Here is a 72,089-nt window from a genome sequence, read left to right on the forward strand (position 1 = left end):
GATCACTACTGGAGTGTGTGTTGAACAATACTGACTGTGACACTGCTAGGCCAGCTACTGGGATGTTGCAGATATCCATGTTAATTGTAAATACAAATATGATATACATGTTTGTCTCAGAAATGTGATGGACCTATACAGGGTATTTGAATACTGAAATACTGCTGCAGCTGTGTGTGTTGAACTGCATGTAATATACTAAGCTCATACCATTCAACAGTCCAGTGTTATGCAGACTGACCATATGTGTGCCTCATATTTGTAATTTCATCAAAAGTTGTGTTATGTCTGGCAAATAATTGGAAACCTGTGAACACTGACATTACAACATCACCTTCTCTTTCTTTTGACTGTTCCCGTTAGGGGTCACCACAGCAGATCATCTGTCTCCATGTCTTTCAGTCCTCTGCATCTTGCTCTATCACACCAACCATCTGCATGTCTGCTATCACCACATACATACACCTTATCTCAGGACTTCTTCTTTTCCTGTTACCTGGCAGCCTCATCCTTTCCCAAATATACTTAGCATACCTCTTCCTCACATGTCCAAACCAACATAATACTGCCACTCTCTGGCTTTGTCCCCAAACTGTCCAACCTGGGTTGACCCCCTAACATACATATTCCTAATCCTGTCCACCCTCGTCACACCCCGTGCAAATCTTAACATCATTAATTATGCTACGTCAATTTTTTACTCTTGCCTTTTTTTTCAATGCCAATGTCTCCAACCCATATAATATAGCTGGTCTCACTACCCTCTTGTAGACCTTCCCTATCACTCTTAATGGTACGCGTCTGTCACAAATTACTCCTGACACTCTTCTCCACCACCCACATCCTGCCTGTACTCTCTTCTTCACCTCTCCCCCCACTTGCCATTACTCTGAACTGTTGTTCCCAAGTATGTAAACCTATCTACCTTTGCAAACTGTACTCCCTGCATCCTCACCATTCTTCTGTCCTCCCTCTCATTCACACACATATATTATGTCTTAGTCCTGCTGACCATCATTCCTCCCCTCTCTAGACCACACCTGCACCTCTCCAGGGTCTCCTCAACCTGTTCCCTGCTCTCACTACAGACCACAATGTCATCTGCAAACAGCACAGTCTACGGGGACTCTTGTCTGATCATGTCTGTCAACCTGTCCATCACCACTGCAAATAAGAAAGGGTTCATAGCTGATCGCTGATGTACTCCCACCTGCACCTTAAATGCACCTGTCACTCCCAACTCAGACCTCACTGATGTCACACTACCCTTGTACATATCCTGTAGCATTCTTACGGATTCCTCCACGACTCCTGATCTCCTCATACAATACCACAACTCCTCTCTAGGCATCCTGTCACATGCTGTTTCTAAGTCCACAAAGACACAATGCAGCTACTTCCAACCTTCTCTGTATGCCTCAATCAACACTCTCAGAGCAAACATTGCATCTGTACTGCTCTTTCCTGGCATGTAACCATACTGATGATCAGTAATCCTCACCTACCTTCTTAACCTAGCATCCACCACCCTTTACCATTATGTCATGCTGTGACTGATCAATGTTATCCCTCTGTAGTTAATACAGCTCTGCACATCACCCTTATTCTCATAATCAGTACCCAAACACATTTCATCCACTCCTCACACATCCTCTCACTTTCCTAGATTACAGTAAACAATCCGGTTAAAAAGACCACTGCCATTTCTCCTAAACACCTCCATGCTTCCACAGGTATGTCATCTGGACCAATAGCCTTTCCATTCTTAAACCTCTTCATAGCTATCCATACTTCCTCCTTGATAATCTGTTGCACTTTCTGATTCACCATGCGCACATCATCCAACCTTCTCTCTCTCTTATTCTCATCATTCAACAGCCCATCAAAGTGCTGTTTCCATCTGCTCTACACACTCTCCTCGCTTGTATGTACATCTCCACCATTATCCTTTATGAGACTTATTTGCTGCACATCATTCCTAGCTTCATGCCTCTGTCTAGCCAACTGGTACAGGTCATATTCTCCATCCTTGGTGTCCAACCTTACATACAACCCTTCAGAAGCCCCATCCTCAGCCTTTGCCAACACTCTGTTTACCATGCACCCCATCTCCTTATACTGCTGTCTACTTTCTTCATCTGTCTGACGATCCCACTTCTCCTTCACCAAACTCTTTTTCTGTATACTCCCCTGTACTTCCTCATTCCACCACCAGGTCTTCTTGTCCCCCTTCCTCTGTGCAGATGTCACACCAAGCCCTGTTCTACTTATATCCCTTACTAGCTCAGATGTAGTTACCCAGATATTTGCTAACTCTTCACTGCCATACACTGCTTGTCTTAACTCTTTCCTGAACTCAACCTCACAATTACCCTTCTCAGTATCCACCATATGATCTGTGGTGCTGCCCTCACACTCCTCCCCCTCTTCTTGATCACCAACGCCATCCCACAGACCAACATTCCATGCTGCCTAACTACACTTTCCTGTGTCACCACTTTACAGTTTCCAATCCCCTTCAAACAGGCCCACCTGCAAAGGAGATTCACCTGTGTGCATCTTCTTCCACTCTTGTATGTCACCCTATGCCCCTTGGTCTTGTAAATCTACGTATTCACCACAGCCATGTCCATCCTCTTTTGCAAACTCCACCACCATCTCACCTTCTGCATCCCTTTGCCTAACACCATACCTACCCACCACTTCTGCATCCCTTCTGTCCCCTTCACCAACATGCCCATTGAAATCTGCTCCAATCACCACTCTCTCACCCTTGAGTACACTCATTGCCACTTCATCCAACCACTACAAAGTATGTCTATCTCATCCATCACACACGCAATTAGTGGAGCAGATGCACTAACAACTGTTATCATTATACCATCAATTCCCAGCCTCCTAAACATCACTCTACCCGACACTCTTATCACCTCCACAAACACTCTTGGCATAATGTTCCTTCAGGTTAACCCCTACACCAGTTCCCCTCCCATGCACACCATGATAGAACTATTTGTACCTGACTCCAATACACACAGCCATACACCCCTTCCATCTGGTCTCTGGCACAGAAATATATCCACCTTTCCTCTGTCCATCATATCAGCTTGCTCTGTCCATATACCAGTCATACTCACAACATTAACAGTTCCTACCCTCACTACCACACTCCTAGCCTTTCTCCTCTCTTCCTGCCATATGAGCATCAGACATCCTCCAGGGTATGTCTGTGAATGCAAAGGCTACTGTACTATCAAATGAAGTATGTGTGTTACAGCAATATGAATAAAGTGCCACTAATTTTGGCCCATACCCCACCATGTATGTGCGGTCTTCTCCAGATGTCCTGCCCTAACAAGTTGACATGAATGACTGAGTAGCAAGACTATAATTACAGTGTGCCATACTGACATGGAGCAGAAATGTAAAGCAGGTATTACCTGTGCATATGTATGTATGGGTAGGCATACCTGGCTGCCTCATAACAAATGACATGGGATGCAAAATGTCAGGTAAATAAGCTGTACATGTTGTACACGTGTGTAATCTTAGTTTCTGTGCATCCAACAGAGTTACATTTCTACAGCTAATGGTTGTTGCATTGCCCTGACACAGACATGGATACTACAATAAGTATGAGTATTATGTTAAAATTGAAGAGGTGTCCAACTGTGTTATGACCTTGTGTCTATGTCTACTACAAACACATATATGACCACCCACATAGCTGTATGGCCTCAGCAGTACCTTACTTGTAAAACCTGTCTCAACCAAAGTAGAGTAATCCCCTTTGCTGGACAGCAGCAATGCACAAAGCACATAACGGGATCCTATATTGGCTGTACAGGGCAAAGTAGGATCATGCACCAACTGGGCAGCATGTCAACCTTTGTCTGAATGAGCATATTAGGTCACAGGTGGATTACTGTAAGGCTAACTATGAGTACAAATTAGACACATCCACTAAGGGCAATCACAAGGCCATCTTCACATATGTGTGCAGTCTCAGATGCAGCAACCCAACCCACCCTGTAATGGTGGTCAGTCACACCACATACACACACACCATAGCTAAAGCCAACCTGTTGCAGACAGATTTAGGGCAAACATCACCCCCTGCCTCACCATCAGTATAGGTGGATACGCACAGCACATGCACCCCTCCCCTCATCATCATGGATCAGGTGCAAACTGCCTAATCAAAGTTAACAAAATAAAATCCCCTTGGGACCTGATAACATTCCTGTCTGCATTCTACACGAACCCAGGCATATGCTCCCAACTCCATTACACACTGTATGCAAGCAAAGCCTGAGCACCATTGACATCCCGTCTGCAAGGAATGTGGCCACTGTCATTCCTCTACACAAATGTCAGTGAAGAATGGTGGTTAATGCAATGTACTGGCACTCATTGGGGAAAATGACACATCAGGACAAGGAGTATAATGCATGTTCATACAGTGCCGATAGGTACAGGGTATGATGTGTTTGTAAGTGGTGGCTAATGATAGGCAATATTCATGCGCTGGCTCTGTAAAGAACTCTGGGCAAAGTCTGAGGTCCTGCGAAGTGTTTTCCTGTTTATGTCTTCCAGGTGCCATGCAGAGGCAAACCACATACACTGCTGTGGAGACAGCAGCCATCACAGAAGCTATGATAACACACTATGCTGTTCTTTTTGGCCATAGGCGGCAAAATCTGTGGCAGCGGACTGTCCTGTGGATGATTTTGTCAACAGAGTGAACATCTTGGGCTATCATGGGCGAACACATGATCAGATCAGGCATACAGCAACTGACCTGATACATCGTGCCCGTCAAAGGGCTGCTGCTGTAGTGAGGGATTGTACTGCTACTGGTGGGGTTCCAGCCACATAGGCCCTACTTACTGCAACAGGAGCTCCTTGCCAACCTTGGGGTAGTCCCCACACAACATCAAACACGTAAAACACCAGTGGTGGAGCTGGGTGGCACCCAGGCAATAGGCGAGGAGTGCAGGTAAGGCTAAAGTGCAGCAGTGAAACTGTCTTCTATAGAGACTCTAGATGCATATGCCAGTGTAAAATGGATTAGTGGGTGGGGTTTAGGAATGCACACGAGTGCACATCTATAGTCAGGGACAGCAAATTGTGTAATATCATAGTGTGTACTGTACCTGTGCAGAAATGTAGCATTCATCTTGTAACAATGCCATACGTGAATCTGCTGACAGTACCTCTCCCCCACAGCTACATAGGTCCCTCTGGTCTGCAAATGGGACAGCAGCCTGAAAGTAGTAAGTATGGGATTTTCCTGTTGTGGCTCACCAGTACCCCAGGCATGCTAAAGTTAATGCATGTGACCATGCACACAACTGTTACACTCAGCCATTTGGCAATATCTGCATGTTCACTTGTGGTGGTGTTTACTGCATTGCATCACGATGGTCATCACAGGGGCCTATTTGCAGGAGATGTCACATATCTGTAGCGTAGTTCACAACCTGTCATTGCAGGACATCTGGACAATGACTGACAAAATAAGGGGACAAAGACCAAAAAAAAGGGTCATATTATATAAATTAGTATTATACAGTCCATATAAATGGTGTACATACCTGTTAGAATTCCAAGTATTTGTGATATACAAAAATGAGAGCACAATAGACAATTTCAAAATCCTGCCAACCTGTTATTTGACCTATAACCTTTAAAATTCAATTGTAAAGCAAACAAATCTGTTATGGGAACAATTATGACACATAATTGTATAACAACCTAGATGCATATGTGTGTACAGGCTGAAGCTAATACTGTGTTGACACAGCTTTTGATATGACTAAAGCATTGCATCTTATTGGGTACACACCTGCCATCAATTACAGAGACTCTTTGATTAACAGCAAATAACGGTCAGCTGTCCTACCAAGATCATCCTAACATATACCCAGTTACCTGCTACAACAACATCCATGGTTCACATTGAGCTGATGAAGCTGCTAAGGCACCACATTTTTGAGATGTATCAGCCTAGAGAAGGGTACCAAAACATTTCCACGGCATTGCACATGCCATGGAACACAGTGCAGGCAGTCATCAAAAGGTGGTGAAAATATGGGGCTACAGTGACACTGTGAAGGAGTGGACATCCCTTCAAATTCTATGAGAATACAAGACTAAAACTGGCCAGGGAGGCTGCCAGGAGCCCTAAATCAACAGTGAAGGAGTATCAGGACTCTCCAGCAAGTACTGGGTGTGTATTACATGTGACAACAATCTTCTGTGGTCTCCATATGTCTTGCCTATAGGGTAGGGTTGGAAGATGGCAGCAGTTCCTCACACCAAACAATATCCAGGCCTGGAGAAAGTCTGAAAGCAATATATCAGGTCTCCAAAAAGCAAGTGGGACAATGTGTTATGGTCATATGGGGCCAAGGTTGAACTCTTTGCCTTAATTCTGTCAGGATTGTATGGCACAATAACACCACTGCACATCACCACAAAAACACCATCCCCATGGTGAAGCATGGTGATGGCAGTGTCCTGCTTTGGGGTTGCTGTTCACAAGCAGGAACTGGGGCTGTAGGCAAGTTGGAAGGGATTATGAACAGTTCTAAACACTGGTCCCTTGTGGCTCCAATCCTTCTTGTGTCTGCCACATAGCTGTGGATGGAGAGGAATTCCACCTTTCCACACAACAATGGCCCACAACATACAACCAAAGCAATAAAAGGATGGCTTCACCAGTACACATGCAATGTTCTGCACTGGCCCAGCCAGATCCCACACCTACATTCAATAGAAAATGTGCGGGGTAACCTAAAGAGGGGAGTGCACAGGAGATGCCCTTGCAATCTGACATAGTTGGAGGTGTTTTGCAAGGGAGAGTGTTCAAACATTGGCAGGTCAAGATGTGCCATGCTGATAGACACTTTTCCAAGAGGACTGAATGCTGTGATTAAATCAAAAGGTGCTTTAACAGAGTATTACTTCAAGGGTGTGCACAGGCATGCAACCAACCTATTATACCTATTTAATTTACCATATGCTACCAGTAACTGATGTATATGTTCTTCAGTTGGATTGCACAGGTTGTATGTCATATGAAATGAGGGAAATATTATGACCTGATTTCTGAGGTCTCATGTGATATATCACGAAATCCTGGCATGTTAACAGGGGTGTGTACACTTACTATATTCAATGTAAGTTTGGGAAGTTGTTTGAGAAACTGCCTTTGTTTTAACATACATGTACTGCAGGTTACGCAGTCTGCACCTCAAATCATGACATTAATTAGTAGCACCATTCCACAGGTTATCCCAGTAATGTATCAGACAAACACAGGAGTTATGGGGAACAGACCAAATATAATGAGCCAGACATCTAGACATTCATCAAAACTCTGTACAGTTGGAAATGATGTTCTGTAGGAGTTGCCACAGTGCTATACAGATGAACAGCAATAATGTTTACATGGGTGCAGTATGTGCTAGGTGAAGGCCCATCACCTGCTAACACCACTCACATATCGCAAAGGTGTATATTACTAGTAACAATAAGTGGAAAGGGCTGCAATGCATGAGGCTGAGGGTCTGTCCAGAGTGTGTATGTTATTGTCTGACTGTGTGTTGTGAATGTCCATTTGGCTAATGTGAGGTCTGTGTAATGCTTTTGAGGCACCTCACCTGTATGTGTGTGTGTGTGTGTGTGTGTGTGTGTGTGTGTGTGTGTGTGTGTTTGTGTACCAGCAGACCTTATAGTGCAAGTTGTAATTTACATATGTTGCTTTATCCTCACAGGTGGACATGGTGGCCGCAGTCCCTCCCGCTCTGATTCTGATGTCAGTGTCTCTGCAGACTCTGACCATGATGATGCTTCTATTAAGGCACAGGTGGGATTGTCAGGGGCTGAATCTGTGCCATCAGTTGGCATCCCATTGTTGTCAACCCCATCCCCGAACACAGTCACAATGCCCACACATACCCCATCACCAGTGGCCACAGATAATGGACAGTTGGTGGGTAGTGGCATGGAACAGGCTAGTGTGGTGACTATGGCAAGTGAGGGTGCAGGTACTAGCCACAGCCAGAGTGCTGGCGAGCTCCCACACAGGCAGATGGGCAGGGTGATCAGAAGAGGATTGCAGCACATCATGCCCTGGTTGCAAGTGCTACAGCAGCAGTTGCCAGACTCAAGTTTTGGGCCATCATGGAGGCACAGGCATGTAATGAATGTATCACCAGACATATACGCGGGGTCATGGATAAGCACATCCCTAATGGCGATATTCGTGAACTCACTGTGGTCAACCGTTAGCATACTGAGGTCATGGATAGATGGTCGGGGGAGACCTTGGCACTCCTCAACCATGGAATATCTGTGTTTGAGCATTTGCCAGGAGATGGCCAGCAGCCACATGGACATAGAGCAGCACTACAATTAGCTGAGGGTCTATGTAGTCATGCACCATCATATTCCTGTACTGGTAGTACTACTAGCACTACTAAAGGGGGCATGCTGTCCATGCCATGATGCAGCAGGACATGGGTATGTGGTCCTGGTTGGGTCCCAACAGGGACGTGGATCCAGCAGACAGCAGTCACTATTGGGGAGTAGTACTGCATACAGTCCTGGCCCTGGTGGTGCCGGTGAGACCCCCTGACAGGACCAGTTCCCATGTCCATGGCTGAAGATGGTGAACTGTACACACTGCCATATACGGCCCACAGCTGTCCAAACTACCCCTGTATAGGGTGGTCACATGGCGTGACTGTGTGCATACAAACACACACACATCAACATCAGACATGTCACCTCCACACACACACACACACACACACACACACACACACACACACACACACACCACCCCTGCCCAGCCCATTTAAAGAACACCCGACAAACACAAACATGATGTCAACCATATGTCCCAGCCTAGGCCTCTGGCAAACCCACACAACACCATATGCATATGATGATACCTGTGCCACATCTCTGCCATCCATACTATCGATGCAGAGACATGCTAATATGGGTCTGATGCACAGGGCAACTTTAATACAGTGTAGCTATTTAATGCTGTGTAAGGTATTTTCATCTGGCATTTGTAATGGGTACACATATGATGATACCTGTGCCACATCTCTGCCATCCATACTATCAATGCAGAGACATGCTAATATGGGTCTGATGCACAGGGCAACTTTAATACAGTGTAGCTATTTAATGCTGTGTAAGGTATAGTCATCTGGCATTTGTAATGGGTACACATCAGAGTGTGTGCGTACCTTTGCAGCCATGATGTATTAGTGGTGTGAGCAATGCTAAGTGAATGTGTTCTCACATGCTGTATTCTGTTTGTGTTCCTTGTGTCTCTGTGTCAGCAGGATGTGGCCCTGCAGACATCACCAATAAGGGTTATGGCAGTGTGGTAACACATCGACCATGTCACAGCCGAGGTACAGCTGCATCTGCACACATTTCCCAGGTTTCTGTAACAGTTATTGCATGTGCCTCACAGCCTCTAGGGTTGGGGTTGTATATGAGTGTATGGTGGTTGACATCAGCTCTTGTAGAGTGGACAATGTTAAGTGTAGTGGTGGAACACATCTCAGATTGTTAAAACCCACAACCCCAGAGGATATTGTGTCAACCAAACACACACAGAATACTGTTCACACACACACACACACACACACACACACACACACACACACACACACACACACACACACACGCGCATTTGTCATGTGCTGATATTAGCAGCCCTACCTATTTTGTTATTCATACCATACTGTTTGAAACTGTTGCACGGGGCTTATAGAGCTGAAGAGTGTCTACAGATACCACTAAGGTTGACGTGAACAGTGGACCTCATACAGTGGACCTAGGAATGTGTATTGGGAGTACCATGGCATAAAATATGAAACCATAGCCATCCAATGGATCTAATTCTCAAGCAAACAAAAGATACTCTTCTTTCCTACACACACACACACACACATTTGCCCAGACTGAGATTAGAACCTATACCTACCTATGCATCACTACTATAGTAGCATGCATTCATCACACATGTGACAAAGCTTACAGGGTGAAAAGTGTCCTATGGTACATGTAAGGTGAGCAACATCACCAGGCCTTGCAAAGTATGGCAATGGGAGATGTACTGGGTAAGAATGTACTCAATATACCTTACTCTACAGTTATACACACATACACACAGAATTACAGTCATACATTTGGCAGGACTGAGATTAGCCTGCCTATCTTGTTAGTTAGTACATATTGTCACATAGTTCCTGCATGTGGCATGGGCCTTACTGGGAAAAGAGTGTCAACAGATATCTGTACGGTGGATGCAGACAGCAGGCCTTGTAAAGTGGACCTTGGGATGTGTACTTAAAGTACCATGGCCTAAAATTGTAAAACCCACCCACCCGATATAGTTCTCACTCAAACAGAGGAAACAATTCACTCACACACACACACACACACACACACACACACACACACACACACACACACACATTTGCCAGGACTCAGATTAGAACTCCTACCTAGCTATGTTTTGGTACTACATTGTTATGCATTTATTGCACATGCCACAGAGCTTATGGGGTGACACTTGTCCAAAGGTACTTCATAAGGTGAGGAACCTCAACAGGCCTTGCAAAGTATGGCAGTGGGTAATGTACTGGGTGATAGAGGCCACAGAATACTGCAAATTACACATATACACACTTACACGAAATAATACACACACACAATTGCCAGGACTCAGGTTAGAACTCCTACCTATGTAGTTATTGGTATTATTGTGCTATGCAGTTACTGCACGTACCACAGAGCTTATAGGGAGAAGAGTGTCACAAGGTATCTATATAGTGAATTACATCAACAGCACTTGTAAGTTATGGCAATGGTAATGGAACTGGGTGAGATGGGCCTCAAACTACTTTCACCCACATGTTTACACACTCACAAACACTTTTACACACACTAGTTCACACACACACACACACACACACACACACACACACACACACACACACACACACACACACCCTTGCCAGGACTGAGATACATAGGTTCATAGCGTCATAGGTCTGTACTAGGCAAATGTCCATAGAGGCTTTACAAGGCTAGCCCATGGGAATACCCTGGCATCATGCTACCTGACGATACTCCCCAGTGTGTCTACTGAGTATAGTCACTGGAGTGATCCCCAAGGTGGGTATTCTATTTCCCATGTACTCTTCCAGATTCATCTTGAAGAGGGCAAGTGATGTGCTCTGTTTGACATGTATGTGACATCTTTTACATAGCGTGGCCAGTCTCTGGGTTGTGAACCTGTCCTACCAGCATGTCCTGTTGATTGTGAGGATGGGGTTGAGGTCTCTGGGGCATGTGGTGTGGACAGATTGTATTTTTCAGATGTATCATTCATGACAGAGTTGCGTCAGACATGGCTGTGTAAGTCAGGCAGAGATCGCACTTACGTAGCCAATTTGAGACAGAGATTCGTTGGAGTTATTGGAGTCTGTTCATACAGGGCAAGTGTGTAAGACCTAAGAAACGCTTTGTGGGGTACTTCTGCAGCATCATTTGTTGTTGCAGGTGTCCATTGGGGTACATGGCAAATGGGCCATTGTACACACTGATTAGCCTACTGAGGGGAGAGTACAGGGAGACACTGTCCTTTTATTTCCTAGATTCTACACCCTTAGTCAGGAGAAGTGACACATAGATGGACTTTCTGAATACAGTGGCACTTGGTTGGTCAATGGAGAGCTCACTGTTAACCTGTGTTCCCAGTTCTCTTATAACAATGTCAGTGTTCAGTGGACTACCATCAATGTATTATTTTATGGGAACCATGTTGTACCCAAAGGGGATGGCAGAACATCATCTGGCATTGAGCTAATGTCCAGGGTCCTGACAACAGTCATAGGTCTCAGAGAGGCCTTTGTGAATGATGTCAACACCACAGGTGGTAATGATAGCACTCACCTTGCAGTCATCTGCAAACTTTGTCAGCCAGGGCGCCTTTATATTATGCTGGTACTGAGAGGTGTGGATCCTGAACATGAGGGGACCCAGGTCCACACCCTGTGGGACTCAGTCATGATTGGTCAGTAGTCTGACATGGTGTCTACTTCTTTAACACTGTGGGTTCTGTCTGTGAGCCAGTTTGCAGGTCACCTACTGATATAGGGGTTGATGCCTAGCTGAGTGTGTTTGTGTAGGATTCCTGAGTGGGGAGTGTTACCGAGGGATTAAATGGGCTGCATATCTTGCTATCTATTCCATACTATCAGATAGTTATTGCACATGACATAATGCTTATGGGCTGCAGCTCCCTCTACAGTGGATGACAACTGTAGACTTTGTAATGTGGACACTGGGACATGTATGTGGTGGGTAACAGCAAAAATTAGCAAAACTCACCCCCAATGGATATGGTTCTCACACAAACACAACAGCCCTCTCACAGACAGGATACTGTTTTTGCACACACACACACACACACACACACACACACACACACACACACACACACACACACACACACACACATTTGACATGTGCTGACATTAGCAGCCCTACCTATTTTGTTATTCATACCATACTGTTTGAAACTGTTGCACGGGGCTTATAGAGTTGAAGAGTGTCTACAGATACCACTAAGGTTGATATGAACAGTGGACCTCATACAGTGGACCTGGGAATGTGTACTGGGAGTACGATGGCATAAAATATGAAACCATAGCCACCCAATGGATCTAATTCTCAAGCAAACAAAAGATACTCTTCTTTCCTACACACACACATTTGCCCAGACTCAGATTAGAACCTGTACCTACCTATGTATCGCTACTATAGTAGCATGCATTCATCACACACGTGACAAAGCTTACAGGGTGAAAAGTGTCCTAAGGTACATGTAAGGTGAGCAACATCACCAGGCCTTGCAAAGTATGGCAATGGGAGATGTACTGGGTAAGAATGTACTCAATATACATTACTCTACAGTTATACACACTTACAGAATTACAGTCATACATTTGGCAGGACTGAGATTAGCCTGCCTATCTCGTTAGTCAGTACATATTGTCACATAGTTCCTGCATGTGGCATGGGCCTTATTGGGAAAAGAGTGTCAACAGATACCTTTACGGTGGATGAAGACAGCGGGCCTTGTAAAGTGGACCTTGGGACGTGTACTTAAAGGACCATGGCCTAAAATTGTAAAACCCACCCACCTGATATAGTTCTCACTCAAACAGAGGAAACAGTTCACACACGCGCACACACACACACACACACACACACACACACACACACACACACACACACACACACACACACACACACACACTTGCCAGGAATCAGATTAGAACTCCTACCTAGCTATGTTTTGGTACTACATTGCTATGCATTTATTGCACATGCCACAGAGCTTATGGGGTGAGACTTGTCCAAAGGTACTTCATAAGGTGAGGAACCTCAACAGGCCTTGCAAAGTATGGCAGTGGGTAATGTACTGGATGAGAGAGGCCACAAAATACTGCAACCTACACATATACACACTTACACGAAATAATACACACACACAATTACCAGGACTCAGATTAGAGCCCCTACCTATGTAGTTATTGGTATTATTGTGCTATGCAGTTACCGCACATACCACAGAGCTTATAGGGAGAACAGTGTCTCAAGGTATCTATATAGTGAATTACATCAACAGCACTTGTAAGGTATGGCAATGGTAATTGAACTGGGTGAGACGGGCCTCAAACTACTTTCACCAACATGCTTACATACTCACAAACACTTTTATACACACTAGTCCACACACACACACACACACACACACACACACACACACACACACACACACACACACTTGCCAGGACTGAGATACATAGGTTCATAGCTTCATAGGTCTGTACTAGGCAAATGTCCATGGAGGCTTTACAAGACTAGCCCATGGGAATACCCTGGCATCATGCTACCCGACGATACTCCCCAGTGTGTCTACTGAGTATAGTCACTGGAGTGATCCCCAAGGTGGGTATTCTATTCCCTATGTACTCTTCTAGATTCATCTTGAAGAGGGCAAGTGATTGCTCTGCTTGACATGTATGTGACATCTATTACATAGCGTGGCCAGTCTCTGGGTTGTGAACCTGTCCCACCAGCATGTCCTGTTGATTGTGAGGATGGGGTTGAGGTCTCTGGGGCATGTGGTGTGGACAGATTGTTTTTTTCAGATGTATCATTCATGACAGAGTTGCGTCAGACATGGCTGTGTAAGTCAGGCAGAGATCGCACTTACGTAGCCAATATGAGACAGAGATTCGTTGGAGTTATTGGAGTCTGTCCATATAGGGCAAGTGTGTAAGACCTAAGATACTCTTTGTGGGGTACTTCTGCAGCATCTTCTGTTGTTGCAGGTGTCCATTGGGGTACATGGCAAATGGGCCATTGTACACATTGATTAGCCTACTGAGGGGAGAGTACAGGGAGACACTGTCCTTTTATTTCCTAGATTCTACACCCTTAGTCAGGAGAAGTGACACATAGATGGACTTTCTGAATACAGTGGCACTGTGTTGGTCAACAGAGAGCTCACTGTTAACCTGTGTTCCCAGTTCTCTTATAACAACGTCAGTGTTCAGTGGACTACCATCAATGTATTATTTGATGAGAACCATGTTGTACCCAAAGGGGATGGCAGAACATCATCTGGAATTGAGATAATGTCCAGGGTTCTGACAACAGTCATAGGTCTCAGAGAGGCCTTTGTGAAGGATGTCAACACCACAGGTGGTAATGATAGCACTCACCTTGCAGTCATCTGCAAACATTGTCAGCCAGGGTGCCTTCATGTTGGGCTGATACTGAGAGGTATGGATCCTGAACATGAGGGGACCCAGGTCAACACCCTGTGGGACTCCAGTCATAATTGATCAGTAGTCTGACATGGTGTCTACTTATTTAACACTGTGGGTTTTGTCTGTGAGCCAGTTTGCAGGTCACCTACTGATATAGGGGTTGATGCCTAGCTGAGTGTGTTTGTGTATGATTCCTGAGTGGGGAGTGGTACCGAGGGATTAAATGGGGTGCATATCTTTCTATCTATTCCATACTATCACATAGTTATTGCACATGACATAAGACTTATGGGCTGCAAAGTGTCTACAGCTCCCTCTACAGTGGATGACAACTGTAGACCTTGTAATGTGGACACTGGGACATGTACGTGGTGGGCAACAGAAAAATTATCAAAACTCACCCCCCAATGGATATGGTTCTCACACAAACACAACAGCCCTCTGACAGACAGGATACTGTTTTTGCACACACACACACACACACACACACACACACACACACACACACACACACACACACACACACAGACACACTTGCCAGGACTGGGATTAGAACCCACATTTACCTATCTATTGCTACTATAGTGTTATGCATTTATCACATGCACCACTGAGCCTATAGGGTAACGGCTGTCCAAAGGTACTTCTAAGGTGAGGAACTTCACCAGCACTTGTAAAGTATGGCAATGGGTAATATACTGGGTGAGAGAGGCCACAAACTACTTTAACTTACACATATACACATTTACACACATTTGCCAGAACTAAGATTAGAACCCCCCCAACTAGTTATTTGTACTATAGTGTTATGCAGTTATCACACACGCCACAGAGCTTACAGGGCTGAGGGGCTGAGAAAAGATACTTCTAAGGTGAGTGATATTTGTAGGACTGCTAAAGTAGGGCAATAGGAGATGTACTGGGCGTAAATAGACTCAAAATCTTTAACTTATAAACACACACACACACTGTTACATTTGCCAAGACTGAGGTTAGAACTCCTACATAACTAGTTACTTATACTATAGTGTTACACAGTTATCGCATGTGCCACAGAACTTATAGAACTGAAGTTTGATGAAAGATACTTCTAAAGTTACTGATATCTGCAGGACTGATAAAGTAGGGCAAGGGGGTGTACTGTGTGTGAATGGAACCAAACTCTTTGACTTATAAACACACACACTGCTACATTTGCCAAGACTGAGATTAGAACTCTTACCTAACTAGTTACTTATACTACAGTGTTACGCAGTTATAGCATGCACCACAGAACTTATAGAGCTGAGAGTTGATGAAAGATACATCTAAGGTGACTGATATCTGCAGGACTGCTAAAGTAGGGCAATGGGAGGTATACTGGGTGTGAATGAACCCAAAATCTTTGGCTTATCAACACACCATTACATTTGCCAAGACTGAGATTAGAACTGCTACCTAGGGAGTTACTTATACTATAGTGTTACATAGTTATCGCACACACCACAGAGCTTAAAGAGTTGAAGGCTGACGAAAGATACTTCTAAGGTGACTGATATCTGCAGGACTGCTAAAGTAGGGCAATGGGAGGTGTACTGGGTGTGAATGGACCCAAAATCTTTGACTTACAAACACAGACACACTGTTACATTTGCCAAGGCTGAGATTAGAACTCCTACCTAACTAGTTACTTATACTATAGTGTTACACAGTTATCACACATACCACAGAGCTTAAAGAGCTGAAGGCTGATGAAAGATACTTCTAAGGATACTGATATCTGCAGGACTGCTAAAGTAGGGCAATGGGAGGTGTACTGGGTGTGAATGGACCCAAAGTCTTTGACTTACAAGCACACACACACTGTTACATTTGCCAAGACTGATATTAGAACTCCTACCTAACTAGCTATTTATACTATAGTGTTATACAGTTATCACATGTGCCACAGAGCTGATAGAGCTAAGAGTTGATAAAATATACTTCTAAAGTGACTAACATCTGCAGGACTGCTTAAGTAGAGCAATAGGAGGTGCACTTGGTGTGAATGGACCCAAAATCTTTGATGTATAAACACACACTTGCCAAGACTGAGATTAGAACTCCTACCTGACTAGTTACTTATACTATAGTGTTATGCAGCTACTGCATGCACCACAGAGCTTATAGAGCTGAGGACTTGATGAAAGATACTTGTAAGGTGACTGATATCTGCAGGACTGCTAAAGTAGGGCAATGGAAAGTGTACTGGGTGTGAATGGACCCCAAATCTTTGTCTTATAAACACACACACAGATTTCCACACACTTTTACATTTGCCAGGACTGAGATGAGAACTCCTACCTAACTAGTTATTTATACTAGAGTGTTACACAGCTACCACATGTACCACAGAACTTATAGAGCTGAGGGCTGATGAAAGATACTACTAAAGTGATTGATATCTGCAGGACTGCTAAAGTAGGGCAATGGGAAGTGAACTGGGTGTGAATGGACCCAAAACATTTGTCTTATAAACACACAGATACCCACATACTTTTACATTTGCCAGGACTGAGATGAAAACTCCTACCTAACTAGTTACTTATACTATAGAGTTACACAGTTATCACACACCCAACAGAGGTTATAGAGCAGAAGGTTGATGAAAGATACTTCTAAGGTGACTGATATCTGCAAGACTGCTAATGTAGGGCAATGGGAGGTGTACTGAGTGTTAATGGACCCACAATCTTTGGCTTATAAACACATACAGACACCCACACATGTTTAAATTTGCCAGGACCGAGATTAGAACTCCTGCCTAATTAGTTACAAACAATACAGTGTTATGCAGTTATCGCACATGCCACAGAGTTTAGAAGGCTGAGGGCTGCCAAAATGTGCTTCTAGGGTGACAGACATCTTCAAGAATGCTACAGTAGGGTAATGGGAAGTGCACTGGGTGGGAAAGGCCTGTTAATTCCTAGTTCCTACTGACAGTTCTCTAAGTCTATGAGCATGGCCAGTGTAACCTTCTATAGTAAATGTGGGACTCCATTCCAGATATTGTTGTATTCCAGTCTGGTGTTTTTGTGCTACAGCCATACCTCTCAACCTGTTGCTGCAGGATATCTAGAGATAGCCTATCAAAATGGGGAGACAATGGGCAATACACAAGGTGATTGTGACTATTTCTCTCAGTAATGTATGAGTTGTTAGAGTTACAGTGTTTGGTTTAGCAGACATCTGACATATAAGACATGTGACACTGTAATGTATTGTTTCAGTACCTCATGACATACCTCCTTAGAGCATCACAGTGATTTACCAGAGGAATACAGAATGGCTGCTGCACAAACCAATATTATGGGCCAAAATGCTAGGCATTCTTGCACAATCCAGCATGTTGAGAGGTGTGCCTACAACCAATTGACTGCTGAAGCTGTGTAAACAGTCCAGCACCTTGGTGATATATTACAATGGGGGAATCTCTGTGCATTTCTGTTCTGACATGGTTTGATTTCCAGTCCAAGGTTGGGTAATGTAAGTCAGGCAGGATCAGGGTGACAGGCGGACTCCAGATAGATTTGTAGGGGGTGAGATATGTGGGGGTTGGGTGTCCTGAGTCAGATATGTTGGCCTGTAGCTGCAAAAAATTTGCATATAGGTCTTCTCGTGGGTTTATGGCACTTGGAGGGTCTTGTGTGTGTTGGACTGTTTGACCAACCTGGAGGTGTGTGTGTGTTTCACATATATGTACGCCCCACCTCATTTGGCTTGACCACCCACATTTTGGGATCAGGATGTTGTATAGGTTGAGTGATCAGGGAAGGATGTGTTACTCCCCATGCCTGTGGGCCAGGCTTCTGTGGGTGCAGACATGTCACCATCTTCCAGGGTTAGGACTGCCTGCAATGAGTGCATTCCCATGATTAGACTCCTAGCCATACCTGTCGACTGTACAGAGTTTCACAGAATGTCCAGATTTATGAGTCATATATCTGGTAATTTACCCAAACAAGTGTGGTTTTCAAGCAAAAGTGCTTTGCAACTCACTCAGGGCTGAAGTCAGATATTACTGACAGTTGACATTGCTGTTTCAGACATCATACTCTTCAGACATTCCATGCTAATACAATAATTCCATCAACATCCTAACATTATTAGAGCAGTATCTCAAAGGTGTCCTCCTCTTTGGACCTTTATCACCCCATTATTCATGGCTTTGTCCAGATTTCTGGCTCTCTGAGGTTGGCAGGTTTGCTCCTAGCAGTTAGCAGCATGGCCTTTCTTTGCATGTTGTTGACTTTACATCTATTCGAAATAAATCCTTTTGCCTGCAGTTTGTGTTTTGTTGGACAATTTTTTTGTTCATGTTGTTGACTGTGTTATGTTGGTGTTATGGACCCTATGACACTCCCTAAAAGGGCACTGTGGGTGAGGCATGGGCCTTTGACAGAAGTCTGTAGGCCAGGTGTGACAGATGCAGGCCATCTGTAGCAAGGCAGTGCATTATGATGATCATATGTTCCCAGGATGTCAGGCAGTGGACACCCCTGGAGTGGCACAAGTAAGTTAATTGGGTGCTATTTATGAATGCTTTCTGTTCATATTGAGCCATCACTCTGGGTGACAGCTGGATGCTGCTCAAGGCTAGGGACATGTTACTGCATTTTTATGGCACTATGGGTGGGGGTGGGGGGCACACCTGTACACAATACACAGACTATGCTGCTATTTGCTTAACATTTTGGTCCCATTTAGCATAGTGGTGTGCCCTATTTTTGAGATTACAGGCATAGCAGTGCTAACCACAGGCCAGATTGTTCTGGCATAAACATTTTTAGTTATGGACTTTTTACCTTTCAGAGCCATACCACCACTGCCAGACCTGCTATGATATCACTGTGTAAAGTCCCTAGGTGGGAATTTCATGGATGTCACCTTTTGCGGGCCTTTGCCAGACATTTCTGTATGGTTTTCTACAGCTGATCTGCTGGGTGAATCTGGGGGTGAGTATGGGATCCCCACTTTGAAATCCATGCATATGACCTATGAACCCCCAGTTATTTGGCTCACCACATATACTGCAGTGGTATTTGTCAACTAGGGTGGTACTGCATAGTATGGGTAAGCCAGTACTGGCCATACACTTCCTGCTGTCCCCCATAGCTGTCAGTTGTTGGCTGCTATCCCCGTAAGCCACCCCATTCCCTTGCATGCTTGCTTCAATACCATAAATATCCTATCAGAACATTGTACTCCATTCATTTATTGTTAAGAAGACTGAGTTACCTTGTGCCTGAGGCAGTTGTGAGGATGGTGCTTGAGGGCTGACTATGTCGGATGCAATACAGTACACTGCCTATACATGGTAAGGTATAGGTGGTGTGATGTTTGGCATCCATTTTACAGTGCGTGCGAGTCAGAGAGAGATATCAGCCCCTGGGTCCCTACAGTGTCGGTGTATGTTCTATGCATTGCCTCTTTGCCAAGGCCAGAGCATACTGGGCATGCTTCTGTCTGCCTACAGGGCAGGCTCAGGATGTTCCTCCTCCGAGTCCCTCTGGGCCTGTGGGGACCTTGGCAATGGTGGGGGGCTTTGTGGCCTTTCCCCATTTTGTTCCTGCTGCAGTTGTTTTCGCAGGATCTTATTTTGTAGCATGGCACATACTATGAACATTTGTGCACATGTGGCTGGAGAATACTGCAAGGTTCCCACAGATATGTCAAGGCAGCAGAACCGTGATTTGAGCATCCCAGACACATGCTCTGTAATGTTCCTGGTTTGTGCATGTGCCTTATTATAGAGTTCTTGTGTGGGTGTGTGTGCATTTCTGATGGGTGTCATCAGCCACTGCTCCAGTGCGTAGCCAGCATCCCCTACCAGATGGCTATATGGGATGTCCCCACTGGCAAATGCCTGGTACAGCTGTGAAGCATGCCAGATGTGAGAGTCATGATAGCTTCCAGGGTTGCCAGCATGCACATTCATGATAATGCCCTGGGCATCACACATGACCTGGCAGTTCATGGAGTGGGACCCCTTGTGGTTTAGGTAGACCCTACCCCGGTCACCAGGTGGTGCTTTGATGTGGATGTGTGTGCAGTCTATGGCACCCAGTACGTCCGGGTAGTCTGCTACATGGTAGAAGAGATGCATATTGCTGATCCTCACCTCACGGATGCTGGGGAAGTAAATGTGCTCAGCGGCATGTGGTTGCATGGCATCCAGGAACTGGTGGAGTATCCTGGACACAGATGCTTGTGAGACCCCCATGATATCCCCAGTTGGTCTTTGGAAAGTACATGTAGCTAGTATTCGTAGGGATAAACATACCTTGGTATCCATCCACTGGGATGGATTCTCTTCTGTTGGCTCTGGGTCTGAGGCGGGGCTGGTACAGCTCTGTGATTTGCTGAAGTATGTCCCTGTCCACCCTGTAGTGCTCTGCTATCTCCAGATCATGTAGCCCCTGGTAGGTTACCCTGGGTCTGAACACTCTTCTCCTCCTCCTCAGTCTGGGGGAATTGGCAGCATTATCCTCCTCACCGCCCTCAGCTTCTAGCACATACTGGTGTATCAAAGCAACTGCAGCCAACAACATTTTTGTTAGTTTTGTCAGTTAAAATTCCCCGTGTGTGTGCACCTATGGTGTAGAGTTTGTGGGAAAAACAGACTGAAAGGTGTTTGCATAGTTTATAATGGTGTGCTGCAGATGATGCCTGTGTGATTGGCTGAGTATAATACATTCCACCTGCCTGCTATATTATTTACATTTAACTGGCTGTATTCTGCTATTTCCCTTTTTTTTATTGTTCCACTTGCCATTTCCTCCCATTTTAAACCCTGAGGTGTGCCATCAGCTTCTAGCACATACTGGTGTATCAAAGCAACTGCAGCCAACAACATTTTTGTTAGTTTTGTCAGTTAAAATTCCCCGTGTGTGTGCACCTATGGTGTAGAGTTTGTGGGAAAAACAGACTGAAAGGTGTTTGCATAGTTTATAATGGTGTGCTGCAGATGATGCCTGTGTGATTGGCTGAGTATAATACATTCCACCTGCCTGCTATATTATTTACATTTAACTGGCTGTATTCTGCTATTTCCCTTTTTTTTATTGTTCCACTTGCCATTTCCTCCCATTTTAAACCCTGAGGTGTGCCACACAAACAAAGTTCTCAGATGTAAATAGTACTGCCATTTCCTGTTTTTTTTTTGTTTTGTTTAAGTCCTGGTGTGTACTGTGCACACCCCTTTAGGCAGGATAACCACAGCTATGCAGCCTCAGACACACCCCCTTGTTAGCATGTACACAGTACTGCCATTTCCTTTTTTTTTTCATTTCAGACCTGGTGCGGGCCACGCACATCTGTTTAGGCAATGTAAACAAAGCTATACAGCCTGAGACACACACCCTTGCTTAGCTTTGCTTAGCTATGCACAAACACGGGTCACGGTGCTCCAATATGCTTACAACATGCCTGACACACCCCCTTTTCATGTCTGTTGATCCTCCTAGTTACACAATCGTGCTATAGCACCTACATGGTTAAGTGCAGTTTGGCACTTAGATGTTTGTGATTCAGTACATTTCCACTCATTTGCATACCCCGCTACCTTAGTCCATAGTTACTGCACTAACACGGACCCTTACCCCTTGACAACCACTGTTCCCTGGGATTGTTTTGATTATGCATGCCATAGACTATAATGGCAAAATGCAGATTTCCCTTGAAATTCACTTTTCACAATTTTTTTTTAAATTTTTCAGCACCTTCCCATTTGCACGCCGCTGCCCTATGCTTAACAGGCTGAGACTGACCAAAAAAAAAAAACTGATATTTTATATAATTAAAACACTTTTCCATGCCAATGGCCATATATTTCGCCATTGGCATGCCTTCAGATTATAATTTAATTTGAGCTGTCATGCCTCCGTTTTGATTTTTGCAGAAATATACACGGTCAGTAACCAATTACATTTCTGCAACTAACACTGTTCTTGCACGGATACCTGACTGCTTGCTGAATTACTAATTCACCTTATTTGCACCAGCAAATGAGGTAATTAGCATTCTGCACAGGTTTCCATGCAAGAACAGTGTAGGCAGGCTCGTGCACGGCAGTTTAAGGGTTTACTGAATCGCTCGTCAGCCAGACTCTGTGCAAGAGCTGTTACACTATTCTTGCACAGAGTTTTAAGCTTATTGAATCCAGGGGCATATTTAAACAAAATGTGATTCAGGAAACACATTTACTCAAAACTTGACAGTGTAATAATTTACCAAAAGCAGACTGTCCAACTATAACACAGGAAACTGCTTAGTTTCTGTCACAAGACCTTAGCATTTCATCTTTTCTAGGATGGCCTGACTGTGGAGTTAATTAATCAGCTGGGCTTTGGGATCCTGCCATTCTCCTATGTATGAGATTCTTGAAAGCATATAAAATAGATTTGCATACTTCCTATTAGCGCCTTTTTAGCGATGACTTCAACAGCTCGCTTTAAATGGTGGACGGAAGGGAAGTGAGTTTTGCTTTGAACTTTTATAGTGACAGTTTTTACAAAATGGTTTGTCAATCAAGTTGTACATCTTTAAATTATGATTATGCGAACTAGTCGTAATTCATTAATGTGTTTCTGTTCTTTTCTGTTTATCTGCTAAGACTGTAGAAGTATCACATTCAGGTTATGTGAAAAGTGCTTTCATGTTTTCCTGCTAGAGTGTAAACTAACATACAGTGGCGGCATTATGCTGTGTTGTATGTAGAAAGATTTCTGTCTTTCTCTGAACATAATACATAAGCAAGCACAATACACATGTCAACACATTAGAACTGCATGCCTCTACAAGACATATTGCTTCAGTGGCATGCATTTCAGAAGCAGAGAAATCACTAGGTCATTCTCTATTTGGCTGCGTAGGGATCATTTTGCAGGGAGAAAACATATTTTGACAAAAGAAATACAATTAGGATGTAGTTGTTTTTTCAAAGGGAGGTAAACAAGACCTTCTTCTATTTATACAAACTTTTGGTGTACCACTATACTGGGTATAGTACATTAAAATTATATTTTTCAAAGAATGTTTGGTGCATTATGTTTATAGTACTCAGATTTCTCATTGAGCATTTCATTAGGCTGTACTTGAAAATGGACAGAAATATCAAGATCCTAACATTGAATAATAGAAAATAAACACATTTCCAATATACGCAAAATGGCACTGCATTTATATTTCTTTTACATATTTCTTTGTGTCATGAGTTAAATCATGGTATGGCAAACGTGTTCCAGGAGAATATGTTTTAATGCTTCCTAGAAAACAGTTTTTGGAGCAATTTATTTATTTATTTTATTTTTACATTTGTTGACCGGATTTGTCTGAGAGAGGTGATAACACTTTTTCAGCAGAGGACGAGGGAGAAAAGCTCCACAAGTTTACAATAAAATTTACAGCAAATCTACAATAAAATAGAATTGTAGATGGCAATAGTATTAAAACCAAAAGCATTTACAATTTCCATTTGGAAAAATGAAAGCACCAAAATTATCTACAGAGCTTAAGTTACTAATAAACTTAAAGATATGTGCAGAAACAATATGAAAAGTTTTTAAGTACAGCCATGGTAGATACAATAGTGGAGTTAATACAAGTGGTAAATAGTAGAGAATATTTTAAGACTGAGTGACATATAATTGCCTAGATAAAATCGCTAAGGGAGCATACACATAACATTGTTAAAAGTAATAAGGTCAGACAGTAAGCTACGTAGGAGAGGAAGGCAGTTTATGGAGGGTAAGTACAGTGACAGGACTAGCAACGTTTTAGGTATTCTTTGGTGGTTGATTTAAATTCTTTGAGTTGTTTAAGTGACCTAATTTCCAATGGGACTTTGTTCCAAGAAATGGTAGGGTAGTAGCTGTAGAAATTTTACCCAATTTTGCTCTTAGGTTTATAAATTAGTAGTAAGTCTTGGTCTGAGCTTCGAAGAGTCCTAGAAGGTATGTAGAAGGAGATTAGAGGAGAGAGGTTAGGACAGAAAGATGGTTGGTACAAGATAGAGTGGACAGCCTGAAGCTGAGAGAAGAGAAGCTGTTGGAGCAATTCAAGCCAGTTTAAGTATTTTAAAGAGAAACAGTGATGAGATCTATAGTTTTGGTTTGCAGCAAATCTGGCAACTTTGTTATAGGTAGTTTCTAGCTTCATAAGGAGAGAAGTTTGGAGGCTGGTGAGAATTTGCAAGGTATATAATAGGCTAGGTAGCAGATAGGCACGAGAGAGGGGGACTTCAGCTTTGTTAGTTAGAAACTTTTTACTTCTGTATAGGAGGCCAAGTTTCTGATGTTTTTTAATGCAATTATTAACATGCAAATCAAATTTCAGTTAGTCATCTATCATAACCTCTAGAAGATTTGTGTAGGGTTTGATTACGATAGGTGTGTTATTTTTGAGAGTGGATAGCAAAAGTCAATTTAAGGTGGTTTAGGTTTTTGGGAATAAAACGTAAGAGTTTGCTTTTTTGGATTCAGAATTAGCTGGTTGTTAGAGAGCCAAGTTTCAACAGAGTTAAAGGATTTCTGAGTAACAGAATTTAAGTCAGAGAGAGTATCTGCAGTGGTGATGACTGTAGAGTCATTAGCATATTGGACAAGGCTTGACAAAGGGCAGGAGGTATAAAGTAGACTGGTAATGATATTGTAGAGTAGTGGACCAAGAATAGATCCTTGGGGAACACCCATTTTGATAGGGAGAGGTGGGGAGATATTGTAGTCGATCTGTGAGATAACTAGAAAACCAAGCAATGGTAGAGGTGGAGAAGTTAAGGTTGGTCAGTTTGTCCAGAAGAAGTGAGTGAGAGACTGTATCAAATTATTTTGAGAGATCTAGGAATAAGCAAGACACAAGTTTATTGTTATCTCTGGCCAGAGAAATAGTGCTGATGAAGGATAGGAAAACAGTAGTAGTGCTGTGCTTTGGACGAAAGCCATGTTGTCTGGGGGTGAGCAGATTATCTTGGTATTCCATGACTTGCTTATACATGCATTTTTCTAATGTTTTAGAAAGGGGTGATACAATGGCTATGGGTCTGTAATTAGAGATTTCCATGGAGTTATATTCTTTGTGTATGGGTAAAGTATAGAATTCTTTACAAATAGAAGGAACTTCTGATTAAGAGATTGAACACTTTATCACTATAGAGACTAGGAGAGGTAAAGAGTCTACTGCTACCTGAAGAAAGTAGGGAGGTGTGTTATCAGCAGATGCAGAACAACTTCTGACATAAGCATTGTGAAGCCTGCTGTGGTCAAAGAGGAGCAGTACTTACTTGGGCAGTCCACTCCAGTCAGAGCTTTAGGAGGGATCCCATTCCAAATACCTTTGGGCAGGGTCACCTTGACTGGGAGGGTGGAAATAGAAGCAAGCAAGTAGGTGTGTTTGAGGATATCACTACAGATATCCTGATAGGGAATGATTTTGATAATGCAGTACCTTGTGTGCATGCAGTTGCGCACAGTCAGGCCTGGAGACAACAGGTATGTGGGGGTGGTAGCCTAGTGGAGACTCAGATAGACCCCACACCTAAAGCCAGGGCTGGTGAGGTGGCTATTTCAGGGAGTGAGCTACCATGTGAGCTTGAAGGTGATCCACAGCTGCTGGTAGGTACTTATTTTCCCTTGGACAGTGTGACTGCAAGGGCAGAGATGAGTGGTAGTACCTAAGCTGACAGTAAGGCACCGCTGTTAGAGGATACCAGACATCCTGTGGAAGGGGGAGATGGGAAGGGTCACAAAGGTAGAGTTGAGACAGGCTCAGCTCTCAGACCCTACACTAAGAGGCTTGAGGGAGGTAGCTAGGAAGGCACCTGATTCTCAAGGAAAAGGGAAGTCTGTATACTGGAACAAAGGGTTACTCTATAGGGAGTGGACCCCTGAGGGAGGGCTAGAGGGTGAGGTAATACAACAGTTGATAGTGCCTAGAGCCTACTGTCTGGCACTTCTAGCTATAGCCCATGACATTCCTTTTGCAGGTCATATGGGCATAAAGCATCCCAAGAGACATATTATGCAGAACTTTTATTAGCCTGGGATTGCAAGGCATGTAACATAGTACTGCACGACCTGTGAGTAGTGCCAAAAAGTAGGCAAGGCAGGAGACAAGGGCAAAGCTGCTTTGATGCCTTTGCCTATGATTGAGAAGCCATTTAAGAGGGTAGCTTTGGATATTGTGGGGCCTCTGAGCACCTCAAGTTCCACAGGGAAGAAGTATATCCTGGTGGTAGTAGATTATGCTACTATATACCCTGAGACAGTGGCTCTGTCCTCCATCAAGGCAGAGAAGGTGACAAATGCTTTGTTAGAGATTTTCAGAAGGGTAAGTTTCCCAAGAGAAATACTGACTGACAGAGGTGTCAATTTCATGTCAGACCTGCTGGCCTGTCTATGGGTGCACTGTGGGGTGAAGCACCTAAAGACAACCCCTTACCACCCCCAAACTAATGGTCTTGTGGAGAGGTTAAACTCTACATTAAAGACCATACTATGGGCATTTGCAGACCAGTTTAAGAGAGAGTGGGACAAATATTTGACCCATCTGCTGTTTACATACAAAATGATACCCAAGAAATCCACACGTTTCACCCTTTGAATTGCTGTATGGTCGTCGGTTGAGAGGGCCTTTACATTTGATTATTGATGAGTGGTATGGTTCTACAAGGAGTCTGTTGTAGCAGTGGTCAGCCTCAGTAAGAAGCTGAGATCCCTTATAAGATCCTCCAAAGCTAGCTATGAAAACAAAATTGCCACTGATTCTAAGGGCAACCAAAAAGCATTCTATAGCTATGTCAAGAATCTCAGTGGCAACACCCAGATCTGTTCTGAGTTACAGCACATCGGCACAAAAATTACAGAACCAACTGATATTGCCAACATCCTGGCAAATAGGTTCAGTGCTAACTTTACCCCCCTCTCACTCCCTAAAGGGCCCATATCTATACAAGAAGAATGCAGAGTCCCTGTAATTGCATCTATGCAGGTAAAGTCTGCACTCTCTAAAACCAAAAAACGCAGCATTCATGGGACCGGAACAACATCCCAGGCTGCGTTTTACATGAACTTCAGAAAGAACTGGCTCCCCACCTAAGCACCATGTTCAATCATAGTCTGCCGTCAGGCTTTGTGCCCACTGAATGGCACACAGTAACAGTTATACCACTCCACAAAGGGGGAGCCACCACTGATCCTGGGAACTATCGCCCTATTAGCCTGATGAGCCTGGTCTGCAAGGCCATGGAACATATCATCATGGAACTCATAAACAAAGACATTGGTAACCTCCAAACTCTGAACGCCACCCATTTTGGGTTTGTAAAAGGCAGATCATGCCTTCTGAACCTGATCAACTTCTTTGAGGCAGTCATCAAAGCTGTAGACGAGGGTAAGATGGTTCACACAGCCTATCCTGACCTTGCCAAGGCTTTCAACTCCATCCCCCATTCTGGAATTATAGGTAAACTCACTAAACTAGGTATAAATCCCTATGTCACAAGATGTGTTGCAAACTGGCTCAGTGACAGAACCCACACTGTAAAAGTTGCAGACTCCAAATCTGACTTCAAACCAGTGACAAGTGGAGTACCACAGGGTTCAGTCCTGGGTCCTCTCCTGTTTGGTATCTACTTCTCTGAAGTACAGGCTAACACAGAAGGCCTCTGGCTAATGAAGTTCACAGATGACTGCAAACTACGAGCCATAGTTTAATCTCCAAATGATGTGGACATCCTACAGAAGGGCCTCACTGAGACAGATGCCTGGTGTCAGAGGCATGGCCTCAAGCTCAATGCCATAAAGTGCATTGTCATCCCCTTTGGTAAAAACTCTGTACCCATGAACTACCACATAAATGGCAGTCTACTTAATGCTGAATGTATGATAAGAGACCTTGGGACCCAGGTGGACAGTAGTCTCTCCTTTGATAATCACATCACCACAGTAGTCAGGAAATCCTTCTATGTGGCACACCTCATCACAAAAGGGTTCTCATCCAGGATAAAATAGGTCATTGTTCCCCACTACTCAGCACTCATTAGACCCATTATAGAGTATGATGCCCCTTTTGGAATGTACCTCACAAGACATCTGCAGCAGCTGGAAAGGCCACAGAAGTACCTCACAAAGAGGATTACTGGCCTGAAACAGATGCCCTACACTGACTATCTCAAAAAACTCCAGCTTTACTCTGTAGCATATCACCTACTCTAAGGAGATCTCTGCCTAACATATAAAGCTATGTTAAACCCAGAGCTGTTGGACATGCTACATCTAAAGAAATTCCAATCCCTCCAAGCTACATGCTCTAGGGACCTAAACCTTGTCACCACAATAAACAGGACATGCTGGAGGGATAGATTCCTGTCTCAGAGACTTCCTATACTCTGGAACAAGCTACCCATCCATGTTAAGCAAAGTTCCTCATTAGTACTCTTCAAGAGAAATCTTGATGAGTGGATGGGAAATAGGAACTACACCCCATGGAACACTTCTGTGGGTCTGCTCGACAGAGGCACAGGAAATGAATTGTCTTGGGTGACGTAAGCCAGGAAACCTTGTTGGCTAGGCTTACATAAGCCCTTGGGCCAATAGAGTACCTACCTATGAACCTATGAACCATATGTCCTAAATCTCAGGACAAGGCTTAGGGAGCTCATGTGCTTGGCCTAGGAGAACCTGGAAGGAGCCCAACAGCAGATAAATGTCTGATATGACAGGAATGCTCGAGCTCAAGATTATGCTGTGGGACATCAGGTTATGGTTCCCATACCTGTCAGACACAACAAGCTGCAGGCAGCTTGGGAGGGACCCTTCAAAGTGGTAAGGAAGGTCAGTAGTGTTAACTACATGGTAAACCTGTTAGACAAGAGGCAGGGGCACAAATTGTACCATATTAACATGATGAAGTCTTATCATGATAGGGAGGCCCTTCTGCTGAGTATATGCAGTAAAAGGCAGAGGAGTCTGAGGGGGATCCATGACTACATCAAGGCAGCCATCAGAATGCCAAGTTATTAAGGTGGTGCCTAGGGTTAAAGGCATATAATACAACAGTGTAGCACCATAGTGGGGTCAGCAATGCCAATGCAGTTGGGGTCTCAAGATAGAGTATGAGTTAATGTGTTTCCAGACAGGATTATGTCCCTCAAGCCATGTTTCTCACGGGCCACTTGAAAAACTATTTTGAGTCTTCAAAGGGGGAGAGATGTGATGATGTGAGGTATTGCCAGGTATGTCAGGAGAAGTAGGGCAATGGATGTTTAACATATGCCAGCATAGCTAGCTGGAGTTTTGTAAAGAATTATATGTTATTTGTATATCAAACTGATTTGTACAAATACCTGTGTTGAAAATGTATTTGCAAAGCTGCTTGTGTTAAAAATGTACCAACGGTGGATGTTCTTCTTGTTTCACTGTTGCAGTCATTACATTTGGGTAATCTGCTGGCAGGTTGCCCTCAGTCGGCCTGAATTCCAAAGTCTTGAGTCCTGCATCAGTTGCTGTCTCCTCTTCCATAACGTCAGGTCAGCAGGGGTATAAAACAATCAGCCAACGCCATTTTCTTCAGTCTTTCATGCCGCACAGTCCCCGAAGCAGAAGCAGTTCGCAAGTGCTGCTCGGCTGACTCCTGAAATTTTCGAGTTCGAGTTTCAGAACTGAAGTCTTCTCTAAAGCTAAGTATCCCATTGGGGAAACTTTTTTCTTGCTCCATTCAGATGTCAGAAAAAGTTAATAATTGCATTACTTGTGGGAAGCAAATATGTCATAAGGATTTCCATTTATACTGTATTCCTTGCCTAGGCCCTGATCACAACGTGCCTGGCTGTCGGTTTTGTGTTAGATTTAACCAACGCACTATTAAGCGTCAGTATATTTTTGCCTCAAAATATTTTGGAAACAGATTTAACTACCCAGATATATCGTCGGATAGCAATCCGACTACCGGAGTACACAAAAAATGCAATGAAAAGGACAAAGACAGAACGTCGAGGTCCAAAACTGATGACGAAGCTTGTCCTAGGCCAGTCGCCGGTACTCAGTGAGGTGCTTTCGCAGCCCCTGACACCCGCTACTTTTGAGTCACAGGCCCCTACCGAGACCCATGTGGAGTCTGGCACGCCACGAGATGCTCAAAGTATTGGACCCACGGATGTCTCTTCCTTGGATGGGTCTGGAGCCACTGAGCAGGCACCGGCTTCTGAGGGTGTATTCAGACCTCAACATTTTTATATAAAACCGACAACAGCTGCAAAACCAAAGACAAAAGCAACTTCTAAACCTAAAAAAAGACACATGAGCCACGTGCACAGGCCGCTATGCCTAAAAAACAGATGATCAAAATGGCTGAAGACCTAATTACCTTGATCAGGGGTTCCCAACCCCCCCCCCCCCCCGATAAGAGGCCTAGGCAAGACACTGATTATGAATCTTCAGATCAGGTTTCTATTTCTTCTGATTCCTCTTCTTATCAGGAATTATATATTCCTCCCTATGAGGATTCTGATGCAGAGGAATCTATCCCATCTGCATCACCTCCTGAGGATTATTCATTTGGAGAAACCTTGCATAATTTGAGGGAGCATTTTCACTGGGAGAGTCAAGATTTCTCAGAATCAAAAAAGAGGCTCAGGGATTTCCTTCTTCTTCCTCAGCACAGGCCTTTAGCCATACCCCCTGTTTTAGACATTGTGGATGATGTGTTTTTGGAGTCAAGCTTGACTCCTGACTCCTTACCTCTGCCTCCCAGCAAGTCTGACAGATATTATAGGGTCCCTGACTCACACACATTTTTATTTAGAAACCCTGCTGCTGACCCTGAAACTATTTCACATGGTCCAATGGGAGTTAAGGCCTCAACAGTAGAAAATCCTACCCCCTCTGACAGAGATTCAAGGGCACTGGATAGATGGGGAAAGAAAGTTTATACATCTGCATCCTTGGCAATTTGGGCCTTAAACTGCCAGTTTGATATGCTCAAGTATCAACAACATGTTATGGGATTGCTGAAACAGAAAATGATGGCGATTTCTGAATGTGCAGAAAATAAAGAATTGCAGGACTTATTGCATGCAGCTGAACAGGTTGGAAAGCATGCAATGTGGTTTTGATTCCATAGAGGCCTCCTGCAGGGCCACAGTTACTGGAACTGTGATTAGGAGGCATACCTGGCTAAAATAGCAAAATTTGCCTGATCATGTTAAAGCTAAATTACTGGATGCACCTTTACAGCATGATACTCTGTTTGGTACTAAGGCAGAAGAGGTTTTAAAGAAAATGGAAGACAAAGCTAAGTCTATGCAAACTGTAAAAGACTTCTTACAAGTGCAGCCACCTAGATTCAGTAGACACTGGCCTACAAAAAATTGTTCCTTTCCTGTGTCCGACAGAACCCAAAGGGGCAAGTCCAGATGCCCTAAAAGTTCTAGATACCAGGCACAAGATTCTTACAGGTCAAAGCAATGGGGTGCTACTACCTCCAAATCTGGAGGAGATAAAGCGCAACCCTACAGAAAACAATCCCAGTGACTTCCCTCTGCCATTACCAAGCACTTACCTTTTGGCAGCACCCTTAGGGGGAAAATTAGCACTTTTCGCTCAAAATTGTCAGTTAATAACCCAGGACAAGTGGGTGCTAAACATAGTATCACAGGGATACAGATTCCATTTCCATACTCTGCCAATGGCAAACAGTTGGCCAGATCTGCCAAAAAATCACTGGGCAGAGGCACAGAAACAGGTTATGTCCCTCATGGATATGGGGGCTATTCAGCCAGTACCAGAACAGGAAAAAGGACAAGGTTTTTACTCAAGACTGTTCTTGGTACCCAGAAAGGAAAAGGCCTGGAGGCCAATACTGGATTTATCAATTTTGAACACATTCTTGGACATTCCAAAATTCAAAATGCTAACTTTGCAGCAGCTTCTGCTCATGCTGGGCAAGAATGCTTGGCTGGTGACATTAGACCTAAAAGAGGCATACCTGCATGTCCCAATAAGGGAATCGTGCAGAAGATACCACCGTTTTAAGGCTGGCTTGATGCATTACCAATTCTCTGCACTGCCCTTTGGCTTATCTACTGTGCCCAGGGTCTTTACAAAGTGCCTGGCACCAGTAATTGCTTTTTTCAGACAAAGAAGTATACAAATATATTCTTACTTGGACGACTGTCTCATTCAAGCAGAGAGCAAGGACATTCTTCTTCAGCACCTGGCATTTGTGAAAAGGCTTCTAACATGCCTAGGGTACACAATAAATGAAAAGAAATCACAACTAGTACCCTCTCAAAAAATAACATTCCTGGGTGCAAGCTTGAATACAACTGCCCAGATGGCTTTCCTCATCCAGACAGACAAAGACAACTGACTACTTACTTCAAACTGATGGCAGCAAAAACCCAGTTATCTGCAAGACAAACTCTGCAGGCTTTGGGGTTCATGGCATTCTGCATACTACTGATTCCATATGCAAGACTGCATATGAGGAAATGTCAATGGTACCTAAAGAGTTTATGGAGTCAGCATTGTCACAGCCTGGAAACAATGATTCCTCTCATTCCATGCCTACAACAGGAGTTTCTATGGTGGGTAAAAGCATGTCACCAAAACATGGGACAGGCCTTCACTCTACCCCCTGCCAGCCAAACCTTAACAACAGATGCATTGGATTATGCATGGGGGGGCCCACCTGGCGGGAAGATGCATTCAGAGCATATGGACCCCCAAAACAAATGCATCTGCATATCAACCAAAAAGAGATGTTAGCTGTTCAAAATGCCCTAACAGCCTTCAAGGACTTACTTCACCCAGGACAATTACTGATAAAGACGGACAACACCACGGTTATGTGGTACATAAACAAGCAGGTGGGCACGCACTCATACCCCCTTTGCAGACTAGCCATGGCACTGTGGGACACAGCTTTGACTTACCAAGTTCATCTTCAAGCTCAATTCCTGCCAGGAAAGCAAAATACTCTGGCAGACGATTTCAGCAGAAACCTTATGGACCCTCATGAGTGGAAACTAGATCCACAAATCTTCAACATGATAACAAAGAAATGGCGGAGCCCAGACATAGATCTATTTGCCTCTCCTCAAAATTATCAATTGAAAAAATTCTGCACAAGGACTTATCACAGGCAAGCATGGAAAGTGGATGCCCTATCCTTCAGTTGGAAAAACCTATCAGTTTACGCCTTTCCTCCTCTTCCTCTTCTTCCCAAGGTCCTACTAAAAGTCAGACAAGAGAAACCAAAGATGATACTAATTGCCCCGGACTGGCCCCACCAATGCTGGTACCCAATCCTAAGGAACTTGTCTCAATACCCAGCTTGGACCTTACCTTAAAGACCTCAATTACTGTCCCAGCAAAACAATCAGATCTTGCACAATCAGCTCCAAACACTAAACCTGGCAGTGTGGCTGATCATGTAGTTATGCAAACAAAACCTCTCAGTAAAGCTGTGATGAATATAATTTTGGAAGCCAGAAGGCCTAGTACTAGAAAATCTTATGCTGATAAATGGAAGAGATTCTGTGCTTGGAATCAAGCACAAGGAACTGATATAGCAAAACCAAATATTCCTCAGCTATTACACTTGACTGAGATACTTGACAAAGGCCTATCTTTCTCATCAAAAAAAATCCATGCCTCTGCCATTTCGACTCATTACAATACAGAGCCACCAATCTTTTCTCATCTTTTACTAAAACAATATCTTAGAGGAGGCAAAAATGTAAGGCCTCCTAGAAGATCACCAATACCTGTATCGGACCTCAATTATGTGTTGGAAAAGCTCACCTTGCCACCGTTTGAACCAGCTGCTACTGCAGATCTAAAGTTCTTATCATGGAAAACTGCTCTGCTCCTAGCAATTACTTCAGCAAGAAGAGTCTCAGAACTACAGGCCCTCATGGCTGTCGAGCCTTTTATCATATTTTATCCAGACAGGGTGTCTCTGAAGACTAATCCTTCATTCATGCTAAGGTTATTTCCAGTGTGGCTCTTAACCAAACTATTTATCTACCAACCTTTTATCCAAATCCGCAGAACAAGGGGGAGAGAATTCTGCATTCCTTGGACGTACACAGACAGCTAAGATTCCACTTGAGCAGGACTAAAGCTCTAAGAAAAACTGAGCAATTACTAGTGTCATATGCTGCAGGATCAGAAGGAAAGGCTATTTCAAAGCAGACTATTTCAAAGTGGATAAGCCACTGCATTCATTTCTGCTACTTACACCATGGCAAACCTGTGCCCAAGGGCATTAGGTCTCATTCCACCAGAGCTGCAGCTACTTCAACAGCCTTTCTCAGAGGAGTACCAACCAAGGACATTCTAGAGGCTGCTACTTGGAGTTCTGTTCACACCTTTACAAAGCATTATCACTTGCCTCTCTACTCTAAGTCCAGGGCAGGCTTTGCCACTGCAGTTCTGCAGGGCCTTATAGCCGTCCCTAATACTGTTTAGCTCCAGCCTCCCATCCATAGCTTTGGGATTCTACCCAAATGTAATGACTGCAACAGTGAAACATGAAGAACATAGTACAGTTGTGCACACTTACCATAAATGTAGATGTTCTAGTGTATTCACTGTTGCAGTCAGGGTTACCCGCCCACCATCCCCCTTTTATTCTGGAGTTTCTCTTTCCTTCACTATTTTCTACAACCTTTGTGGTGTATTTGCTTGTAGATGAAGGTAAAGTTTGTATTATGGCATGTATACATAATTTATATATATATATATATATATATATATATATATATATATATATATATTTGCTACCTTTTTGGGGGCACCTGACATCTGGGGCAAGAAAAACTAAAGAAAATGGCATCAGCTTGCTTATTTTACACTCCTGACAACCTGACATCATGGAAGAGGAGACAGCAACTGACGCAAGACCCAAGACTTTGGAATTCAGGCCGACTGAGGGCAACCTGCCAGCAGATTACCCAAATGTAATGACTGCAACAGTGAATACACTCGAACATCTACATTTATGGTAAGTGTACACAACTGTCCTTTCCTGCTGGCTAGAAAAGAAATACACCTATATTTCAGACTGTATTATAACTGTTGAAATTTATATATTGTAATGGGGATACTAGAAGAGAAAAGGTTAATCTCAGCCTAGCTAACTTTGAAAAATAGTCTGAAATTAAACTTCCTGGTTTAGGCCATAAAGATTTTATCTTACAGTTCTAATTGTAGCCAGAGATGAAATGTCTGTGAAAACCAGGACTAGGAATTTTACTGCACTGTCCTTAGGGTTGAACTTATTTCTACCCTGGAAGGGTGGAAGTTATGAAATAGTTTTATAGCTTCCAGATCCTATAGCACATTTCAGAAAAGCTCTGTGTGTATGGTAACACATATGTGCTAGATTCTGGATCACTTTCTAGTAAAAGGGGTAGAGTTGGAACCACAGTCAGATGACCAGATGTATGTGGTGTCATTCTTTAATCTAGCACTGAAATGAGGCAGAAGTCTCAGGGCAGTCTGTTTTTGGAACCTAACAAAGAAGGATCACCCTCCCATTTCATCTTGTCTTGCTTTAGTAAGTAACCAGGGGATAGTAATTCTTTAGATCAGACAGGAAAATATAGTGAGATTAGTTAAGTACTGTTTTTCTGTATCTGTGTGCATCTATCCATGTTATTTTCAATATTTTCTGTGATTGAAACTCCGGTATGTGTTGTAAATAGATATTTAGTATTTTAATGTTATTTTATTATTTATTATTAAATATATTTCAACTTTTCATTGTGGCTGGTCTTTTAGAAAATATGTTAACCTTTGAGAGTACTTATGTTTATTTGGTGACACTGTGGCCACTGCTGAAAGCCTTGCTGCATTGGTGAAACACTGCTATTCGCATTAGTATTCATTTTATTCAGTATAACTGGGTACCATTGTAAGAGCTTTAGAGTAGCTGGCTTTAGAGTGTTCTGATGGCATCACTTACATTATAGTCTGGGCAGAGGGGGCATAGCTAGTATATCTGTGCCAGCCTTTCCTGGGTGTGTGTGTTTGTGTGTGTGTGTGTGTGTGTGTGTGTGTGTGTGTGTGTGTGTGTTTGAAAATCAAATCTTAAAGACTGTGTGTGTCAGCTACTTGGAGCATGGACTCAGAGCCCTTGTTTCACAGAGAAGGTGGTGGAGGACGTGGATTGGAACACTCGGCTAAGGACTCAACTCTACAGCTGTGTCAGTGGGGAGTCTTACTGGGGGCTTGGAGAGAGAGAGAGTGAGGGAAACCCAGCCTCTGGACTGAGTGTTCATAGGCATTTATAGGTTCATAGGTGTTTATTAGGCTAACGATCACAAGGGCCTTTTTAAGCCTAGTCATGCATCCCAAATCTCTGACAAGTTCTGATACCCTTGATAAGTGTAACCATGGGCCTGGGAGATGAACCATTTACAGGTTACCTGTGTCCATTAGAGACATAGATGCCAAACCAGGGATGAATTTCTGGTTTGTCATCAAATTGTCCAAGTTGCAATTGAATTGGTTTAGGATGGAACTCTGCATCAGATGGATGGGGAGCCTGTTCCATAGATGGGGTAGTCTCTGGGATATATACCTATCTCTCCAGCATGTCCTATTTATATCAAAGGCAAGGTTTTAAGTCTTTAGAATGAGTAATTCTGGTGCTGTTTGTTTTGTGGATATGCAGGAGGTCCATCAGAGTGGGGTCTGACAATTCCCTGTATGCCAGGCATAGATTTCCCCATAAAAGCCTGTAGGAGACAGAATACAGGGATAGAGCCTTGAGGTGGTCTGCATAGGACATTTTACTTACGTCCTGTATTCTTTTAATGAGGAACCCCTGTGGACAAACCAATTGTTGGATATGCCTGGTTAGGTACATACCAAAGGGGGCACTGCATTCAAGGATAAGTCTGATGAATGCCGAATACAGTAGAACAATGACTTTCTTGGACTTAGATGCCATACCTTTGTTTATAAATTGCCAACATAGAATGATTTCTTCACCACGGTAGACACGTGATGGCCAAAGGCTAGATTACTATCGATGTGTGATCCTAAGTCCCTGACTACTGGGTCAACTCTAAGAAGTGTGTTGTCAATATGATAGTTACCAGGGATGGATGATTTCCCAAAGGATACTATCATGCATTTCTTGGCATTTAGTTGTAGTCAGTGGTTCTGACACCATTTGTTTGTCTGTGTCAGTCCCTCCTGGAGAACATTTGTGTCAGTGTGAGATTTAATGACAGCTCCTAATTTGCAGTCATTGCAAATTTGGCCAGCCAGAGACCACTGACATTGCCCTTGACTTCTGAAAAGTAAATGCCAAAAAGGAGTGGTTCAAGAACTGATCCTTCAGGTACTCCACTTGCATATGGCCTCTTTGTAAAGGTGGATTCCCCAGTTCTAACTTCTTGGGTCCAATCTGTGAGCCAGTTGGCTATCCACTGGGTGACATACAGGTTTTGTCCCTATCCTCTTGAGTTTGTCAACAATGCCCGAGTGGGTATTATGCCAAATGCCTTGGCCAGGTCAAGATAGGCAGTGTGAATGATTTTGCCCTCATCCATTGCTTTGGTGACCTTCTCAAAGAAGTCCATCAGGTTGAGTAGGCATGATCTGCCCTTGACAAAACTAAACTGGGTTGGGGTCAGTGTGTGTTCCCTGTGTGCTCTTAAGGGAAATTGTCCTAGGTGCAGATAGCTGCATCTTAAATACTGTGTGTATCTATTTCTGTTCCAAGTGAACGTCCCTTACTGGTGTCAGTGGTGAGGATTAAGTCTCCTTGATTACTGTCCCAAACGAAGGACATCAGAATGATGATGATAATGACTGTTGCCTAATGCATGGCTAAAGTAAGCATTAAGCCTGGGATTCAGAAAGAAGCATTGTAAAGCTTGAGCAGTACTACTATTTGGGGAGGGCACTGCACAATCTGCTGCAGAGGTAATCAAACATATACTAGGCAGAAAACAGTGCCTATAGGACCAGCATACCTCTCAACCTGGAAACATCAAAATCTGGACAAGGCCCATGAAAAATAGGTACAAATCTATATGTTGATTAACATAAAATTAGTATACATAATTATGTAACCCGCCCACTCCAATTGAATTATGGGATACCAACTTTCAAACGCAAACTGAACAGACAACCAAAATATGGCACTAGAGTCCCCCTGCAGCCATTTCAATGTCCTATTACCTGGCTATTTCACCCCATTTACCATAAACGCTAATATGCATACTGCTTTACTTCTACATTGATTATTTGGATTTTATTTTTACATTTTATAGAACAATGCACAAACACTAATAGATATGTGCTAAACATAACAATGCTGTCTCACAATGAAAATAAACATAGTATTAAAACTTCTCTGCCCTTGAAACTTACATTCATTGAAACAGCATTGAAACCCACACCACGAAAATACATCTGGCCAGTGGTGTATAAAGATTACCTTTGGACTGTTTTCAAATCATAGACCCCTTGCACACAAAACAAGAAACATACATGGGTTCTTTGATACACCTTCTTGACTTTATTAAATAATATTCCTTGTATAATACAGCACACTTTTTAGACTTAGAGCGCATTTTAAATTTACTGTTTGAACATTTTTCCAGTAGGCAATGAAACAAAATGAACCAATGACAAAACTCCAATTCAGAACATTTCCATCATAAAAGTCAACTTCCACACACACATTTTTTTCTTATAATGCAGCACAGAATATACTTATTCTGATTTTCTGTTCCTGAATTTGGGTTAATATTTTTTGCTCTTTCCACTGAGACACAAATGCCCTTGTGCTTCACATTTGTTCACTTCTGTTCTATCTGTAGCTACACTCTTGACTTGTTACACCCACCCCCTTTAAAAGTACAGCACAGTACAGTATCAGCAATGCATCTAAAGACTGTGGGAGTAGAACCCACAGTCTTCTGCATCAAAAGCAAGCATTAAACCTGCTATGCTATTAACATTCCAAACAGACTCAGCATAGGCTACATTAAACTTCTCTTCCTCTGAAGCTCTCAGCTCCTTGTAAACTCCACTCAACACTCAACTGTATCTCTGAACTTTGCAGCACAAGAAATCCAAATTTTATTTTTTTTTTGGAGGGGGGGGGGGCGAAAGCCCCAAAACCAGGGACACATTTTAAACATTGATTATATAATTTTGGAAAGTTGCTAGAATAAAATGTCGTGTTACCACCATGCATTTCATTGCCAAGTCTTGAACCCAGGAGGACCTTGTGCAGTACAGTCAGAGCAACATATCACTATGCCAAATCAGCAGTTTCCTGAACTTAAATGGCTATCATCTAGTGAATTCAGTTCTCACTTCTCACCATAGCTCTCAACCTGTTAGCACAAAAAAACCTGGACAAAGCCAATAATAGAAGAATACATTACAGCCCTAAAAATAGGGACAGATTTCAAACACTGAACTTATAAACTTAGAAAATTGCTGGAATAAAAGGTTTTGTGTTACCATTTATTTTCTGAACAATATGAAGTCTGAAATTCAAATGCCTGTCATTGTTTACTGAATTCAATCCTTTACTGACTTGCCACAAAACCACAGATTTTATGAGGAACAGAACAGATATGAGGCATAAATCCAGAGCTTTCACAAGGCGTGGTGGGCAGGGACTTTAGGCTGTTGTCACTTGTACCAAAGTTTCAAAGTCTGAGCCTGAGTACTTCCTCTAGCCACCAGGTATATTCACCTGGGGCATTTCACACACACACACACAGGTTCTCTCCCTTTACTTTGGGCAGTCAGTTGTATATTAATGCACCCATATTCTTCAGAATGCTTTTAAGTAATATTTATGGCAAATTACATTGAATAATGTTAATTCATCAAGAGAACTTTAAGCATGAAATAATCATTTTTAATTATACTTCCTAGTTAGAATTATCAGGTGTTCCACATTTGCCCAATTGTTTCACATTTTGGGGATAGAAGATTCAGAGTTGATTTTATTATTATAGCAACTATTCATTTCTAAATATTCAGCTTCCATGCAGCAGTTTGGTTGAGGGATCAGTTGCAACTGCTTTTTAGTGACCAAGTGTATGGCTTATATTAAAGGAGATGGTAGGCAATGGCATGGCTTGATAATAGGGCTCACACCTCTGAACCCCTTAGCAGAAAGACCTCAAATAGGGGCAAATTTTAAATATTGGTGTTTTAAACTTCGGGGGGGGGGGTGCAACATTGAAAGTTGTTGCAATAACCTGCATTCTCTGAAGGATATGAAGTCTGAAACTCAAATGTCTGTTATTATTTAGTTACTTCAGTCCTTAGTAATTTGCCCAAAATTACAGGTTTTATGAGGAAGAAACCGAAAAACATGAGGTAAAAATGTAAACATCTGTGGAAATGTGGACAGTTGAGAGGTATGCCCAGATGTTTGCATTGGGTTTAATTTTGACGCTGTACATATTGTACTGTGAAACAAAAAGTACTATGATATATGTGCGCGAGGTGTGAGGAGGGTTATGGGGGAGTACATGTAAAAATCAGTAATCAATTCAAGAACCAAAAGCAGTGTACCATTGACATGCTTGATTTTCTGGGGCAGGCGATTAGTTTGTTGTGCTTGTTATATTCTCTGTATCAACGTAAATGTTCTAACTATGCCAGTTGTAGTGGTTTGGGAGGGGGACTTTGTGGAAACAGACTTAAGCGCCTTTTGTATTGATAACACCCTGTCAGTACTTCTGTATAAAGCAATTCTTTTCTGTTTTCACTTTCATTTTCCTCTAAAAGTTGTGAAAAAGATCTGCCTTAACAGAAGTGCCTTAGAAGTTGTGAAATTTAAACGTTACAGTCCCCAGTTATCAGAGAAATACCACTATGAGCTACGTACCTTCATGGATGAAAAGCTTGTTCTCGAGTTGGAAGAAATCTGCAGTGCTACTGTTCCTGCTCGCATCTGTAAATCCTCCATTCAGTGTTCTGGATTGAGTTGCTTGCTTGCAGGTCTGCCACAATCCATTCAGTGCTGCTGCTGTTATTTCTGCCGTTCCCACTCACATTTGAGCGGAAAGTTCTGCGTGTATGACGTGAGCTCCAAGGAGCTCAATTCTGACAGGCTGGTAGCCCTGATGGAGCTGACATCATCACTCACGTGATGACGTCAGCTCCATCAGTGCGAAAATTAAAAGAAAAAGAAAGAAATCAGAAATGAAGGGGTGCCACTCAGGAATCGTGGCACCCCCACATATGAACCCCAAAACTCGGTAAAAAATGACTAATTCGGTGTGGTTGGGGGGTATGATGACCACATAAGAAAATAAAGGGGTATCAGTAACAAGAATTTGTTCTAGTTTCTTTTTTTCTGAATATCTTCTCCTGGGCTGTGCCTGCAAGTGGTCTATAAAATAAAATAAATAAATAAACAGCACTATGACACTTTACGGCAGGAGTAACACAACATCAGCATGCATGATCGACATAATGGCTGTCTCAGGTAAGGCAGGATTGTGTGGCTAGGTCAATGTGTGTCTCACACACATAACATAGTTATATAGCACTGTTGCTAGTGTCTGGCTAGGACAAGTAGGCAGCACAACTGAGCACAGTGGCTAACAGAAAGACATATATAGATGAGTACAGCATAGTGGCAACCCTATTCCACATATAAATGGGGAGGAAATAGGGTAAATAAGAAAGTAGGAAAGGAGAGAACAAGAAGAAGGGATAAACACAGAAGGTTAAAGATATGGTGTGAAACTGCAGGAGGAAGAAAGCAGTAGTGCAACTATGGTGGAGTGATAGGGCCAACTTCCCCAGGTGCAAAGTGTTTGGAGGCCCAAACATGCAATCCCAATCTCTCTTTAATGCAATACCAGCTTTTAAAAGTCGGTGCTGCATTTGTGGTCAAATCTGTGCACTGTAGCACTTCATGTGTGGTCTGAACTGTAGCAACTGCTTGCTACATTTCAGCAAGCAGCTTGCTACAGTTTAAAAGTAAAAAAACAAAATATTTTTTATCTAAAACTTGATTGCTGTAGTACTCCATGCAGGCAGGGTATAAACTGTAGCAACTGTTTTCTATGAATGTAGCAAGCAGTTTGCTATACTTTAAAAATATTTTTTTAAACTTGAACATGGGCACTGTAGTGATCTGTGCAGGCAGGGTATAAACTATAGCAAGTATTTTCTATATTTGTAGCAAGCATTTTGCTACAGTTTAAAAAGAAAACATTTTTAAACTAAAACTTGAGTACTGTAACACTCCTTGCAGAGTATAAAGTGTAACAATTGCTTGCTACTTTACAGAAAGTACTGCCTATAGTAATTTATTTTGTTTGGGAAGGTTGAAGAACAAACAAGGAAGGGAGAATGGCACAAAAGAAAGGGAATGCACCAAGGAAGTAGAGAGGGTGGTTTCCTGGCATGACTGGATGCCAGGCTAGCTTCATGTGGGTGGCCAATCTTATGGGCTTATTTCTCCCCAAATTCTTTATGAGTGGGCCTTATCATTTACATTACTCTGATAATGATGCTGGAAGCATACCTCTCAATCTCTTACCGCAAGAAATCTGGACAAAGCCAAACATAATGGGGGGACAAACTCCCCAAAATAGGGACGGACTTTAAATAGTGCCCTTATAAACTTAGAAGGTTGCAAGAATACCATGTTTTGCATTCATATGTATTTTTTGAAGGATATGAAGTCTGAAACTCAAATGTCTGCCATGATTTAATGACTTCAACCCTCAATGATTTGAAAGAAAACCACATATTTTATTTGGAACAGACCAAAAATAAGAAGCAAAAATCTGGACATTCTGCGAAAATCTGGACAGTTGAGAGGCATGGCTGGAAGGTACTTCACAGTGCTAAGGCAGGTAATGTGGAGCATTGTGGACCACGGTTGTAAACAGGCATCAAGTTGCTGGTCCATATTAGTAGTGAATGGCCTCTACAGCTGATGCCAGGAGGCCACTGGAGACTTGTCCTTTCCACCCTCAGTGCATGAGCTTTCACCTCCTTGAGAGGCAGACATGGAGGGCACTAGTTACCTCTCCAGACCACTTGTTACAGGGGAAACACTGTTCTTCTGCTGGGAGGCAGACTTCATGGACAGTGGAGTACTTAGGGGAACCACCATCTCCTTGTGGAGAGACTAACCCCATGGACACAGATACTGCAGTGTCAGAGGCATCAGCTGGCAGAGACCAACATGACTGTAATCTCTTTTCCCATTCTTCCACACCTGGATCTGTAGATGGATGACATAATGTGAAGAAATTAGCATGCTTATATTCTAAAAATACAACTGCAGTTGTGCAATTGATTGACAGAGGTGTCAAACACCCTCTACTACTGGATGATCTGATCCCACCTTCTGTAGCAGTCCAATATATTCAACCAATGCTCTACTGTAGTTGTAAAATAAAGCATGCACTGTTAAGTATATATGTACAACACTGTACATAATATAATACCGTGGTATAGTGAACAAAAATAAATACATTTCTGGATCATTTTCTTGTACCTCTGCCTGCCATTGTCTGAGCACATCAGTTTGATGTCATCCTAGGTAATCATATCAGTGATAGCACTGCTCCCCAGTATGGGTGATACCAGTAACATCACTCAGGAGGTTCATAGGTTAATAGGTCTATACTAGGCTAATGTCCCCTGGGGCCATATAAACTAGCCGACCATCATAATTGTATCCTGTAAGTTTATGTGCCTTATAAGTTATTTGAAGGGGTATAGATAAACTAGGGCAAGATTTATAGGCTGCCTCTCTCCATTAGAGACATAGGTGCTAGACCTGAGGTGTATTTCCAGTTTACCATTCACTGGTCCTGGTTTCTCTTGAATTGGGTTAGGGAAGAGCTCTATTTCACATGGATGGGAAGTCTGATCGAGGGAAGGAGAATTCTCTGAGATACATACTTGTTCCTCCAACATGTCCTATTTATGTCACAAGCAAAGTTTAATACCCCAGATTGAGTAATTCTGATGCTTTTTTTTTTTTTTTTTTGTGGAAATGCAAAAGGATCATCAGAGTCGAATCCAAGGATATATTGTATGCCAGGCATAGCCTGTCTCTGTACAGTTTGTAGGAAACAGAGTACAGTAATAGGCTTATGAACAGTTCTGCAAAGGACATGCTGTTTAAACCCTGTATTCTTTTTGTGAGGAAACTCTGTGGGTGTTCCAGTTGTTGTATGTGTCGAGTCAGGTACATACTGAAGGGGGCATACACAATGATGGGCCTGATGAGAGGTGACTACTGTGGAACAATTACTTCTTTTGACCTAGATGCCATGTCCTTGCTTATAAAATGAGCAACAAAGAATGATTTCCTTACTATCTTAGACACGTTGGTCAAAAGCCAGTTTACTATCTACATGGATGCGTGCCCGAATCCCTGACTACTGGTTCTACTCTTAGAGGTTATTTCCTAGGGTGGCTGACTTCCCAAAGGGTACTATTATACATTTCTTGGCAGTGAGTTTTAAGCTGTGGCTTTGGCAAGATTCATTTGTCTGTGTTAATCCTTCCTGTAGAAAATTAGTATATTGGGATGATTCTATGACTGCTTCTAGTTTGCAAACATCTACAAACTTGATGAGCTAGAGGCCCTTGACATTAGCCTTGACTTCTGAAAATTAGATGTCAAAAAGGAGAGGACTCAGCACAGAGCCATGGGGAGCTCTGCTAGTGACCGGCCTTTTTGTGGAGGTGGTCTAACCTATTCTTACTTACTGGGTCCTATCTGAGAGCCAGCTGGCTATCCAGTATGTAACATAGGGGTTTATGCCTATATCTGTAAGTTTGTTTACAACATCTGAGTGGAGTATTATATAAAATGTCTTAGCCAGGTGAAGGTAGACACCATTTTGCCCTCATCCATGGCCTTGCTGACCTTCTCAAAGAAGTCCACCAAGATGAGTAAGAATAATCTGTTCTTGTTAAAATCAGACTGGGTTGGATCCAGTGTTTGAAGGATTTAGATGTGCTTAGTAATAATTTCCATGATAATTGTTCTAATCACTTTGCATATGAGACTAGTCAGATTTATGGGTCTATAGTTTCTTGGGTCCATTGATGGCCCACCTTTGTGAAGAAGGATGACTGCTGCAGTTCTCCATTCACATGGCACAAAACCTCTCTGGAGGCTGTGGTTAAGCAGCGATTCCAGTGGTCTCAACAGGTCATATTTCAAGCTATTTATGAGGCATCCTGAGATGTTACTGGGGCCCTTCAATGTAATGTTTTTGGCCTTAGAGAGCACACCCAGGACTTTCTCCCTAGTGAGTGTTGGCAGCGTTCTTTGACAGTATTTCCAAGAGGGCAGCTGCATGGAGAGGGGGAATAAATTGGCACTGAATTTGTCAGTCACTTTCTGACTCATTATAGGTGACTCCATTGATGATCAGTTCTGCAGCTGTTGTGTATTGCCCTTGAGTTTTTGGACATAAGTAAAGAAAGCCTTGTGGTTGTCCTTTACCTAAGAGGCTATATTTACCCCATATTTTGCTTTAGTAGACTTATTATGCCATTTTAATTGCTTGCATAGCTTAATGAGAATATTTTTTATCATGCTGGGTTTAGCACTTACTAATCTTGGCTATGAGTTTTTTTTATTTTGTTTATGGTTAGTCTGTTTATGCTTGGAGTCCATCACAGTGACTTTGAGTTACTTCTGGGCTTATTTATGGTAGGCACAGCTGACTATATGTATTTTTGGCACGGTTGTACAGGGTTTCTGTAAAGTTTTCATAATCAGCTGTGTTCTTAGGCTTTGGGGGAACTTATAATTTTGACAGGTTATCACTTAGTCATTTGTCTGTGTTAGTCCTTCCTGTATGGGGTTAGCTGGGGTCAAAGAACTGATTTTTATTATGAAGGAGACACTGTGGTGTGACCTTATCAGAGAGGACAATAGACTAGGGGGTACAGTTTTCTCTTATGTTTTTGAGTACCATGTCAGGTATGTTTGCCCTCATAGTGGGTGTATGAACTATCTGGTCAAGATGTTTGAATTTGCAAAGTCCAATAATCACTGGGTGTGTAGGTCTGGGGTCATGTGAGTATACCAATTTAAAGTGAGGTTGTTGAAGTCACTCATAAATATGGTATTGGGATGAATGGTGAGGTCCTTCAGTTAGTTCAAGTATGAGTTTTGCGTTTATAGTTCGCAGGGTGAACAATAGCTTTGTTAAATAAATTCGTTAGAGTCAGACTGTAAAAATCATTGAGTTATTCAAACACAATGTCAATTAATAACAAACAATAATGCAGGAGATCTCAGATATCTTAAAGCTCTAATGTACATTAGGAGGCAAAAAACCATACACAAAGTTTGTATAGAATTTTGACTGCTTTATTGACCAAAACACATTGGTTATATACATTTCATTATCAGTTTTGCCCACCTCACTGGTGTGGTCAGTGACAGGGTCTTTACATCATAGTAATTCATAAAAAGTGCTGAATTTGTGTTTTTCAAAAAGTCCTTTTCCCATGAGAATGTTGCAGCCTTGCAAGCAGCTGGTCAGTCACGATGACCTCCTGAGGATGTAGCCAATTCAAGGTTCTCTGATTAGTTCAAATACAATAGATGTATGTCTTCCTTAATGCCTCCCTTTGTCTTTCTTGTTCCAGCGCACTATCAGAGATAGTGCACAAGGCTACTCTCCTGGTGGAGGCAGGAAAGAGGACACACATGCGAACAGATTTATTATTTTCTAACTTTGCAAAATAATCTTTACTTGAAAGACATGAGCCAGACTGCATCTGCAAGCTGCCAAGGTCAAATTTCTGATTACACTGCAGCTTGTGCTTCAAGCAATAATATGCAGGTTTATTTCTACTATTATTCTAGTAAGACAGAATTAAATGCATTACATAACCTTTATTCTTTATTATGGATTTAAGTACATTTATTCCTAACTAAAGCACACATTTCTCTATATATTTGATCACACAACTTATATATGTTTGAATGATTAAATACACATCTTCCTAAGCAGCACACATTGTAAATATATTTTTCTAGGCAGCATGTATGTAAATATATTTTCTAAGTAGCACACATTGTAAATATATTTTTCTAGGCAGCATATATAGATTTTTCTAACATTCTCCCTCCTTTTAATGCATTTAATGCTATGTGAAACATAAACAGTATTAGTTCATTTCTTAGCCTTTTCCTTTCAAGGACTTTCAGCTAAGTAAGTCATTTGTTTTATATTTCAGATAGACTTTCACTTGGTATCAACAAATTCAATTCTATATCTTGGTACATAGTTTCAGTCACTGATACATCAACTAAGTCTTTAACTAATTTTTTCACACAGGGTATCCTGCAGCAGACACATGCTCCAATTATGAGCAGTACCACACAAATTGCAATCAGAATGTTCATAAGGACCGACCCCCACCCCCCAAATAGATTCTGGAAAAAGTTCGTCAGTGGGTTTGGGCCTGGTTCTGCCATTGCTGACACCTGCTGTATTACCTCCAGGTGATCATTAATTTCATGCTGGTTGTCTGGAATGTACGCACAGCATTCTTCTTTGATAAGCGCAGCATTACCACCTCTCGCCGCTAGGGTGAAGTCGAGAGCCATTCGGTTCTGTAATACAACTGTTCTCATTGCATTCATCTCATCAGTCACAAGTTCAAGAGCGGAAAAAGTCGCATTGCTCATTACTGAGAAGTTTTGACAATTTTCTCAATTCCCAAATCGATTTGACTGCTCCATAGGTTGGGAATATTCCAGCCCAGGATATAACACTGTCACTCAAGTCCATATGGGTCAATTTTTCTTTGTCCTTCACAGACGAATGATCCTTCCAGCTTGCTTCAATCTTACCCACTGGATTAGTAGGTTTTCTGACTGTATTTTCAGCTCGGTGAGCTACATCTCTTACTTATTTTACCCAGGGGCAATTCTGCAGTATGTCTTATGGCTGGAACCAGATAACCCAAAAAACAACTGCCGGACCAGTTCTCAGGTAACCATTTATAGGCCTTTTTCCCACAAACAAAATAACAGTTTTCTACTTTTGTACTGATGCGGTTAACCCTGAATGAAACATTTTCTTATCTATAACAGAGAATTGTCTATATATTTCAGGAGATTTTTGCACATTTCTCAATGTTGTTTTCATCAAGCTTAAATATGAATCATAATTCGTGCTGCAACTAGTACCTTGGTCTATAGGTTTTATATAACATTTGTAAGACACAGTTATGTTACAGTTACTCCAACCAACCTGGAGTGTATCATTTTAACAAAACAAACAATTCCTTTCTGAGTAACAGGCAAATGTAATGCCACTTTGTCTTGTGATCTCACAGTGCCTGTGTCAAATAACAGGTTTTCCCAAGTTGCATTTATTCCCAAGGGGACAGCAGACATCAAAAGTCCTCCATATGCTGTGGGTATTGCAGTACAGACCCAGCAATTTGAAACGTTCATAGTCTCTACATAAACTCGTTTCATAGCCAGGTATGTGTTAAAGTTTGGGTGCCAGTCTATAGCCAGTCCTTCATCACGTTTTATTAATTTCACTTCTGTAGTTATATGCAAGAAAAACCATAACAACAAAAAGGTTACTACAAACATAGTTATTAAGTGTATGATCAGTAGGCCAGTGAACCAGTGTCTCTTGGGTTGTTTCACATTTTTATTCATTCTGCCTCTGGCCATCCTGTTCCTGTGGTATGTCCAAACTAAATTTTTTAACAGGTTTGCAATGGGTTAAATGAACCCAAGATGCTCTCTCAGCAATTTTCACTGCAGTGGGTGTTGCCAACAGTACCTGGTACGGACCTTCCGACCTTGGACTCGCCCAGTTCTTTCTCTTTATGATTTTCAGCCAAATCCAGGACCCCGGGGTCAGCACGGCTTCTGGTTTTGTTTCTTGTTTATCTGGAAAAGAGTTCAACTGCAAAACAGTCTTATTTGTTAATAACTTTTTCATATAACTAGCTAATGAGCCATCGGCCTCCAGCTCTGCAGGCATGAGGGCCTTCCATTGTGGCACACAATATGCCCTTCCAAACACTATTTCAAAAGGGGTCAAGCCCTTTACATTTGGAACAGTTCTCATGCTCAGCAGTGCTAAAGGCAGACAGCAAATCCAAGTCTTTTGAGTCTCACTCATTAATTTTCTCAACTTATTTTTCAAGATTCCATTGTACCTCTCCACCAGTCCTGCTGACTGAGGGTGATAAGCACAATGGTTTTTCAAAGAAATCCCAAAAAATCTCCCAAGCTGCTGTATTGTCTGGTTAACAAAATGTGTCCCATTGTCACTATAAATTCTTTCCGGTATGCCAAATCTAGGAATGATTTCTTTCACTAGGGCCTTTGCCACTGTTGCTGCATCCGGATTTCTAGTTGGAAAAGCTTCTACCCATTTTGAAAACATATCTATGATTACTAAACAGTATTTTTCCCTTCACATTTGTTCAGTTCTATGAAATCCATACAAATAGTATGGAACGGATAGGGTGGTGTTGGAAAACTCCCTCGCTTTGGTTTAAATGCTCCCTGTGCATGATGTTTGCTACAAATATGACATGTTGCACAAAATTTTTGTGTATAATTCGTAAATCCATATGTTTGGAATGTTTTGTTAACTAACTGTACCATCCCCCCTGTTGAGACATGGCTCTGCCCATGACTCAACAAAGCTACATATCTAAATAAATTAGATGGCAATATGGGCTTTTTCTCTTTGGAGATGTACAGTCCCTCTTCAAGGATTGCTCCTCGTTTTATCCACTTTTGCTTTTCTGCTTTTGTAGCTAATGTCTGCATTGTTTTTAACATTTCTAAATCTAGAGTCTCAGAAGGTTGTAGTTCTTCATTCAAAAGCACAGTTTCTGGTTTGAGGCAGCTTGGCCGCAGCTGCATCAGCCCGAGCATTCCCTTTGAAATTCTGTCTTGTTGTTTTGTATGGGCTGCACATTTACAGATAGCTATTCTAGTGGGTAACTGAATAGAATCTAACAGGTTCAGAATTAATTGCGCATGATTAATCGGCTTGCCAGTAGATGTTATCATTCCCCTGTTTTTCCATTGTTGTGCAAAGACATGCACTGTAGAGAAAGCGTACTGACTGTCAGTATATATGTTAACACATTTGCCTTTCGCTAGAGTGCAAGCACGTGTCAAAGCTATCAATTCTGCTGCTTGAGCTGACAGGTTATGTTGCAGGGGTTGTGCTTCTATGATTTCGTCATCAGTCACTACTGCATAGCCCACTAGGTTCTTTCCTGTAGGACCTCGTCTACAGGACCCATCCACAAAAAATGTCACCTCTGCCAGCTAAAGGTACATCAGTAAGATCTTGTCTGGGTGTGGTTATTTGTTCCATTTCCTGTAGGCAGCTGTGTGGTATGCCATCCACAGGAATTGGAAGTAATGTCGACGGATTTAATGTTGTACAACGTTCAATTGTCATATGGGGTTGACTCAATAGTATGGTCATGCAAGAAAGATGTCTGGCAGGGGATAAAATGCTATTTTTCCTGCAGTAAAATTATCGCAACTGCATGAGGTACTCTCAACGTGAGAGGATGAAACAACACCACTGAGGCTGAAGCTTGCACTGCCATAGCTGCTGCGACTACTGCTTATGCGCAGGGTGGTAATGATCGTGCCACGGATCTAACTGTGATGAATAGTAAGCTATGGGGCGTTGCTTGCCGCCATGTTGTTGCGTCAGTACTGACGTCATATATCCCGCCTACAATCTACAGTTTGGAAAAATCTCTTATGGTAATTGGAAGCCCTAAAACTAATGATGAAACTATCAGTTTTTAGTCTGCAAAAGGCTGCCTCTGCTTCCGGAGTCCAGTGTAGTGTTTCTTGTGCTGCCATTGGTGTTTTAAATATTAAATCAGCCAATGGAGCCGTTTCTAAAGCATAATTGGTATCCAACCGACAGAAATTAGTCGTTCCCAAGAAGGACATCATTTCCTTCTTGGTAGTTGGTCTGGGTGCTTGTAAAATAGCTGTTTTTCGTTCTTCATCTAATGTTCTGCCTTCTTTGGATATCACATATCCCAGGTATTTAACCTGTTCTTTCCAAAGTTGCAATTTATGTTTATTCACTTTATGCCCTTGCTCAGCTAAGAATTTCAATAATGCTATTGTGTCTTCCCTACACTGTTGCTGGGTAGGGGCTGCAAGCAAGATGTCATCTACATAAAGTAGTATTTGGCTGCCCCCTGGTGGAGAAAACCCTGCCAGGTTGCTAGCCATCTCTTGTGCGAATATCGTTGGACTTTCACTATATCCCTGTGGTAGTCGGGTACGTATATCTTTTGCCCTGAAATGTAAATGCAAACCAATGCTGGCTGTCAGGGTGGATAGGTATTGAGAAAAATGCATTGCTAATATCTACCATGGTGAAATATTTCTGTTGGCTTCAAATCATTTAATAAGGTATGTGGGTCTGGCACCGAGGTGCTCTTGGTATTACCGCATCATTTACAGCTTGTAAATCTTGCACCATCCGCCATTCCCGTTTGCTTTTTACAGGAAATAGAGGAGTATTACATGGTGAATCTAAAGATTCCACCAGTATCCCTTCCTTGAGTAATGCCATTATAATAGGTTTGATTCCCTGTTCTGCATCCTTGCTCAAAGGATATTGTCTTTTCCTTGGTCTAAAGGCTGATTTTGGTGTAATAACTACTGGCCCTGCTGTACGAATAAGTCCTACATCTGATTTTCCTGTTGACCAAAGAACATTTGGTATTTCACTCAAAGCTTTTTCTTCTTCTTCTATCAAGAACGCTGTTCAGCTGTCTTCACTCTGTTGTAAGTGTACAGCTGGGCGTGCTTGCGTTAACCAATTCAGTTTCTGTTTCTGTACTCCTAAGTCCGATAACTCTGAGTCAGTTAGTCTCTCCCATCCTGTCACTTTGTCACCCAAGTCTACCCACCTAACATTCTTGTTTTTGGTTAGGCTAACGTGTGGTAGTTTATTGGATTTGTACAATTCCAAAAACTCCTGAGGTAACGAACAACTCACCACACTGTTGCCCTCAGTGTCCCAGTATAGGGTCCGTAATATCAGTCTATTTGCAGGATTCCTGAACAACTTTTGTTCGTATTCTTTATCAGGTCCTGGTGTGCTACAATAATATAGGGTACAATGCAATAAATGTTGCTGGTCAGTATTGAGGGGAGGCACCTTGCTGGTGGCTACATTCATCAGTTCCTCGGTCACTGCCCCTGGTCCGGTTGTAACCAGATCCTGGCTGTACCAATAATAAGCCTCCCCCTCCGACCGTACTACAAAGGTGTCAGTTTGTCTCTGTGCCTCCATACCGTTCATGGTAGGGACTACTGCTATGCCAAAAAGTTGCATAAGATCTCTTCCTAATAGGTTCATGGGGCATTTGGCAGAAAGTACTATTTTACTTCTTTGGGTCATGCCCGAGACTGGATCAGTTATTGTTATATCATGGGAAAGTGGTTCCCTGTACAACTGTCCGTTTGCTGCTTTCACTAATATGTAATCAGGTGACTCAGAATGTTCCGGTAACTTTGAAGGATGTATCAAAGTTCGTGATGCTCCTGAATCACACAAAACTTGATTTCTCTCCTTCTACCAGAAGTGTAACTTCGGTTTCGTGTCTGCTAAATAGAGCTCTAAGCTCAGTAGTGCCAGATCTAAAACTTCACTTTCCCCAACTTCTACATCCAGTTGCATGTCATCTGCTTCTTCTAAGGTATTTACATCATCCCCTGCTCATTAGTCTCTTCTGATAACTGCTGAGCAGCATAACTGTCATATAGTCAATCCTCATCTTCCTTATCCTTTTTTCCGCAGGTGCCTTGCTCCTGCAATCCCTTGCCAAATGTCCCTTCTTACCGCAATTGAAGCATTCACCTTTTTTCTTTCTGCTCTCATAAATTTCTGAGTTTTGTCAGAGCGTTTGTTACCCTGAATATTTTGCTTACCCTTTTTGGCTGCTTGTACTACAAAAACTTCCGCACCGTCTTCAGCTGTGAAGACCTGCGTTTTCTTTTCTTTTACTGTTAAAGTGTTTTTCGGCATGTCTAGCATACTCTAACAAGGCTTGAAGCCTACTTGTTCGGTGATCTATCATGTGCTTCGTGATGAAGCTATTGATAGGGGCAATACAACCTTTCAAAAATGCATTCTTCAATTGTTGTTCATATGAACTATCATTCTTTTGATTTTCAGGAACAGGCATGCCACTATGGTTATTAAAACATTCCAACAATCTACCATAGTATGCATCCACAGTTTCATTATCTCGTTGTACACACTGGTTAATGCAAGTCCAGTCTGCCCTAGGTTTCCATTTTTCAGTAATGCGGTCTGTAAGACCCTTCAATCTAGTATCTAGTTCTGCGTCACTATGTGGGAGTGGCCTGTGTTGTGCGTCACGGGCATTCCAGGTGCCACAAATCATGTGCCAGTCTGGACCTAAAATTTGTCTAACTACTCTTTCTACCTCTTCCCATTTAAGTGGTAACTCAATCTCATACCCTGTAAATCCTGTAGAAATTTCTCAAAGTTAATTTTGGATGGGGAATTCCTTCTGTAGCTTTTCGGATGTCTTCCGGTGTCCATGGTCTGTATACTAAGAGAGTTGAGGCCTGGCCCTCCTGTCCTGCCTGCGGGTTTGGTACTTCTATTAATGGACAGATTTCCTCACCCTCATCTAATAAATTCCGCTTGGTTGAAGATCTACAAGTGTTTGACGTGTTCGGGACCTAGTCCCGATAGGTTCTCTTACAAATGGTTGTCTTAATATCCCGTTTGTCTCTGGGTAACGTGGGGGTCAGCCCGCCTCCGCTTCATATTCTGAGTAAGGCATCGGTGGACGTGGTAGGGAGGGACCGATGCTACTATTACATTATTATCCTCTTTGTCTAAAAATAATGCCTTTGCATTTTTATTTTTCTGTTCCTTCGGTTTGCTTCCTCAATCCACCTATGTGCTTGAGGAACACCCAACTGTCGTTGTTTTTGCCTGACCTTCTGCGTCAGATTTTAACTGTCTCAAAAGTTTTACTAATGACATTTTATCCAATTTACCATCAAAGTCATACTTGTTAACCCATGTTGCAAAATATCTCACATTATCTGCTCTCTGTAATTGCATATATTTTGCATCTTCTGTTAGGGGTCACGTGACCCTTTAGTGCATTCATTTCCCATGTCTCTGAAAGAGAAAAAAGAAGAGAGAGAGAGAGAGAGAGAGAGAAAAAACAACAGAACTGTTACGTAACCCTTTCTCTTGTACCACGTGGTATCTCTATTCCCGTATTCACAGTAGTGTCTAGAATGACTGTTTACTTTGTTTTGCTTTATTTCCTGATCTATGACTCAAGATACAATACTTGACTATCTCTCCCTGCTATCACAAACCTTAGCAATAGCACAGTGTAACCTGGTCCCCGATCTAAAACAAAAACAAAGAGAGGAATTCTGCTTACCCGAGCCTCCTGCTTATGTTTGATAGGCTTTTAGGACCCAGTTTTCCGCTCCACAGATCAGACAAGTGGACAGCCTCTTTGGGCACGACAATTCAGTCGGAGGTCTTTCCTTCTTCTGCGCAGACTTCAATACCACCTATATATTCTGACCTGTAGCTTACCAAGGGAATTCCGGCACGATTAGGACCAAGATGTTAAATAAATTCGTTAGAGTCAGACTGTAAAAATCATTGAGTTATTCAAACACAATGTCAATTAATAACAAACAATAATGCAGGAGATCTCAGATATCTTAAAGCTCTAATGTACATTAGGAGGCAAAAAACCATACACAAAGTTTGAATAGAATTTTGACTGCTTTATTGACCAAAACACATTGGTTATATACATTTCATTATCAGTTTTGCCCACCTCACTGGTGTGGTCAGTGACAGGGTCTTTACATCATAGTAATTCATAAAAGTGCTGAATTTGTGTTTTCAAAAGTCCTTTTCCCATGAGAATGTTGCAGCCTTGCAAGCAGCTGGTCAGTCACGATGACCTCCTGAGGATGTAGCCAATTCAAGGTTCTCTGATTAGTTCAAATAAAATAGATGTATGTCTTCCTTAATGCCTCCCTTTGTCTTTCTTGTTCCCAGCTGGGCACTTTCAGGGATAGTGGCCACAAGGCTACTCTCCTGGTGGAGGCAGGAAAGAGGACACACATGCGAACAGATTTATTATTTTCTAACTTTGCAAAATAATCTTTACTTGAAAGACATGAGCCAGACTGCATCTGCAAGCTGCCAAGGTCAAATTTCTGATTACACTGCAGCTTGTGCTTCAAGCAATAATATGCAGGTTTATTTCTACTATTATTCTAGTAAGACAGAATTAAATGCATTACATAACCTTTATTCTTTATTATGGATTTAAGTACATTTATTCCTAACTAAAGCACACATTTCTCTATATATTTGATCACACAACTTATATATGTTTGAATGATTAAATACACATCTTCCTAAGCAGCACACATTGTAAATATATTTTTCTAGGCAGCATGTATGTAAATATATTTTCTAAGTAGCACACATTGTAAATATATTTTTCTAGGCAGCATATATAGATTTTTCTAACAAGCTTACAAGGATATTATATGAGAAGCTCAAGTGCACCATCCTGTCTGACTACTCCTAAGGTGAATTTGTTGCTGATATAGATTGAAACACCTCCATCTTTGATCCCTGTCTGTGCAGTAGTTGCTATTATAGCCCTGCATTGCTGGGGTGCTCTTCATGGCTTTAAACTATGTCTCTATAACTGCACAGATGCCCACGTTCTCTAGGATGAACAGAACCTGAAGGGAGTGGACTTTCTTGTTTAGGCTCCTAACATTGAGCAGTAACACCTTTGTATTCTTTTGGGTTGGTTTTGCTATATTGTAAGGTTTGCCAGTTTGGCATTGCCTAAAAGAGCATTGTGGGGAAAGACAATGTTTTACCCAATATTCAAAAGCCTAGAGCAGAAATGTGCAGATCTTCCTTGGCAAACAATGAGGTCTGTTGACCATATCCTCCCATGCTAACAGATATTTCTTCCCCTTGGAATGACACCAGAAAATAAGCCAATTATTGAAGTCAATCACCTTTTGTTCATTTTGTGGTATTAGTCTTGGTGAAGGTAGAATGCTGCTCAATGCTAGGCCCACACCAGCCTGGGACATGTAGTCATCAAGATTGATAATGTATATCTTCATACAGTCCAGGGAGGTATGTCTCAAGTCATTTACACCCACATTGACTATGACTGAGTTATACTGGTACATGTGGTTTAATGACTTGAGTGCATGGGTGATTTGGCAGATCCTGGCCCTGATAGACAGCTGACCATAATTTTTTTTCCTTATTCAGCCTGGTGAGCTGGACATCTGCATGTCTGCCGAATCATACACCAATGCACTGTACGACCACATACACAAATGCATGGAACTTGCCATACCCAATAGAACCAGGAAGCTCTCCTCCAAAAGAAGGAAGCCAGTCTGCTGGTCTCCTGCCATAAACAAACTCTACAACAGAAGGAGGAAACTGATGAGAAATAAGGTGAAATCACAAGACTGGAAAAACTCCCTTATCAGCCTCAACAAAAAGTTGAGCTCCCTCATCAAATCCTCCAAAGCAATCTCCATGGCAATACCAGATTTGCTCAGAGCTGTTGCACAATGGCACCTCCTATACTGAGCCAACAGATATTGTCAGTATACTGGCTGACAGATTCAGTGCCAACTTTACCCCTCTCTTCCCCACCAAAGGACCAATCACAATACCAGTAGATTGCCAGGCACCCAATATTACTGCTGCACAGGTTAAAACAGCACTGTCCAAGGTCAAGAATACAGCTTCTATGGGACCTGACAATATCCTTGGCTGTGTTCTACATGGACTACAGAGTGGACTGGCACCTCACCTGTGTGCCCTGCTCAATCACAGCCTCACCTCAGGCTTTGTCCCTACTGAATGGCGTACTGCTACAGTCATCCTACTCCACAAAGAAGGAGTGACTCGAGACCCTGGGAACTATCGCCCCATTAGCCTGACAAGTCTGATATGCAAAGCTATGGAACACATCATAATGGACCTAATAGACAAAGATATAGGAAACCTCCAAACTCTGGATCCCACACAGTTTGTTTTTGTGAAGGGTAGATCATGCCTGCTCAACCTGGTTGACTTCTTTGAGCCAGCCACCAGGACTGTGGATGAAGGCAAGGTGGTTCATACAGCCTACCTTGATCTGGCCAAGGCCTTTGATACCATTCCCCACTCAGGAATCATAGAAAAACTCACTAAGCTAGGCATAAACCACTATATCACTAGGTGGGTTGCAAACTGGCTCACAGATAGAACCCACAGTGTGAAAGTAGCTGACTCCAAGTCAGACTGTTGACCAGTCACGAGTGGAGTCCCACAGAGTTTGGTCCTGGGTCCTCTCCTGTTTGGTATCTACTTCTCTGAAGTTCAGGCCAACACAAAGGGACTCTGGCTGACAAAGTTCACAGACAATTGCAAGCTGGGAGCCATAATTAACTCCCTAAGTGATGTTGACTTGGGGAGAAGAAAGGCCTCACTGAAACCAATGACTGGTGTCAGAACCATAGCATTTAGCTCAATGCCAAAAAATGTGTCATCATCCCCTTCGGGAAAAACCCGGTTCCCATGAATTACCACATCGATGGCAGTCCATTGAACACAGAAGGCATCATAAGAGATCTGGGAACACAGGTTGACAGCAACCTCTCTTTTGAACACCACATTGCCACTGTGGTCAGAAAGTCCTTCTATGTGGCACATCTCATTACTAAGGGTTTTGCATCCAGGAAGAAAGAGGTCATTGTCTCCCTCTACTCTTCCCTCATTAGGCCAATCATTGAGTACAATGCCCCATTTGGCATGTATGTCACTAGATACTTACAACAACTGGAGAGGCCGCAAAAATACCTCACAAAGAAGATCTTAGGCCTTAAACACTTGTCCTATATGGACAGACTCAAAAAACTACAACTTTTCTCTGTCTCATATTGCCTACTTATCTCTGCTTGACTTACAAAGCCATGTCTGACCCAGCTCTGTTATTATTGCTACATCTAAAGAAATCCCAATCCCACTGCTCTACATACTCTAGAGACCTTAACCTCATTATCACAATCAACAGAACAAGCTGGAGGGACAGGTTCATAACCCAGAGACTGCCCACGCTATGGAACAGACTTCTCATACATGTCAAGCAGGACGCCTCACTGGCCCTCTTCAACAGAAATCTTGATGAGTGAATGGAAAATAGAAAATTCACCCCTGGGATCACTCCAGTAGCTCTACTTGACAGAGGCACTGGGAACTAAGGACGGGTGGCACGATGCCAGGGTAATCCTCTGGGCTAGGCTTGTAAAGGCTCCAGGGTCATTACCTAGTACACACCTATGAAGCTATGAACATATGAAACTATGAACACAGTGTTATCGCCTGTGATTAAAATATTGGGTAGTATATTAGCTTGCCCTTTGGGCTTTGTAGTTAAGGCTGCAAAGGATATGGCTGCATGTATTGTGTTAGGTGTTGTTTTGCTGGAGTGCTTCTGGGGCTGCTGAGGAGATTTTTTCTGCAGGATGAATGTCTAGGATATCTTTGGAGTTATGAAGATTGTTTTTAAGTGCCTCAGCATATGCTGGACTATATGTTGTGCCAGTACTATGTGTGGTGGGTGTAGTGCTTATGTCATTGACAACCTGATTGCTATTTTGAGTGCTTTTGTGTGAGCATCTTATCTCCAGTGACATTGTGTAATTACATCTCTCACATACTGTATCAATTTCACTAAGGATTAGTTGTTTGTCAGTGAACATGAGATAATTCCTACATTGCCACAGGATACCCATATCTACCAAGAAGCCAGCTGAGAAACAGGGAAAGTGCCCATTTCATACCATGTGCATACCTTCTTCAAACTGCTGTTGTACTGGCCTGGCCTGTGTTCCATGATTAAACTGTGTATGAAAAACCGGAAAAGCCTACTTTCACTGGCACATGACTCAAAACTACAATAGCTGAGGCAGCCATGGTCACTAAGTAGGTCCACACAAGAGAAATACGGTATTCTAATGCACACGGACATAAGCTTTTGAATCACACATTGAGCAACACTGTGCTGCATTGCAGTGCTAAATGCATAAACATGCTGTATGCACAAGCATTTAGGTCACATACTTTATGTTCACAGTGATGTGGACAGCTTACCTGGCATGTATAGGTAGTGCATTGCACACTGGCAATCATTTGCAGAAATTAATATATACCCTACCTGCCCATTATTACTGTGGTATGAACATCAATGCCATTTTGTGCAACATCTCTTAACAACCATGCAACTTCAAAATAGAGAAATTTGACTAAAGCCTCTGTAGATATGGACGAGCATAGAAATAAAGAATGAGTACTACCTGGTAAAGTACCTCAACAACAACAACAACAACAACAACAAACTCTGTGGTGGATATCAGGGAAAATGATGCAGATGACTTGCTGTATGTCAAACTGGGACCCCATGACACTAACATAGCAGCTGGTATATATAAGGGGGCACAAGTGTTTTTTTTTTTTTTTTGCTATTTTGGGAGTTCATTCTTCTCATATGAGCATTTGATTATATAACATGGATCCATACACACACACACAAACACACACACACACACACACACACACACACACACACACACACACACACACACACAGATATATATATATATATATATATATATATATATATATATATATATGGGTCTACTGTATATAATCGAAAACTCACGTCCTCAAAAATAAACAGTAGACCCACACTTACGTGAAAGTGCACTTAAGTGAAAGTGCACTTCCATGAACACCGATAAAAAACAGTAAAACATTGTTTTTGCAGGGGGCACCCCCATGTGGGGGGCTGTGTCCCCCATACCCCCCCTACTTAACAGTGCTTCGGCATCTGTGTTCCTTAATGGTTTGTTAAACTGTTCTTTGCAGAAGTGTACTTTCGCTTAAGTGCACTTTCGCAAAACCGAGAATCCGCTGTTCATTTTAAAACAAGTGGATTTTCTGTCTTTTTCAGTAGACCTATATATATATATATATATATATATATATATATATATATATATATATATATATATATATTTATACATATACATACAGAGAAAGAGAGAAAGAGAGAGACAATGTAACGTAATACCGAGGAAATGTAGTTTTTCAGCCTTAAGGGTAGTACACACTTTCCTTATGGAAGAACAATTCAACAAAAAAGGAAATCTAGTTGTACAGGAATGACTGCTCTAGATATTGGCATACAAACTATTAAAATCTGCTATTGTCACAACTTCTTATGTAAGATCCATGCCAAAAAACACTTTACATTCTTATTACAACTTGAAAAAAAGTATTCAGACTGGATTTACTTGCTTAAATCGTGGTTTATTACGTTAAAACAAGACATGAGCATTTTTGCCCTTGTCAAAGCTTCTTCAGATGAAGTGTTAGTGGTGCAACAAAAAACACACTCACCTTTGGAGCAGAAGGATGTGGGTTGTATTGCCACACCTGGAGATCGATTGCTGATGCCACAGTGTAAGGGTGGTACTGCACTCCTGAGTGTGCCATCCTTTGGATGAGACATTAAACTGAGGTCCTGTCCACTTAAGTTGGTAGTTGCTCAGGTGGAAAAGATCCCACGACACCTATTGAGAAAAGTAGGGGAAGATTCCTGATGCCTTAGCCAAATTTCCCCTAGTAGTATATATACCACTTTGGGTCTCCCCTGAAAAGTGGCTACTAGCTTAGTGAGTCTAACCTGGTCAGCAAAGAATAAATAAATAAAATATATGTATATATATATATATATATATATATATGTATATATTTATATATATATATATATATATATATATATATATATATATATATATATATATATATATATGGGCTTAATACATTTCCTGCTAATGTCGTAAACTAGAACTTCAGATGTTGAACTTAAATGATTGAGCGTCAAAGTAGCTGAAAAAAGTCTTTTTTGAAATGGGGAAAGCTCCCCTGCATCACTCACCCTCCCTAAAAAAAAAAAAAAAAAAAAAAAAAAAAACAGATCACACTACAATCAGAAAAGGAGAAATTTTCCAATCCTGTTCTTTAGAGATCTTACTCAGGAAAAGGCATTAACGTTTGATCAACTGTACTTTCCCCTTTTGAAGACATGCCTTCTAAAAAAACAAATGTGTCCAATAAATGTGTGTGTCTGTCTGTATATATATATATATATATATATATATATATATATATATATATATATATATATATATGTGGTATGGTCGAAACCATAAGTTTGAAATTGACATACTTTGGGAAAAAATAAAAATAAAAACAAAAACAACATACCTGAGGGTTGTAAGCAGGGGGTAATCCCCCTGCACCCCCCACCCCCCGCACTCTTTAAATATACCAACTCCGTGTTCGAGCTACAGTGCAGTAAAGGAAATGTTCCCTTTACTGCACTGTGGCATTGGAGTTGGTATATTTAAAGAGGGGTGTGTGGGGGGAGCAGGGGGGCTTGCTCCCCTGCATATAACCTTTTATTTTCTTTCCCCCCTTTTTTTTTTTTTTTTTTTTTTATACACAGTCAAAGTTCTGTAACTTCGGACATATGTGTTTGTACATATGGTAGTTGAAGTTACGGAACTTCGACTGTGCAATATAGACCCTATATATATATATATATATATATATATATATATATATGTGTGTGTGTGTGTGTGTGTGTGTGTGTGTGTGTGGGGGGTATGTAAATAATTTGGTAACTGTAACTTCAGCCTTTAAAAACTCAACAACTACACTGTTAGAAAAGCAATAACTAGAAAATAGAAATCAAAGTCTAAACCAACTTTACTAGAAGTAAAGACAGTAACAGAGATAAAACAACTGGAACTGGGATCTTTAGATAAAGGTAGGAATAAATTACACAGGAAAAATGGGAAATGTGGGACCACTACATGCAGAGGAGGAACGATGTTTAAAAGAAGGCAGGATCTGAAGGACCTATGTGATGGCTGACTGACAATGACTGGATATATTAAAAGTGATGTATAATGTTTGCAAAAAAAAAAAAAAAAACACTTTTAGTTGCACATCCTCCTCCTTAACCCCCCACCCCACCCACACAGTCAAATCACGAGTCATCTGCATGTCTGCACTACAAGGCCTCAGTGTTGGACATCATGGGCCCGGAGCTGAAAATTATAAGAGGCTTGTTTATTTATTGTAAAAACAGCACAGGATTTCTTATTAGCATAGAAGATGCAGCAAGGCCTGTTTTGGACATGTAAGCCAGGAGTTGCAACTACATCAACCCCCCCCCCCCGTTAATTTGGCCCTGCTACAGATTAGTACCAATTGCAAAAGCAAAACACAGTGTGTGTGTGCTGGGGGGGGGTCTTTTTGACTTGTATGATATACTTAATTACCTGATTGTATGTGTAGTAACCTGGCTGAGTAAAGGCATGGTCATGCTGCGGGTGAATATAATACGCTATTAGAATTGTTACAGGAAAACAAAAATGTGTTATGCAGAGGGGAAAACAAGATGCACACACAAAACAGAAAATAGTGCATGTTTTTCATCATATCTTGAACTTTTCTGTATTAATAATGTCTCTGCATAAAAGAAAGTGATTATTATTATTTTCTGATTTGTTATTCCTTAAAATGCCATGAAAGGGGACTGCCATGGGTAGCATGATTTTGTCTTACAGTTAACACCTTTGCCTTCCTATTGTCATTTTAGAGAGACAGACATGCAACTGTGGTTTTCACATTCAAGGCCTTACAGTAGTACTATGTCCCCATACTTTTGACTGTCAGCATCAATCTGGATTCTAATTACTTTGCTTCATTTGATTTTCTTTAGTGGCCATTTATGTTCCAACAATTTAAGGAATGTTTGAATGACAGGCTTGAACATATAGCTGAGTTAATTAACTGTTCCTTTCAAAATAACAACTGTTGTTCAGTGTTGAAGCATGAGAAATCCGACCCCTTTGATTAATAGGTGTTACTTGGGCTGAGGTGGTTTGTCTTGCATTCACAGATTTTAATGTTGTAGCTAGAATTAGTCTTTAATGTTAATCTTCCTTTCCCAGCTCACTGGCTTGTCTCAGCAAAACACTGCATCCAGTACAAAAATACTGCAGCAAAACACCAGAAGAAACATGCATTTCTACTGAAAATACAGTGTAGATAAAATGCAGTATCAAATACTGACAGAAAATAAGAGAAATATGAAAATATTTTCTTTCTTCATAGCAGTCAGAGCTTGATTAAGGGAAAGACAATTAACTTGTAAATAAATGAATGAAGTAAGTGTGAGGATTTTGTGTGCATGTGTGTGTGTGTGTGTGTGTGTGTGTACGTCAGCGCGTGTGTGCGTACATGAAATTTAAGCTTAAAAGCCTTGCTTTTGTTTAGACTCCAGGCTACACTTTATGTGAGGTGTGATAGACACAAGTTCAGACATAAAACACATAAAATAATCATTAAATGATGTTTTTTCTTTATGTGATGTGTTCGGTGTTGAATTATAGGGTAGGAAAATCACTTTTTGGTAAGAAAAGCATGACATTTGTATGCAACACAGTAATATTTGCTTATATTCCATATCATTTCAAACATTTTGGCTTAAACGATGACTGAATGAATTAATTTTTATTTATTAATTTTTTTTTCAGCATGATTTCTGAGTGGTGCGAAACACGCAGTGCCGGAGAATATGAATTTTATGCTGAAAATGATGATGCTCAATTTATTAAAACATTTAAAGTGTATATTGAAAGTAAGTAGAAACATCCATGAATGGTACATGGCAAGCATGCTTAAACAGTTTGCTTTGACAATTGGTACAGTCTTCTTATTGATGGTCTGTTTTTAAATTTTTGGGGGGAGGTGAACTGTCTTTGATTACTGTTAGAACTACATTAAACTGTTTTAAGCTACCCAACTCTTTAGAGACTAAGAAGCCTGTTGGTAGGATTTTAAGGTAGGTGGAAGTCCCTGATAGGATAATTGTACATTAAATGTGTTACGATTTTACACAGCAACAATGGCAATTTAAAAGGCACATAGTCAAGGTCAGCAAGTGTGTGGGGGGGGGGGTTACAGAGCAAATGAGCAGGACTGGCTACCTCAAATGCAAAAGTGTTACATTGTGACAAAATTAAAGTTAATTTTGAATATAGTTGCATTAATTAAGTGGCCATGCACAATCTACATGATACATAATTATTCTGCTTTTACCATAATGGAAAAAGGTAACCAATACCTTTTCCTAGTTGCTTATGTTAGCTGAGGACAATATATATTTCTGACTTGCAAGAAGTACTGCTTGCAGTAATTTATTCTGAGCATTATCCAACAACAAAACATCTTCATGGAGAATAAAACTCTGAAAATATTGATCCTGTGACATGAAAAAGCAAATGTGCAACCTGTTACCTGTTGAGCTACTGTGACTGCTTTTGAAAATAGCAGTTCTACCCACTCACAGTCAGTTACCATGGTAGCTCAGGGACAGAGAAAATGTTTTCACTGACCAAATGTAAAAGATGCAGGTCAGTGTAATATATTTTAGCTTATTTCAAGAGCATACAATGGCAGAAACCCTTACACTGATCTACAGTTGCATTGCACATTGTAATATATTTTAGCTTGTTTTTAACAGTAACACTTAATGACTGCACACATCATCATCATCGTAACCCTCTTTTTTTCCATTTTCTACATGGGATCAGGGTGTTGTGTCACTTATCGCCATCTCTCCCTATTCAATGCCACTCTCCGCCTTTCTTCAACACTCATACCTGACTATTGCAGGTCTTCTCTCGCACAATCCATCCACCTCTTTCCTGGATGTCCTTGTGTCCTCTTGCTGTCTTCCTGTCTGTCCCAAATCTTTTTTACCAGATTATTTTCTGCTTTCCTTCAAATGTTCTCACACTACAGTAATCTGTTCTCTTTGACCTTTTTCTGCAATTGGAGCTACTTTGGCTTCTGCTCTTATGTTCTCATTTCTTCATCTGTCACATAGTGTGTTTCCAACTGCCTGTCATAGGCACTTCATCGCCTTCACCTGTAGCTTCCTCAATTGCTCTAAATTAACTACCCAGGTTTCTGTACCATACAGTAGTACTGGTCACACCACTATTCTGTACACCTTACTTTTCAGCTTCTTTTGCATTCTTCTGTCATACACTACCACTGAAACTCTGTGCCAGTTAGCTACAGCCCCTCTGATTCTCACTTTGACCTCCTCATTCAGACTTTCCTTTTCCTTAACCACACCTGCCACATACTTGAAGCTGTTAATTGTTCCACTGTTTTCCCTTTTATCTCCATTTGCAGCTTTTTCTGATTTCCCCCATGTGCAGCAATTACAACTGTCTTATCTGTACTCAGTTTTATCCCATGTGCCTTCAGTTTTGCATTATATTGCTCAGAGTATGCCTGTAATGCCACACCATCTGCATACAGCAACTTTGTTGGTCTGTCCCCTCCGCCCTGTTTGCTAATGTAGCCCATCACTGGTATGAACTGCAGTGGGCTCAGAGCTGAACCCTGATACACACCCACTCCCTTTGGGAAATCCTCTGTAAGAGTGAACACTGTTCATACTTGAGTCATTGGATCCTTGTACATACCTTGCACTAATTCTAACAATGTTTCTGGGACTTTGAACCACTGACAGTTCTATCAATGTTTTTGGGACTGCCCAAATCAGCTTTCTTAGGACCTTGTCATATGCTTTCTCCAAGTACAGGAATGCCCAGGTGAATAATTTCTTCATTTCTAGTTTCTTCTCAAGTACCCGTCTCACTGCAAATATTGGGTCGGTTGTGCTGCAACCTGATCTACATCTGAACTGGTCATTTTAAATTTTACTTTCTACTAATGTGTATATTCATTTATCAATCGCCATCTCCAGAACTTTCATGTAGTGGGGTAGGAGTATGATACCTTTATACTGCACACAGTTGTGGACGTTCTCTTTGTTCTTGAGCACTGACACTGGTATGCTTATTCTCCAGTCATCTGGGATATGCCTTTCTCTCCATATTGCTATGAGTGCCCTCAGGAGCCATTTCTCTGTTATCTCACCCAGCATCTTGATCATATCTGCTATGACTTCATTTCGTCCTGCTACTTTCACTAACTTTATTTTCCTTAGTGCTGTTTTTACTTCTTCTAGGGTGGGTACTCATTATCTCTCATGGTAGGCTGTGTCTGGGGCAGTACAGCTTCTGTGGGGTTTTCTTCGTTCAGAAGCTGCTGGAAGTACTCATCCCACCTGCCTTTGATGTCCTGTAGATTGGTGAGCAGGTTGTTGCTGGTATCCCTTAAGAAGGGTGCCTGACTATTTTCTTTAATTTTCTGTCTTTGCCTTGCAACCTGATATAGTTTATTTGTGCCATCCACCGAGAAGCTGGTAGAGTACCTCTGATGCCTTGTCCTTTGCTATTGCATCTCCTTTCTTAGTGTCTTTGTTAGCCAACCGGTATTCCTTCCTAGCCTGATCCATTGTTTCAGTCTCCCACTATTTCCTGCACTCCTTCTTTCTTTTGATGAATTCCTGGACTTCAGCATTCACTACCAGCTTTTCCCTATGTACCTTATTTCCATACTTATCTTGACCACATATCTGTTCTGTAACCCTGAGGTGCTGCCATTTTTCTTCAATGACACCTGTTTCCTCTTCTTCTTCTTCTTGAGGTGATAGACCCCAGAGTAATTCCTTGAACTGTTGCAGTTTTTCTCAAGTCAACTTCCAGGTCTTTAACCTGGTGTCTGTTGACCATAGAGCCTTCTCTGATCACTGCTTTCAGTACATTGCAGCAACCAGTTATTTATGCTGTGAGCTGACTGATTCATTGGGGATGACTTTGCAATCACTGATTCTACTCCAGTGCCCTTTCCTTACTGTCTACCTAAGTTGCATGTTGGCTACTTTTGCATGTGCTCTTGTGACTTTGTCTCTTTGTGAATCATGTGTTGGCTACCCTCAAGTCATTTGCCAGGCAGCAGTCTAGAATGGCCTTTTCTTCTTCGTTGTACCCATGTGGACCCAGGCAGTCTTCATATCCTGCTCTGTCTGTCCAAATATGTGCATTCAGGTCACCCATTGTCAACACCAATTCCTGTTGTCCTGCTTTCTCTAACTGGTCCTGCATCTGCCATCTGAGTGGACTCTTTTCCTCGCTATTGCAGCCCTGCTGTGGGACACAGGCAAAGATTATCAATACTGCATTATCACTACACTGGAGGCTGACTGCCATGAATCTATCAGTAATTCTGATGACATCATTCACTGTCTTCTGAAGCCTCTCCCTCATCACAATTCCTGCACTATTTCTAGTGTTCTTCACCTGAGTAGTAGACTCTGAATCCCAAGCCAAGTGGCTTTGCTGCACTGCTCCTAGATACTTAGGATGTCCAACTTCTTCCTTACCATCATGTCATCCACTTCCAAGTCTCGTTTTGTCAATTAACCTACATTGAGTGTGACAATTCTTAGTTTATTGCAGGTTGATTAGTTTCACTTCCAGCTTTTGCTCAACAGAGCTATTCCAGGTAACATAAGCTGGGCAACTGGACACCAACCAGCCAATAGCTTATTGACCCAGGGCTGCTGGGCTTTGTAGCAGACACACACTGGTCAATAGCAACACCCCTGAATACCAGGCTACAACTGTTAACATGCTTTTCAACCACCAAACCAGGATGAAACACTAATGGTGGAGGAGTGTCCATATTCACCAAGGATATACACAACACTAGGCTAGTTACCCAACACAATGCGTCTGAAATTCTCCAGGTGCAACTAACACTAGGTAAGACTGCAATACAAATTGTAGCTTGCTACAGATCTCCACCATGCCCTAAGGTTCTCACTACACCTTTCTAAACACACTGGAAAATATTAAGATACAACCAAATACCCTAATACTGGGTGATTTCAACTACCCTGCCATTAACTGGGAAAACTACTTGTGAATCAACACCTTTGCCCAATGGTTCTTGGAATTCATAAATTCCAATGCCCTGGGTCAACTAATCCTTAGTCCCACCAGGGGCTCCAATATCATAGACCTGGTCATTACCAACATGGGAAATCAATGCTCCTAACCTATGGTCACCCCCTCGTTGATCAGGTCTGACCATAATCTAATCACCCTTGACATCCACATCCCACCCCCGCAGTAAGGAAACCTCCGTAAAAAACTTCTCCAAAGCCAACTTCATGCTACTCAAGTCAGAAGTGACAAACTTCATGATACCCATGCAGACAGGAACTGAAATTTCGACTGTTGAATCCTACACTAAGGCACTGTATGAGCACATCCATTTGTGCATGAATCGTGCCATCCCCAATAGAATCAAGATGCTCTCCTCCAAAAAAAGGAAGCCAATCTGATGGTCCCTTGCCATAAACAAACTTTACAACAAAAGGAAGAAACTGTTGCAGAAAAGAAGAAAATCCCAGGATGCAAAACTCCCTATCACCCATAAAATAATTATAAATTTAAATATTAAAAAATAAAATTAAAATTAAAAAAAAAGGCTTTATACATTCGAATCTAAAGGAACTTAGTTTGTTGACTAAAAAAATGGCTTAAAATTATTGAAAGGGTTTGAAATTTTGGAACTTCTGCAAATTTTCCCCCTCACCCCAAACCCACCCAAAAAAATTTCCAAAATTCCGTTAAAGCCACCGGGAAAAAAACGCACTTAAAAATGAAACAGCCCCGGGGACCAAGTTCCCCATGTGTCTCTGAATAAAAATAATATATAATTATTTTAATATATATATTTATATGGTGAACTAAGTTTATACAATGGGAATTCCCCAAACACCCCCCCAATTTTGGGAGTATTCTAAAGGGCCTAATTAATCGGGAATTTATAAAAAAGAATCCCTTTAAAACACGGGCCCCCAATTTGGGGTTTTAAGGGCCAGCTTGTCTCCTAACCTATTCTTCTTTAACAGCCCCAAGGGGGACGGGAAGGGGGTCCCCAAGTTTTGGGATTGAAAACCTTTGCAATCCCCATTAATATAATAAATTATAAGTGGGTTTTTTGTGGGTTGTGGTTTGAAAAAGACTGAAAAATAGCCTAAAACCCCACAATACGTAAACCCCCATTAGTTGGACCCGTTTACACTTCTGAAGAAAGGGCCAACATAAACCTGGAACGCCCAAAGATAAATAGGAATTAGAAAAATGTGGGAAACCTACAAAAGGGAAAAAACGATGTTTTAGAGCCAGGGCTAAGCCAATGAAGTGATAATTTTTGGGGAAAAAATTAGTAAATTAAATGGTGGCAAAAAAAAAAATGTATTTTAAACACAACAGTTTCCCCTTCATAAAAATCGCCACAACTCAGGCCTTCATGGGCCACCTAATAAGGGCTTTATAGAAAAAGGAGGATTTCTATGTAATCCCAAAGCCCTTTGAATCCCCCCCCTTTTTGGGATTACCCCCAAACCTAAAAGGGGGCCCACAGAAATCCCCATAAAAGAACAAAGGTGCGGCCCTTTGACTTAAAAACTATACCTGATTGTTTGGGGAATTTTGCAAAATAAAGGGCCCATGTAAAACCCGGTGTTAATGCTATTTAAAAAAATAAAAAAATGTCCAGGGAAAACCCTTGCACACAAAACAAAAATGCGGGGGAATATTCCCTGACTGGATAGCTCGGGAATAAGAAATGTAAAATCCTTTTGGGTCTTAAAAGAAAGGAGGGATGGGAGATAAAAATTCCCCCGGGGGGACACTGCCCCTTGCATAGGGAATAAATATTGGGGGGAAAAATCCAGGGGTTTTAGGTGGGTTTATGGCCCTATAATGCCAGACCAATTTGAAAAATACCCCCCATATTCTAGTCCCCATTGGGTCAATAAGGGTTAACCCACTTACACTGGTAAAACCTTCCCTTTTTAATTTTACAACTGTCATGACCATAATTTCACTTTTGATTAAGTTTTTGCCAAAAGTTTGCCCTGTTCCGTTTTAGGTTGTGCAAATAGCCCCAAAACACTTTTTAAATTTCCCTGGGGGCCCACAACTTTCCCCCCACGCCCACAGAGACAGGGAATCTCAGTTTTTTTCAGGGGGGGAAAACCAACAAACGGGAAGAAATAAAAATTAAAAGGCTTTGGAGGTCAGGTTGATTTTAAAAGGGATAAACCTTAAATTATTAATGTTTTTTTGGTTGAAACCTGGCGTTCCTTTGTGGGGTTGTTTGGTCATCGGGCCCCCTGTTTTAAAATGATTTACTTAAAGTTAGAAAGCAAAAAATGGGGTGGGAAAAAGGGCCAAAACAATAAATATTTTAATTATTTCTTAGAAAGTGGTTTGTGAATAAATTTTTTAATTCACTTTTTAAAGGGAATGAATTAAACCAAATTTGCTTATTTAAAAATAAATTCCCACATTTGGAAAAACAAAACGGGAAATTAAAAATTTCAGCAGATTGGGTTTGTCAACTTTGCGGAAATTTTATTTTAATCCCCTGAATATGAATTTTTTTATTTTTTTTACTTTTTTTAAAGGGTATGAGTATAAACTTCCTTTTGAGTACAGCCAGTAAAAAATCCAAAATCCCTTTAAAAAAAAATTATCCTGTTTAAAAATTGGAGAATTTGAAGAAATACTTTTTACGTTTTACACAACTTTTTTTTTTTTAACGGGTGGAAATTTGGGAGTTGAAGCGGGGGGGGATTTTTTTTATTAATTTAGATTTAAAGAATCCCCAAAATAGGGCACCTTTTTCCAGTTACAGTTTGAGGGTTGGAGAATTTTTTTTTTTTAATGGGGGGGGGTTTACCTTTTTTGGAACAAATTATTGGGGGAAAAAGGGAAAAAGGGTTGAAACATGTACTTTTTTGGGGGGTTATATGGGGGAAAAATTCAAATTTTGTTTGTTTGGTGGGCCTAAATTTGGGTGGCATTTGGGGGGGAATATTTATTTTACATAATTAAAAAATCTAGAGAACTCGGGGAGGGGAATTTTGGGTTTTTTTGGGAGGGGTGCAGGGTAGGGGTTGATAAGTGACGTTTTGAATGGGGGTAATTATTTCTTAAATGGGGTTT

The sequence above is a fragment of the Protopterus annectens genome, chromosome 5.part1, assembly GCF_019279795.1.
Source record: "Protopterus annectens isolate FY-2018-M chromosome 5.part1, PAN1.0, whole genome shotgun sequence".
In the NCBI taxonomy this organism is placed as follows: Eukaryota; Metazoa; Chordata; order Ceratodontiformes; family Protopteridae; genus Protopterus; species Protopterus annectens.